This window comes from Protopterus annectens, chromosome 17.part0, assembly GCF_019279795.1.
Source record: "Protopterus annectens isolate FY-2018-M chromosome 17.part0, PAN1.0, whole genome shotgun sequence".
NCBI lineage: Eukaryota > Metazoa > Chordata > Ceratodontiformes > Protopteridae > Protopterus > Protopterus annectens.
The window spans coordinates 63,779,188-63,851,276 of NC_056751.1; positions in this window are offsets into that span (position 1 = coordinate 63,779,188).

A 72,089-nucleotide genomic window follows, 5' to 3' on the forward strand; every position below is an offset into this window, starting at 1 on the left:
GGCGTTGAGTATAGTAAAACATTGTTTGCAAGCTCCACATTTAAATGTGCCTGTTCGGGATGCCTGCGTGATTGCCAAAGAGTTAAATTTCCCTTCAAGTAATTCTTTGAGATTAATATCTCTCTTTCTAGTAAACTTGGGAAAATTAGGCATTACCGTCCTTAATTCTTCATGCAAAGTGAGAACTGGCCAATGTCTTTGAATAGCTTCTTCTATCTCCGTGGAGTTGAGGCAATAAGTGTAAGTGAAACTACCATAAACTGTCTCCTCTTTGTTGCTGGTGACTATAGCACTAGGGGAAATACCCTTACCTAAAAGTGGGGGGTAAATTGTTTCCCTATTATCAATAACTTCCTGTGCTAAAGTGTTAACCAATGAAGCAGGGTACCCTCTTTCCATGAACAAAGACTTTAGAAATTTGATCGCCTGTAAAAAGTCACCAAGAGAGCTGGTCATTCTGGAAGCCCTAATAAATTGTCCTTTAACAATGCCCTTTTTTTGATAAAAGGGATGGCCGCTTTTGAAATGTAAATAGGAATTGGAAAATGTGGGTTTCCTGTACAATTTAGATTGTAATGAGCAGTTGTCTAAGTCTTTATATAGTGTAACATCCAGATAATGAAGTTCAATATCACTAATAGTATGTGTAAAGGACAAGAAATGGGTGGTGGAGTTGAGATACTCAATAAAATTCAGAAGTTGCCCATGGGTGCCCTCCCATTTGATGCAAATGTCATCCAAGAATCTTTTGTAATGTATTAGATGTTGAGCCCAACCGGTAGAAAAAATAAACCTTTGCTCCCATCTATGTAGTACGACATTAGCATATAAGGATGCACAAGGGGCACCCATGGCTACCCCTTTTCTCTGTTTGTAAATTTCACCATTGAAGAATATATAGTTGTTCTCTAACACTATTTCCATAAGTTCAACCAAATGCTTGGTTGTGTTGTTACTCAGGCCAGCTTCGGTGGTAAGAACTTCATTGAACCAAGCCAAGCCGACCAAGTGGGGAATACTTGGGAAGAGTTCAACTATATCAATGGTAACCAGAAGGAGCTCAGGTTTGCAACACGAGGGATCTATTCCCTTGAAGAAATCCCAAGAGTCTTTACATACATGTTGTAAGGAGCTACCAAGATGTTTAGTTGCAAAGTCTATAAATTTGCTAAGTGGTTCTATTATACCACCTGCTCCAGATACAATGGGCCAGAACTTTAATGGTTCTACCCCTTTGTGAATTTCAGGAATTCCGAAAATAATCGGAATTTTAGATTTTTGAACATGTAAGTAGTTAAAAAGTTTCTCATTGATGGCTCCTTGAAGTAGGTGGTCTGTAAGTGTGAAATTTATTTAAGCATAAGCAAGATTAACTTAATTTCTTGAAACTATCTCATACTGATTAGTGTCTTGCAACATATCAAAAATGTAACCATCATAATCCGTATTGTACATGAGCACCATCCCTCCCCCCTTATCAGGTTTCATTACTCTAATATTCTCTTTTTTCAGGTCGTTAATGAGTCTGTGATCCCGTTGGTCCCAGTTAACAGAATCTAAATTAATTTTTTGGGTTGGTATAGATCGAAGTTCATGTTCAACAAGCTCCTCAAAGACCTTAATAGAGGAATGTGTGGGAGGGTTAAAGGTGCTAGTTCTAGAAAGCCCTTGGTTGACGTAAGGTTGTCCTTTAAAATAAAGTGAAAGGTTAAGGCTCCTTACAAAAAGTTTTAAGTCAATGAGGGCTTTGGCCATGTTAAGGGGCCGCAAGGGTACAAACTGCATACCACGTGTAAATAAGTTGAAAACATCTTGGTGGACCTCCATTTCAGTGTAATTATACACAGTAAAATTACCATTTTTTATAATTTTACATAAATTACTTTGCTGTGTAAATATATCGACTTCAACTGTAGCCCCTACACTAACTCTATCTAACTGTGCCTGTTGCTCCAAGCTTGGGGCAGAGACAGATACCCCTTTTATCAAAAAAAGGGCATTGTTAAAGGACAATTTATTAGGGCTTCCAGAATGACCAGCACTCTTGGCGACTTTTTACAGGAGATCAAATTTCTAAAGTCTTTGTTCATGGAAAGAGGGTACCCTGCTTCATTGGTTAACACTTTAGCACAGGAAGTTATTGATAATAGGGAAACAATTTACCCCCCACTTTTAGGTAAGGGTATTTCCCCTAGTGCTATAGTCACCAGCAACAAAGAGGAGACAGTTTATGGTAGTTTCACTTACACTTATTGCCTCAACTCCACGGAGATAGAAGAAGCTATTCAAAGACATTGGCCAGTTCTCACTTTGCATGAAGAATTAAGGACGGTAATACCTACTTTTCCCAAGTTTACTAGAAAGAAAGATATTAATCTCAAAGAATTACTTGAAGGGAAATTTAACTCTTTGGCAATCACGCAGGCATTCCGAACAGGCACATTTAAATGTGGAGCTTGCAAACAATGTTTTACTATACTCAACGCCTCCAGTTTATATATCCCCTCCAGGAATTTTCTTTTTAACTCTAACTGTTCCACTAACTGTGCAAGCAAAGGGGTAGTTTATTTAGGGTATTGTACTGCCTGTACTGGTTTATACATAGGCAAAACTGAAAGGAGCCTTAGAAAAAGAATATATGAACATTTTTATGATATTTCCAAACAGAAAGATTCTAATGCCTTTTTTAAACATTCCCTAACATGCCCCCACTATGAATTGAGTTTTAGAACAAGTGGTGCCAGATGCCAGAGGGGGTGACTGGGAGACAGCCTTGGAATACAGAGAACTTCTCTGGCAACTAAGGCTGAATGCCAAAAGACCCCCAGGCATGAATGACAACATCAATATCATCAGCGTTCTTAAAAACAAAATGGCACGCTTGTGAGGTTTTTGGGTTTTAGACAGTGTCATTACACATTGTAAATATATACATTTTTAACTGTTTTTTTAGATATTTATTATTGTAGTTACTTTTTAATGCAAGAATATATTTATATTTTCTTAAACTATCTAACAAATTCTCTTAGTTTAACATTCTTAAACATTTTCAATGTTCTTTAATGTAATCCTATTTTTATTGTAGTGACATTCCTTTATTTAACCCTGTTTTTGGTTGTGGCACTGTCTTATTCAATTCAAGTTTTTAACATACTACTTTTCAGCGACACCCTTGGCTTGGAGATGTTTTTTAATGGCATTCTCCTTTAATTGTATCATTCAGTTGTTACATTGAATTGCAATGCTTAACTAATTAAGCAATTTAGTGATTTAGAAATGACTATTTAATGTGGCCATTTGGCTTTTTTAAAATTAACTTGAGGAAGCTCAGCATTAAGCTGAGCGAAAGCGCTTGTTATATCGTTTTGTCCATTTGATGTGAATAAAGATCTTAACTTGGATTATCTTCGCTCTACTTTCATTTTTTGGTTACCAGGTCACTGCACTTGGACTAGTTGGGTTTGCCACTCTGCCTGGATTTTTGTGTTTCCCTCTTAATCCATCTTAACACTTTTGCCTTTTCAACAAAAGGTGATGAATTATACTTAATAAATAATGACAATAATTAAGAGCTGATTACTTATTTTACTTTAGGAAATGTATATGAATTCACATTCTCTAATTCTGTTAATGTCTCAAGTTAATAGAACTAATATTTTAAAAGTGTCCCTGATTGTCCCTGATTTTTTCTGGATTTGTCCTTGATTCTGTTGTGATTTGCCACTGATTGGTTGAGAGCTTTGGGGGGGAGGGGGGGATGTGGCTTGATCAGTGTGAGGGCCTATGGCATGATATTGTCAGGATAGTGAATGCTGTTGGTGGTTATGGATTGCCTTGTCTTCACTGTATCATGAGCATGCATGACCAGACTTGGTGACATGCAATGCAAAGGATACTGAGGAAGCTATGAAAGCCATCAGCAGTGGATCACCATCAGCATTTCTAAATGATACTGAAAAACGTCTAGTGTTCTTTGGTGACCATGACTCCGACCACAAGATCCCTGGCAGTGGCATTCATTGTGATCCCTTCCATAGGCAGCTTTTTGCTGTACTTGCTTCTCTAACAGTTGGTATTACTGCAGATGTGTGATGATGATGGCTTTGTGCACTAACACATATCCACTCAATATTTATGTTGCTCTGCAAGTAGGGGTTGTCCCTGCTGCAACTGCATATGATGTTAGACAAGGCATTGTGCACAGGCTAGAATATAATGCATCATAGCTGTCAGTGTAATATTTTGCTACAATCATCACACATAAATCCAGCAAGTGTTTCAGACCCTTCCTGCATGGTATGATGGTTATGCAGTCCTATAGGTGGATTCCAGTTTCCTGAATAGCATTAAACGTGGATATATATTTACTTTTCCTGTGTCTTACCTATATCCGTGTCTTCCACTCTAAACAAGGCTGATGCAACAGCAAAACTAGGGTCCAATTGCAGGTACTGTTCACTACCATAATGAGGCCAATGCTACAGACTTACAAGGAAGGGACATGCCCCCTTCTCAATAGAGACAGAAGGGATGATACAGTTACCACCTTTGGCATAACATTCATCACACAGGATATAGTGATTATGGATACAACAATACTTTCCTCCATGGTTCATGTAGCAGATAAGAAGCCTACCCTGTTAGCTTCATGGGGCAGAATCACTGCAGGATTGTGTAACAAGTGTCTCTGGTAAAGAAGAAGAATCTGGGGAGGGTACTCTTGGCACCTTGCGACATTTTAGTGCACAGGACACCCCATGAGCAGAGACACATCCAGTAGTGACTAAGGTGGATTGGTCAAGAGCAGTGATGACCATGAGGATCAGGATGTGTAAGAAATGCCTGGTCTGTGCTGCTGGTTTAGTCAGCAAGTGCCAACAACAATGGGTGCTTACGTCCTATAGTGATTTTACTGGGGCTTTGCAGGGTGTATCACAATGTATAAGGGGATTGAAAGATGCCATACTGAGCATGTTGGTTCATTGGAAAGAATGATGGCAGACTGCATGAGAGGACTGTCTGATCACACAGGAACTGCGGACTCACAACAGCACAAAATGATATCCTTGGCATATGCTGTCCTTGATGTGGCTCATGCACATCATACCTGATACAGAAGTGGACCAGTGTGCATGCATAAGGCCTGGGTCCATTCATGTATACCGTGGGATCAGTGATAGAGACATTGGCACAGGTTTTGGTCAATAGCTCTGTAAACTTGCAGTCTATACCATAAACACTCCACTATGGCAATTCCCCATGCTGCCGTGCTTCAATGTGCACATCAATACCATGGTGTACTACATATATCTTAGCTATGGTCACTTATGTACATTCTAGCAAACCTAGTAGTGTAAATGCTTCCACTGCAGGGTTCATGATACAATAAGCTGCATGTGGGGTTATATTTACCTCCAAACATGGCCACCTATGTTGCAGGATGTAGCATGCATGCTCCAGTCTTGGGACACTTCCCCCAAGATTACGAGGGTGCATTTGGCTACCTGTCCTGTGTGCTCCCTGGTGACTGTACAGAAGATGATTGTCAGCCTACTATGAAAAATCATTAATGTTTATAATGAAGGTGCTGTCTGATGTCACAATGTTTTAGGGCATACAAGTATAAATCTATATATGCATGCATGCATTTGTAGAACACTGATCCACCTAAACTATTGTCAGACTCAGCCCAGGGAGCAGATATATAGATGCATGGAAACCAAAGATAAGGAATCATAGCAACAATAAGAAGCAAAACATTACAATAGTTCAGTAACATTCCAATATCTACAATATCAAGTCACTCTATGTACAATATGCATCTCACTGTAATGCAGTGAACATACACATGCAAACATGAAGCTATGTGAGTAAAATTATTTGATTTTGTGGCGTGTATAGATTGTTATGTTCAAGACAACATACCTGCGTGGCCATCAGTATTTCTGTGTGTACTAGAAGTAAAGCTTGGTATGCCATGGCACAAGGGTTTGCACTAAACACTGCCTATTATTTGCACATAGACATACCATGATCAAATGCCTCGTATGTGCTGCTGTTGTTCCTCCTTTGGTTCCCCATTGCCACAAGGAGTTCTGTCTTATTGCTGTTCCTTTTCAGTTATCTCTGAATCTTATAGAAGTTATTGTATACTTCCACATCCAGACTAGCAGGCCGCCAGGTTATCAAATTGTGCAGAACTGCATGCATTGTGATCATCAGAGATATGTTCTCAGGTGTATATTGCAGAACACACTGGATTTCATACAGATATCTAATATGAACTTAGCAGCCTAAACACTCATTCATCCACATTCCTGAGCAGGCTGTTTGCTTGATTATATAATTTCTCTAGAGGTTATTGAATACTTTCTATTGATAAATGCAAGCTAGGACTCAAGGGGATTATCACTGTCACCTAAAATATAAGGGCATGATATGGTCACATCTGAGGTGGTGTATATTCATGGTTTAAATACACATTGTTTCTACTTCTTGGACTTACCCCTTAGATGTCTTATTGGAACGTCTTTATGGATGAACCTCTGTCTCAGTATACAGATTCTCCATATTATTGAATCATGTACAAAGCTATGAAGTAATTTGTTGATTTATAGGATTTGAGCCTCTGATAACCATGTAAATGACAGTTGATTGAATGCACCTACCCTCCAGTTGATGTAGCACTGACATCTTACCTGGAAAAGGCCTTTACAGTGATATGAGTGACTCAGTGATCCCAGAAACACATGAGAGATGTGTAACCTCATGGAAGCATTCCATTGCTGCATGGGCCTCAGCTTGTATTGATGGGATATTTGCATATTTCCCAGTCTCATGAGGCATGACAGTGACAAGCTTGTCAGGAATTCAAAAGGCAACAGTTAGGTATATCCTTCTGTACTGTACTGTCCATATGTCTCTGCAATGTTCCCTGCTAAACCAGACTTTGTTTTCTAGAAAGGTGGGCTTTTCACACTGGCTGGTCAGACTCACAGGTCACAAACAGCCACCACAAGCTCTGTCTCTTTGGTTGTTACCTATTGATACCCTTCTGATCAGAAAGCTGGTCTAACAGGAAGTATTGGTGATGGCTGGCAGGGTGGCTTCTCATGGCAAGGTGCTCAGAAGTTGAATATTCCCATCAGCATAGTCAGCTGAAGGCTGGTAACTTCTAGGAATGGAGGCAATTTCTTTGTTTTGCTAAGATAGTCTATACTGCAAGTATCAGATCATAAGTACTTTGACAGTTTTACTTTCACCTTTTAAAGGAGTTGCAACTCTGTGAAGATTTTTGGAATTACGCATTATGAACAAGATGGTATTGCTTAGTTGCACAATTCTTTATCTGTATACATTAACTAAAACACTTTTTGGAATTGCTAATTAAGTGAAACATTTCCAAATTTCACATAGCACTTTACCCAGAATTAAATTACCTGGAATGTGGTACATATTTATAGCTTGCTCAGATGGGATGGATGAGGTTGTGAACCACCCACAACATACGGTAAATATTTTATGAAATTAAATATCTGAATTTCAGGAAGTGGAAAAGAAATGGGGAATTTACTAAGATAGTATGTATTTAAAATTATTAATCTTTCTAGAGTCTGCTACTTGTTTGGCATCATGCCTGAGACCCGCCATCCCATTGCAGATGGCATGTCCATTAGTGGTTTCATATAGCTTTTGTGGGTGTGCCTGGATAGGCTCTATATGTTACCATAACTCGACGAATAACAAGGGAATACAAGCCCCTCCTCTACAATTAGCTCATGATGCTAGGAAAGGATTTTCATGAAATGGATATCAAGGCGCAGCCAAGTTTTAGAAAATATACAGCTTGGGGATGTGAAGGTTACATTTTTTTCATTTTAAGATAATATTGCTCTCTTAGTCTTAGGTGACTGTAATTTCTAGTGTGCAGATAATTGATTCATTGCCTGTGTGTGAAACAGCTGTGCTGAAAATCAATGCCTCAAAACAAGGAGTCATAATTCTGTCCCGTAAAATAGTGGCTTGCACTCTACAGGTGAGTATGGAACAAATATCCCAGGTGCAGGTGTTAAAGTTTATGGGGTCTTGCTCATGAATAGAGGTACAGGGGATTCAGAGATTGACTGGGATGAAGTATAACAGATACAGTACTACATGTATTTTACCAGATTGTGGTGGTGTAGTAAGAACACTTTACTAGTCGGTCTATGTCCAAATCCTCAGCTATGGTCATGACTTTTGGGTGATCCCTGAAAAGACGGGATAACAGATACAAGAGTCAGAAATGAAGTTCGATCACAGGGTAGCTGAGCTCACGTTGCATGACAAATTGAGGATTGTGGCAATCTGGAGGGATTTGAGCACAGCCACCAGTTTTTCATGTTGCGAGGACTCGGTTATGGGCATTTGAAACCTTGTCATAATGCCCCTGGGTATCTCCAATTTGAGGTGCACCAAGCATGGCCTATTAGAAGGAGATCCTGAGGCAGACCTAGGGCACATTGCAGGGATTATATCCTTGGGATTGTCCATGCTGTTTCCCAGGCAAGAAGACTCTGAATTACACTGCTCATCTTGATACCATTGCATCTGACAATGATTTAATAAGTTTCACTTTTTTCCATTTCCTGTACTTTAATAGTTATAGGTAAAATCAAGCCTGCTTTCATGACACTAAAATTATACAACATTTTAGAGATAAATATTTCTGACTAATCTCAAATATATATATATATATATATATATATATATATATATATATATATATATATATATATATATATATATATGGGATCCATACAGATGTTCAACTGCATCTTTCACCAAATCCTAATTTGTTGAGCATACTTGCACGAAGGTGCTGTTCACCGAAGCAGCACTTTCGCTTAAGTATGCTTGTTGTTCCAGTCATACTACTGTGTGGTAAGGGAAAATTCACTTTTCCTCACTGTAGTACGACCTCGGAGTGAGAATATTAAAATAGGGGGGTGTGGGGGGTGCAGGGGGGCTTGCACCCCTGCATTCAAGTAGATTTTGTGTTTTTTTGTTTTTTTTTAACATACTTTAACAATATCAAAACAACCTTTAGACAACATAATGAGGGTGTTCAGAAAGCCTTAGTGTTTATACAAAGTGCTAAATTTCTTTTTTTTTTCTTTTTTTTCTGTCTGCTACTGACTTCATGCTTTTTTATCAGCTCCCTATGGACCCACCGCCCTCATTTCCCATGCCGTGGCAACCTCCTTAGTATAACCCACACCAGGATGCTCTCATTTCTGGCAAAGGCTCTGAACATGGAGACTCCTAAACATGCATATTTTAGGGTATGCACCTGTCACCACTGCACAGAGGGATGGGCCAGGCAAGAAACAGCCATAATGCAGCCTAGTTTAGTTTATCTGTTAGCAGTAAGGCTCCACTCACATGTGTTGACATCATTGATAGGTTGGTGAGCCATAGGGAGTAGCCTGTGTAAGTGCTCCTTTCTGGCATTATAGGGAGGGACCCCTCCTGTCCCCCTCAACCAGTGTCACATCTCTGATCTCCACCAACACTCAACAGAAGACTAGCCAACAATATCCCAGAAGGTAGTGATAAGTGGCTGTTTTTGTTTTATGTGTTAAAGGTGGATAGCAATTACAATGTAAGGGTTTATAAGTTTAGACAGAAAGTGTGTGGTTGTTTCTGTAACTAGTACATATCTGATATTTCATACACATATTCAGGTGCTTTGCTGTGTAGCAAATAAAGGTAACTTTCTTAGAGTGGTTTGTAGGAGGTAGGTATTATTATAGAAAATTAAAAATTAAAACAAGTGATGGGATGGTACACTATAGTCTAGGGTAAGACATTTACTTTATGATGGAAGTTCTAAGCTCTTACAAGGAAATTAAGAAGTTTGTAAGAAGTCTTCAGTTTAGGTAGATACTGAATACTGGTTCAAGCTTGCTGTTGGGTCAAACCAGCAATCTAAATATTTATAATCACTGATGAAATCCATTGGGTTTCCTAATAAAGAGGCACCTTGGATTGGGTCCGGAATTGCATGGTTTTTTTTTGTCCTGGTTAACTACAACTTTGTGAGAAAGTAGCTATTGACAAGGTTCTGCGAAATAATTCTGTAGTAATTTTTGATCTATGAAATTGTTGCCTGATCAGAGGATTAATAAGTTATAAACTTAAAATTGATCTGCTTGCGAAGGTCATGGGGAAAGCCTGTGACTAACAAGGAGAAAGATAATGGGATGAATGTAGACCCCTTTGAGAAGTTTGTATTTCATGCCTACAATCATGTTTGCACTTTTGCAGTCGTGTTGAGGAAGCAGTATTTTCTTTTTTTTACATAAAATCAATGTTTCAGCTGCCAGCTTAGATAATTTTTTGAATATAAATAGACGGCTGTGTGCTGTAAAAACTATTTTGAGAGTGATAATCATTTTCTGTTAGATAATCCGTATCTATATTACAATGTAAAACATATTTTGCTACTAATAAGGCTGTCATTATATCGAAGCTGTCCAAGTCCATGCTGGTAGTTAATGAGTGTATTGTTTTGTCGGGATATTTTTGGGAACTAGATTTTGTACTAGACTTGGAAACTACAGGAGTAGTGTGGAAGGAGAACTTGGGTATTAGAATTATTGTGAATGATTTTAAATCAGAAGATCTTTTCAGCCTTTTGTTATAATAAGAATTTAAAGACACATTATTTGTTTTGTTTTTCTTTTCACTCTAACAGAAGAATACTGTTGAATCTATAAAGCTTCTAATTAAGATACTGAACTGGTAGTCTTTAATAAATGTCATTGAATATTTTAGTAAACAACCAGAAAAGTACAATTTATTCATTAAATGTGCAAGGCACACAAAGTAGTGGCTTAAAGTATAGTGGAAGGTACAATTACCACATTAGGTGCAGAAGAAAAAGTCAATGGACAAGACACTGGGAGATGTGGCTAAAGGTGAGAGCAGGAATTGATAGGAAAGGTGTATAATATATGTATTAAAGAGGCTGCTTTTATTTTAGATAGGTCTATGGATTTGTTATACATTAGACATATACAGCAGCTGGCAGAAACTTTGGTGTATGAGATAGAAATTGCAAAAAGAGGACATCTGCTAACATGAAAGCCAAGGCTTAAGTAGTTTGTGTGATGTATAGTGGTAAATGGAGAATTCTGTCTGTTGAGCAAAGTTTACAAGATCAACCTTTTTATATAAGCAACAAATGAAAATTATATGAAGAAACAATTAAAAGAGTATGGAGTGAATAATATTAGTGTATAAAAATGAATAGACTGTGAGAAAAAAATTAATAAAATAGGAAAAACATTACAGTTCTTAAAAAAATGCATAAGACGTTATACTAGTACTGAAATGAATCAAGATAAAAGGAAAAAAGTTGCATTATAGTCATAATTCTCTGTGTCTTACCTCAAGAATTATGGACAAATCCAGAAATAATTAAGGACATTCAGGAACAGTTTTAAATATTTGTACTATTACCTTAAGATATGACAGAACACAAGAATGCAAATTAACATGCATTTTCTGAATTCTAACAATGTTCAATATTTACTAAGCGTAATACACTTTCCTTTTTCAAAATCACCAGTTTTAGTGGAGATTAGGAGTGACCAAACAAAATTTTGAGCCAAAATCAAGGACATCCCTGAAAATTATGGACAGTTGAGAGGTATGATTTGCAGTTGCCTTTATGTAAAATAAAATGTGCAAAATACACATAAATGTATTTGCCACTGTAAAAAATGTATTTCAGTTTAAGAATGAAAATAAACCCTTGATTTTTGACTGTACAAATGTGTATATGTTTGCAAAGCTTAATGCCTCTTGGAAGTTGGTGAGTTAGGTTACATGATGATTTCTTGATTTATACTCTGGCTTACTTAAATGTTAACTTTCTCCTTTTAACATGTAACTGCAGAAACAAGAAAGCATATTCTAATTCCAAACTAAATCTACAAGAAATTATGTTTGGAGATTATACAGTGGGATTGAATATTAATTCAAAATGTTACAACTACTGATTTGCCTGATGGAGGATAATAACCTTGGAGACAGCTCAAGCTGTATTAAAATGTCTCTAAGGATTTTGAATGTTTTATGTTGACCTTGAAAGCCAAAGTTAGACAGGGCATGGCACATCTTTTAGATGGAAGCAGGTAGTTTTTAGGGTGTGTGTCAGAGAGTTTTTTCTGACCAATTTCTGCCATTTTTATGTATTATTTTCAATGTCATGTGCAAGCTTTTTGTGTTTGTACATTTACTTGGAAAATAAATGTTTTAACTTATTTATTTCAAGTTAAAAATATTATTATTATTTGTCTGTGAATGTCTGTGTTTTTTTTGTTTTATTTAGCTTAAGAGCTTATACATTTGACCTGCATACCAAAGTATGTGGTATCTGTCCTTTGATGGGTAACTACTTAAAACTCATTACAGCCATTTGAATATTTAAATGTTGGCATATCTTAAGGGTAATTATTGAGGTATACTCTCATTTTCCTGGTCTTGACTAACTGGTGACAGGGTACCATATACTTGAGAAGAGAGGGCATTGGTGTCATAGAAATGGTAGTAGTAGCTTTTTTGAAACCACAGATGCTTCAGATTATCATATGGGCCTGTACCCTATCCTGGTAGAGGGTAGACAAACCATTGCTGAGAGAGATAGTACATCAGCAATAGCTATTGTTAGTTCTGCAGTTGTTGGAGAGAGTCATTACCTGTCTGAATAGTCTATTCTAGTTAGGACCATGGGAGAGATACCTTTTCAGGTGTCATTGGCAGGATTGGATATAGAGTGTTATGTGGGACAGGGAGACAAGCAGATAGCAGTGCATGATGATATTCCAGCAGATGTTCTAGTAGTTAAGGACTTTGATACTGCAGTACCCTGTGTAGGCACAGTTACATACAGCCAACCCCATCTAAGCAATCATGTGAGAAAGGACGGCAATACTTCATTTCTGAAAAACTGCTAAGTGGTAGTGAAGTATATAAACTAGAGCCACAATTGTGGAAGGAATTACTTCAGTGAAAGAAATGGCTGAGTGCAGTCAGTCTGAATCTGAGACACAGTTATCAAAGGTATCTGTCAGAAGGAGAATTAGGGAGGATTAAAAAGAGAGAGTTAAGGCAGCTACATGTTTTGTAACCCAGTTACAAAATGTGCAGAAGCGTGCTTCTTGCAACAACTGGATATTGCAGGACGTTTGTCTCCCATTACAGAATCATAGCTACTCCTCTCAGATATCTTACATTACATAGACTGGATAATGCTATCTGTACATCTATTTGTGAGCAGATATTGCAAAATCTTAAAGATGATTTGAGCTGATCCCCTGTGCAAGAAAGTACTTCAAACTGCAGGCTAAGGGGTAGGGTTGTAATTAGCCAAGTTTCTTTAAAAAGAAAGATCATCCACTAGTATATGCAGTAAGTAAAGAAAATGTGTAAAATGATATATAATTGCATTTACTACCATACAAAATGTATCACAGTTTAAGAGTGAAAATATACCATAGTTTCTTAACTATGAAAATGTGTGTACTGTTGCAAAGTCTAATGATTTTAGAAGTTGTTGAATTACGTCACATAATAATTTCCTTATTTGGAGTTTGGATAGCTGAATCTAATCCTCCCTTCCTTGGGCTGATAGCTGTGGAACCAGGAACACAGCTTCTAAATTCAATGTAAGCTACAAATCAGGGATATAGACAATAGGCAAGAGGGGGCCAGAATTTATTGGAGAAAACTGGCAAAGAAACCAAGGTATTGATAGCAAATAGCTAGAGAGGGAAAGACAATAGAATGGGAAGACACCAAAAATTTATTTGGACTGCAGGTTGTAGACTGCCTTCCCTATCAGGGATTGATATCAGACTATAGGGAAAAGAGGGATAAAGAAATAGGGGGTTTTAAATGGAAGACAAGCTCTGGTATAGTTTTTAATAGAATCTAGAACAGAAGCTGCCATTAAAAAGGAATAATTAGTAGAACATATGAAATATTACATGATAACTATAAGAATCCGAGGAAGTTATAAAGAATTGGGAAGAGAGACTGGCTAAGCAATTCACAAAAAAAAAAAAAACAATGGGGGTATATGCATGCCTCCAAAATATGCAACAAAATCTAGAAGATTTAGGATTTTTGCCTAGAAATGTTTACATATATATTTTTATACCCCAAGTAGACTCCAGAAAATGTTTCCTCAGGCAGACAGTAAATGTAGAGATGTGAAGGGGAAGAAAGAGGTAATTGGGGGCATATTTTCTGGGAGTGCAGTGAGTTGCTGGACTTTAAGGATTCCTTGCAGGATGCACTGTCGCAGATGCTGGGTGGGTATATTGGTCTGATGACGGAGATGATTTTTCTGAGCTATGATACAGAATTGGAATTGCCTAGACATGGTAAGGGCTTGCTGTGTTTAATAATAGTGGCTGCCAAAGAAGCAATTACTGGAAAATGGAAATCAAAATTTAAACCAACTATACTGGAAGTAGTGAATATTGTAATGGAGATAAAGCAACTGGAATTGAGATCTTTAGAAAAGGGTAGGAGTAAACTACATAGGAAAATGGGAATTGTGGGAACAATAGATAGGAGGGAGGAATGAGATCTAAAAGGCATCAGGGCTTAAATGATCTATGTAATGTTTGATTGAAAAAGATTGGGTAGATTATAAATGATGTATAATGCTTGCAGCTGGGAGTGTGCCAGTATTGTTTGTGATGTAAAATATTTGTGACTTGGATTGTGTTGGTGTGGTTTGTTTTCATTTATATAACTGTATGATTGTCTATATTGGGCGGCACAGTGGTGCAGTGGTTAACATTGTCACCTCACAGCAAGAGGTTCTCCGGTTCGATTCTCGGCTGGGGTGCCTTCTGTGTGGAGTTTGCATGTTCTCCCTGTGTTTGTGTGGGTTTCCTCCGGGTACTCCGGTTTCCTCCCACATTCCAAAGACATGCATCTGGAGCATTTCTCCCCGGGCCTCCGCTGAAAACAGGCTCTATGGAACCTAGTCGGACATTCCCGGTCAACAAATGTTAAATAAATAAATATATAAATAAATATAGTAAGTGATGTTTTAATAAAGATGTTTGTTGTTTAAAAAAAAAAAAGACATATTTTTGGAGTTTATAGAGGGACTGATTTTTAATTTAAAGACTTACAGCAGCCATTGCACTTCAAGGCATTTAGAGCTGTGTCATACTACCTGGAAGGACAATGAACATACTATTCTGTACTTGGATGCCAGAGACAGTAATGGAATAGTATACATTTTGGTCAGAAGCAGATAGCTTTTAGCATGGATGCTTGATAAAGTTTTTCTGATCCTTCTTGTTTTCGATGTTTTATTTTCATTTTCTTGTATAAGCTTTTACTGTTTGTTTATCCATTTGGAAAAAACATACATTAAATTATTTATTTCAAGTAAAGAATTTTATTACTTAACTATGAATGCCTGTGCCTTATGTTTTATTTATTAACTTAATTTTTTTTGCATTTTTTTAATATATCAAACTGTGTAGAGTCTATCCTTACTTAGAATATTCTACTTGCCACCCACTTAGAAAAAGAGCATTATTAAGGTCCAGTTGATTAGGGCAGCCAAAATGACCTCTGAATTTGAGGATGTAAAGGTTGAATTAGAAACAATTGCCAATGTGTTTTTATTGAGGGGTTACCCCAAAACTTTGGTGTGTGAGATAAAAGAATGTGTGTTGTCCCAATGGGGTAATAAATACAAACCCCTTTTAGGCATTGGCTTGTTACATACTAATATAATTCAGGGACCCACTTTCTTTGAGAGAGTGTTGATTTTAGAATACAGTCCCCAGGCTAAGGAGGTCAAGAATATATTTTTAAATAAATGGAGTCTGATTAAAAGTAACCCTGACATTTATAAAACCCTTGGTCCTTCCCCTCTTTTTGTTTTTAAGACATCATAAAATTTTAAGCAGTCTTTTGAAGGTGAAACAAAGGATAAATCAATGCAAATTACTAGTAGAACAGGGACTTACAAGTGTGGCTCCTGCAAACACTGCCCTTACATTTTAGAAGCCAATTCCCTGTGTTTGGAGAATAAAATGAAATCTAAAATATTTATTAGCGGTAATTGTCTAACTAAAGGAGTGGTCAATTTAGCCAAGTGTTGTGACTGCCCAGCTTTCTATGTTGGCAAAACCAATAGAGTATTAAAATATAGGATTTATGAACATCTTTACCAATTAAGTAGGATAAATGTTAACAATGCTTTATTTAAGCACCTTTCTAGTAGTCCTATGTGTTCTACTTTAAATTTGGACTCCTAGAACAGGTAAAAGTTAATCTTAGGGGTGGTGACTTTAAGACTCTTTTAGAAGTAAGAGAAATTAAATGGCAGGTCAGATTATATGCTAACCACCCTGCTGGTATTAATGACTACATTAATCTGCACCCTGTTTTAAAAATGAGAACTAATAATTATAAATAAAATGTTTTTAATTCTCAACATTTATTAAAAAATGTATATGTTTTGATATTGTAAAAGTATCTGTAGTTTTTAGTTTGTGTTTTGTTATAGAGAATGTTTTTATAGCTCTGTGTGATTAGTCTTATTATACATTTTTATTGATTGGTATTAACTGATTTAATTGTTTAACTGATGTTGCTATAAAAGACTAGCTTTGTTCTATCTTGCTTGATTCTGAAGAAGTCCAAGTAAATGGATGAAAGTGCTTAATCTTAGTTATTAAAGTTCTTTTTACACAAGGTGGTTTTATTTAATTGAAATTGAAGTCCATTGGTCCAGTGCGATTGTTTTTACTTTTTAGTTGTCTTTTATTGCATTTTAGCAACTTTTATTGTTTATTTTAGATTCTATCCTTAGAAGGATGACTGATCAGAGCCAAATGGTGCCATTTCAATATTTAATGGTGGGATTATTTTGAGGGTAAACTGTAAAGTGTGTCCTTTAATTTTCTTAGTTATGACTAACCTGAGATAGCATACCATAAATATGGAAAGGGAAGTTAGTGGTATTCTCGAGTTACCATTTACCCCCCCCCCTCCGTTTTAGAAAATATTGTGAGAGTATATATGTGGAAAATAAGTTTGGTCCGTTTTACTTACTGTTTATATGATTTCACTGGAAAGTACTGGGTTCAGTCTGAGGTGTGTGAAATCCTGGAGAGTCGATGGTTATAATTCTAATATGTAGCATGCACTGTGGAACTTATTTGGGTGTAGCAGATACTGGCTATTACCCAAGACAGCAGTACAGATTTACTGCAAACCCTTAATGCCAAATATCATTTGTATAATAACTGGTACCAGTGGTGGGAGTTAAACCTCATACCTGGTTCTATGTCAGATCAACTAGTGATAGCAGCAATGCAGGAATTAAAAGTTGTAACCATTGTATGTAATATATTAATTTTTGGCAGCAGGTAGGATTATGTTTATCATACAGACTAGTACTATGGTCTAAACAGTAACACAAACATCTGGGCTTACAACATGTGTGGGAATTATAAGAAAGATAAAGGTTATACCTGATGAACTGCTATATCTAGCAAGCATCTGGGCTTAGAACATGTGTGGGAATTATAAGAAAGATGAGGGTTATACCTTATGAACTTCTATATCTAACAAACATCTGCACTTAGAACATGTGTTGTGAGTTATAAGAATGATAAAAATTATACCTTATGAACTGCTATATCTAACAAGCATGTGCACTTAAAACATGTGTTGTGAATTATAAGAAAGATAAAGGTTATACCTTATGAACTGCTATACCTAAAACAGAAAATGAATATATGACAGTATACTGAGTTAAAGCATTGGTGAACTAAATATACAAGAAAAAAGTAAAGAAAATATATTTTACAGATAATGAATAACAACCACATTCCTTTTGACAGCTGGACCATGACTAACATTTGTATATGTTCTTGCCTGGTCTATGGCTCTTTTTACTATAAGTTTAAATCTGCAATTGGCTTTGTTGTATCCAACAATCTGACACAGATTTATTCTGGCAGTTTTTTTTTTTTTTTCTATTTACTTTGTATGTTGTTCATGTCTTACTGTGTATTTTTTTATGCATGTAGCTAGAATGTTAATGACCATTCCTGTTAAAAGAGTAATTTTGTCACCGAATAGTCTAGAAATCATTCTGTAGACAAAGATTATTGTACAATTTAGCTTAACTTAACTACCTCTGAGTCACAGCACCACTGGAAATAGGGAATTCACACCTTGAATCTGGTAAATTTGCCTCAGCAGTGTAGTGTTCAGAGGAATAGTCGTAATAAATCTGTATAACCCCCTGTTATAGCTGATTTTTGTTTAACTCCTGCTAATCACTGTTGTTCAGGGGTCATTCATATACTCTCAAGTGGTGTGTTACTAAGGTCTAGTAGTACCACACAGGGATCCTTCTTTCCTCACATGCTTTTTGAAACATTTTATGTTTTGCTTAGTGATTTAAAAATACCCAGTTTGACTGTCCATATCTTCAGCTTAGGAGGACATGGTTGCCATAATGGATAAAGTATTCACTTCCCAGACACAAGCTTAGGGTTTGATCCTGAACTGTGGTCCATCTGTGTGAAGTTTGCATATTCCCCTCTTGTCTGTATGGGGTTCCTTCCATCTTTCAAAAACATGCACAGTGCAGTGGTGCAGTGATAGCATCGTTGCCTCACAGTAAGAAGTTCTCCAGTTTGATTCTTGACTTGGGTACCTTCTGTGTGGAGTCTGCATGTCCTCCCTGCATTTGTGTGGGTTTCCTCCAGGTGGTCTGGTTTCCTCCCACATTGCAAAGACATGTGTCTGGAGCATTTCTCCCTGGCCCTCTTCTTAAAATTGGCTTTGTTTCAAGTTGGACTTTCATGGTAAACAAATGTTAAATAAAATAAAAGGGTGAGTGTTTCCTCTTCAGTGATGGAAGATTATGGGTTCAAATTTAGCCTTCAGAGTTGAACTTGAGAGGTATGCCAGCAGAGTGCACCCGAAATTAAATGGAGTCATGGAAGCAGCAGCTTTGAATGTAGGTGGTGCTTATTGAGGAAATGCTACAGTAAGTTTTTGCATTGACATGCATTTTCTGAAGTATATTAAGTTTGAAAAGTCAGATGTCTGTCATTATTTAGAGACAGCATGATTTGTCAGAAAACCAACAGTTTTATGTGGCATAAAAATATTAAGCAGTAGGGACATTCTGAGAAATCAGGGACCATTTCAACATAATTTTACACAGACACTTGCCAGAGAATAAATATTCATACATATTTCATAGAAATGCACACTAGTTCTTAAAGAGCAGACTTTAAAATGAACAGATGGCAAGAGGATAAGTTACAACCATTCACAGCCAGCTCCCCTCCCATTTTGTGACTGTAATCCTCAATGATTTTCCATAAAACCACAGATTTTACGAGTGACAGACCAAAATATAAGGCAAACTTGCAGACAGTCTATGAAATTAGTGTCAGTTTCAACTTTGTTTCATTCAATGAGTCACCAGAGAACACATTTTGGAATTTATTTCATACACATGTACAATAGCCCTGCAAAGTCAGGCTTCAAAATAACCAGTCCCCTCCTCACTCCCAAATTTAGTGACTACAGTCCTCAATGATTTGCCAAAAGACACACATTATAGGAGCATACGATCATAGGAGGTTACTAGGCTAATGGCCCTGGGGTCATTACAAACCTAGCCAAGAGTTTATACTCAAAAAAGAAACCTGAGTCAGCACCTGTCAGTGAGGGACAGAGGTGGAACCCCTAGGACAAATTTGTGGCTTTGATCCAGTCATCAAGGTTGCGCTTGAAGAGGGTCAGCGAGGTACTCTGTTTGACATGTATGGGAAGTCTATTCCAGAGATGGGGCAGCCTCTGGGAGACAAACCTGTCTCTCCAGCAGGTTTTGTTGATGTTGCATATGAGATTCAGGCCTTCTGAGCGGGAAATGTACGAGGAATTAGACTTGTGGATATCTCTAGTAGGGCAGGGTCTGAGACTGCCTTGTAGGCATGACACAGATCACCCCTGAGCAATCTGTATGATACCAAGTAGAGTAATAGTGATTTGAGCCTGTCCGCATAAGACAGGTGTTGGGGGGCCATGGATTTTCTTTGTGAGGTATTTTTGTGGCCTTTCCAGGTGGTGCAGATGTTTGAACAATTACATATCAAATGGGGTGTTATACTGAATTATTGGTCTAATGAGGGAGGAGTATAGAGAGGTAATAACCTCCTTTTTTCTAGATGCAATTCCTTTGCTTATGAGATGAAACAAGTAAAAGGCTTTTCTGACCACTGCTGCTACATGATTGCCGAATGTAAGATTGTTGTTAACCCGAGTACGCAGGTCTTTCACCACTGGTTGTGTACTTAAGGGGTTGCTGTTGATTTAGTAATCAGTAGGGGCTGTGTTTTTTGCTGAATGGTATGATGATACATTTTTTTTGCATTTAACTTGAGGCTATGACTTTGACACCAGTCATTAGTTGCTGTGAGACCCTCTTGTAGTATGTTAACATCATTTAGTGAGTCAATGACAGTACCCAACTTACAGCCATCTGCAAACCTGATGACCATAGGCTTTTTGTCTTTGCCTGGACCTCTGAGAAGTAGATGCCAAACAATAGTTGTCCCAGGACAGATCCCTGGCAACTCCAATAGTGACAGGTCTGCTATCAGAGGTGGAGGCGCCTATTTTGACCTTGTGGGTCCTGTCAGTGAGCCATTTGGCCACCCACCTGATGAGATAGGGATTTACACCAAGTTGCTTTTCGATGATGCCCAAGTGTGGGATTGTGTCAAAGGCCTTGGCCAAGTCAAGGTATGCTGTATGTACTGACTTTCCCTCATCCCGGGCCTTGGTGACAGTCTCAATGAAGTCAACAAGGTTCAACAGGCAAGATCTGTCCTTGACAAATCCGAACTGGGTAAGGTCAAGTGCTTGGAGATTGCTTATGTCCTTGTTTATGATATCCATAGTAATGCACTCCATGACTTTACGGATCAGACTTGTCAAGCTAATGGGGAGATAGTTTCCAGGGTCAGTAGTGGCACAACCTGTGTGCAAGGGGATGACAATGGTAGTTCTCCACTCTGCTGGAATGAAGCCTGTACTTAGGCTGTGGTTAAATAAGTTGCTCAATGATGAAGCTAGTTCTTGCTGGAGATGATGCAGAATGCAGACAGGGATACTATCAGGTCCCATGGAAGCTGTGTTCTTTGCCTTGGATAGGGCCTTTAGCACTTGATCTATGGAGATGTGAGGTGTGGGACAAGTATTGAGGATGTCAAAAGGGCCTTTGGGAGGGACAGCAGGTGAAGTTTGAGCTGAACCTGTCTGTTAGCAGGTTGGCTAAGTCAACAGGATCAGTGGAAGTGATACCATTAAGTAACACTTGCCTCCCTGTATAGTAATATATATTTTTATTGTAAAACAGAATCACAAACTGCTTAAAAACAACACAGAACAAGTCAAGTGCTTTTAAAAAGAGACAATTGAACAATCATGCTTAACATTATCCAAGACCTATAAGAAAAAAAAAACTGTACAATACGTTAAGCTAAAAAAACACAGAAAGAAAATTACCTAAATATAAATTCTACATGTTAAAGAGGTATGGTGTATTATTACCCAATGCTTAAGACCTATGTGTGTCCATTCTCTGTCAGCCTTGTTGTGGTTAAACCTAACAGGACACATCTCATAATGATAGTAAACTAATGTCATCATGGCCCCAGAGACTATCTTTTGATTTACTAACAGAGACCTGGATTAGACATTCAACCCAATAAGACTAGGATACTTACTTTTAAAGGACTACAGCCTAGGAACTGAAAGGGATACTGGTGTTTTTCATTCAGAGGGACTGGAGAACCCCGTTAACACAGACAACTGAAAGAATCAGAGTTTCTGAGCAGCAGTAAGTCTTGGCCACATGACATTATCCCCATTATCCAGACTATAGCTGTAGTCAAAATTGTAAAATACAGGACAGTGGACACTAAGTCTCCTATAGCCTCCCATAAGCATTTGACATGGTGGCATCCTCAAAATCTATGGACATCATTAACCACTTCTCCTGGGCTTTGCAAGCAGATATATGATTCACTATAGCCTTTTGCTACCATGTAGGCTAGGGTCCAGTTCTCCGTGAAAATCAAAATCAACTGATGAGCCAAAAGCCTAGGGATTCAGGCTAGCCTATAGATAATGTTAAGTTGCTTTATTAAGTTTCTTTGAGTCTCTTCAACAGAAAATTTATGAATATGGTTGAACAACATTTGCTCAGTCCTAACAATGCTTGGTTTAGAACACAATAGAGAGAAGTAAGAAGCATTTAAACTATATGCAATACTCCTGGAGCCAGGGAGACTGGATACAGTGCAGCGTATGATGACATATCAAGTATGTAAACAAGGTCAGTTGGGAGACAGATAGATGCCTGACTCAGCTGCAGGTATTTCCAAAAATACCTTGAGGGAAGGTTATAGGTAACCTGCAAATGTGAAAATGAAATAAAGCAGAGTTTATTACTTCTAAGGTCCAACAGCAGTTGTATTCACTGCAGGCCTCTGTCTGACCAGTTTCCAAATAACTAATCTTTTGTCAGCCTTTAAGTTTGGTTTTCATCTAACTTAGGATGAAGATTATAAAGCTTCTTCAGGGTTTTATTGACTATGCACAGGGTGTGCCAACTCTGTAAGTGCTGATGGAAAGTTTTCAAATAGCAAACAATAGCTTTGTATGCTGAACTATTAGTAATCTGGCTTCAAGATTTGCCTAGAAAGGGTGGGAGGGAGAATTTATCAGTGCTATGAACTTATGATAAACTGCTGTATCAGCCATGTGACAAATATCTGGAAGCCCTGCCATCCAGCAACTCCTTGGGAGAATGAGGATGAGTTTCTGCATCACATGCCACTTCCCATCTCAGATGAGTTTGATCAATCATTAGGAGCTTAATTTTTATGAGCCATTTACAAGTGGTAGGTATAAACAAAGTTTCCCAAAGAGGGTTGAGATTTAAGATAACATTTCCAGATATGCATAACTCAACTACAAACTAAAATATCTTGGAGGTGATCTATATCATGCAGCAAGGAGACACGCTTTATTGAGCTCAAAGGTGGACCAATTAAGTGAAAACAGTTTAGTTTCATTTTGCACATATAGACCCTTAGTCCTGAGTATAAGTGAAATAGAGATAACATATTCACTAGAACAGGGATATTCAGCTTAGGGTTTACAGTCAATGGAAGAGTCATCTACAAATAAAAATATTCACAACTCCAACCCCGCCAAGTCCAAGCCATGCAAACGTGTGCTATTGTTGACTAGCAGAGCTGATGACTCAATGAAAAAAAAAAAATAAAAAAGAGAGAAATGGGGGGGCAGCCTTGCTTAGTGCTACTGCCTAAGTAAAAAGGTGTGGAGACCACCTAGGTCTATTAAACTCCTTGTGAAAGGAGAGTCATAGAGAGGCGGAATCCCTTTTATAAATCCTGGGTGGAAGCCATATTTGTCCAGTAAGATCCAAAAATAATCCCAATGTATGGCATCAAACACCTTTTCAAAATCAACTAAAATGGCCACAGTTGGTTTTTATACTTCTTGACGGATTGCATACAAAGAAGCAGAGCATGAATTTGACCAGTACTGGACCTCTGCCTTACAGGCATCACCAACACAGGGTGAATCAAAATATGGGGGCTCTTACTAAGCCTATCGGCCAGAATCTTGGCATAAAGCTTACTTTATGTGTTATTAAAGAGATGGGTCTATAGTTGCAGACTAATGCTGTATTATCCTGTCCTGGTTTGGAAATAACTATGATATGGGATTCCTTCAGGGCTGAAGGTAGCTTTATAGGTTCATCGGTTCATAGGTAGGTACTAGGCTATCTGCCCAAAGGCATTTATAAGCCTAGCCAAAATGTATTGGCTCTCACTGCCCCCTTAGATTAGATCTCTGTGCCTCTGTCCAGCAGAGCCACTGAAGTGATCCCAGGGTAATCTACCTGTTTCCCATCCACTCATCAAGGTTTCTCTTGAAGAGTGTTAGTGAAGAGCTCTGCCTAATGTCAATTAGAATCTTGTTCCAGAGCATGGGAAGTCTCTGGGACAGAAATATATCCCTCCAGCACATCCTATTTATTGTTGTGGTGAGGTTTAGATCCCTAGAGCATGTGGCTAGAGGGGATATGGTTTTCTTTAGGTGGAGCATGTCCATCACTTCTGGGTTGGACATGGCCTTGTATGTCAGGCAGAGATCACCTCTGAGTAGGCGGTATGCAACCAAGTACAGCTGGAGTTTCTTCAGTCGAGCTGCATAGGGCATCTGTTTAAGGCCAGTGATCCTTTTGGTGAGGTACTTCTGTGGTCTTTCCAGCTGTTGCAGGTGTCTTGTAAGGTACATCCCAAATGGGACGTTGTAGTCTATGATGGGTCTGATGAGTGATGCGTAGAGAGGCACAATGACCTCTTTTGATCTGGATGCAAACCCTTTTGTGATTAGGTTGGCCACATAGAAGGATTTTCTAATGACTTTGGCAATGTGATTATCAAAGGAGAGATTACTATCTACTTGGGTCCCCAAATCCCTTATTTTGTCTTCCGTATTTAGGGGGCTACCACCTATGTGGTAGTTTGTGGGTACTTTGTTTTTTCCAAAGGAGATGACTATGCACTTTTTGGCATTTAGCTTGAGGCCATGGTTTTGACACCAGGTATCTGTCTCAGTGAGAGCCTTTTGGAGGATGTCTGTGTCAGCCAGAGAGTCAATTATAGCCCCTAGTTTGCAGTCATCTGTGAACTTGGTTAGCCATAGTCCTCCTGTGCTTGCTTGTACCTCTGAGAAGTATATGCCGACAGGAGAGGTCCTAGGACTGAGCCCTGGGGAATGCCACTTGTAACCGGTTTAAAATCAGATCTAGCTCCCACAACTCTTACCATGTGGGCTCTGTCCATGAGCCAGTTGGTAACCCATCTCGTGACGTAGGGGTTTATGTTCAGGCTGGTGAGCTTGTCTATAATACCAGAATGTGGAATGGTGTTGAAGGCCTTTGTGAGGTCTAGGTAGGCTGTGTGAACCACCTTTCCCTCATCTATAGTCTTGGTAACTATCTCAAAGAAGTCCACCAGGTTTAGGAGGCATGATCTGCCCTTAACAAAGCTGAACTGAGTAGGGTCCAGTGTTTAGAGGTTCCCAATGACTCTGTTAATGAGATCCATGATGCTGCGCTCCATAGCCTTGCAGACCAAGCTAGTCAGGCTTATAGGGTGATAGTTCCCGGGGTCTGTTGTGGCTCCACCTTTGTGGAGTGGTATAACCGTTGCTGTGCGCCACTCTATGGGCACATAGCCCGCGGTGAGGCTGAGTTTAAACAGTGTGTTTAGATGAGGGGTTAGTTCATCTTTGAGCTCGTGTAGGGCACAGCCTGGGACACTGTCCAGTCCCACTGATGCTGTGCTTTTGGCTTTGGAGAGGACTGTTTGAACCTGAGTGCCTGTGATTTCAGGGGCACTACATTCTTCTGGTATGGTTTTGGGCCCTTTTGGGGGTGAGGGAGGTGAAGTCTGCGCTGAACCTGTCTGCCAAGTTGTTGGCGATATTGGTCGGTTCAGTGTATTTTCTGCCATTCTGCACTAACTCCGAGCAGATCTGGGAATTGCCACTTAGATTCTTGACAAAGCTAAAGAATGCCTTGTGGTTATCTTTGGAGTTCTTGGCAATTTTTCTTTCAAAGCTAGCCTTGGATGATTTTATGAGGGATCGTAGTTTCTTGCTGATACTGATCAGGGATGCCTTCCCCTCTTGGGATTTTACTCTTTTCTGTACTAGTTTCCTCCTTCTATTGTATAGCTTGTTTATGGCAGGGGTTCACCAGACTGGTTTCCTTTTCTTGGAGGAGGGAGTCTTGGCTTTGCTTGGGATAGCATGATCCATGCATTCTTGTAGGTGCCTGTAGAGTGCATTAGTAAAGGATTTAGCATGGGGGATTTGAAACTTTCCACCTCTGTCTTAAGTAATGTGAAATTTTCTTTTGAAAAGTTTTTCACTGTGGTTTCTTTGACCGGGGATGGGGGCGGAATGTGGATATCCAGAGTGATTAGTTTATGGTCAGATCTAACCAGCGAGGGGTTGACCTCTGGTGTGGTACACTGGTTGCCCATGTTGGTGATGACCAGGTCCAATATGTTGTCACCTCTGGTGGGGGTTTTGACCAGTTGATCCAGGACATTTGAGTTTATAAATTCTAGGAAATGTTGGGCAAGGGAGTTAGTACTTGACTAGTTCTCTCAGTTAATGTTTGGGTAATTGAAATCGCCCAATATCAGGGTGTTTGGTAGGACCTTTATGTTTCCCAGTGTTTCCATAAATGCAGAATGGGGGTCCTGGGACATGGTGGGTGACCTGTAGCAAGCTACAATTTGAATTGCAGTTCTGCCCATTGTTAGTTGCACGTGGATGATCTCTGAAGCATCATGCTGTGCCACTAACCTGGAGGTGTGGGTATCCTTGATGAATATGGATATTCCCCTAACTTTTGTATTTTGGTTTGGGTTTTCTGGCCGAAATGTATGGTATGAGTTGTAGCATGGTAGTGCTGGGGTGCTCTCCGTAGCCTTAAACCAGATTTCTGTTACTGCACATATATCGATTTTCTCCATACTGAGGAGTACCTCGAGTGTGTGCATTTTGAGGTTCAGACTTCTGGCATTGAGTAGCATTACCCTCAGTTTTTTGATACTTGTGCTATTTACGGCGGTGGGTTTGTCTTTTGAGCCTTGCCTAAAAAAGGCACTATGGGGGTGACAAGAGCCTTGGCCAGTATTCAAAAGCCTAAGGGTGACAGGAGCAAGCCATCTCTAGTAAAGCAACGTGGCTTGTCGAGCATGTCATTCCAGGCTGACAGACACTGGATCCCCTTTGAATGACACCAGAAGCTTAGCCAATTGTTGAAATTGATCATGTTTTCTTTATACCGTGGTATCATTCTTGGTGAGGGCAGGATGCTACTCAGGGTCAGGGTCATACCGGCCTGGGCTATGTGATCAGAGTGCTCTTCCATGTCTCTTTTCATGTAGTCCAGGGAGGTACGGCTCAGATCATTCACACCAACATGGACAATGACAGAGTCATATTTGTACTTGTTTTGGAGTGACCTGAGTTCTTGTGTTATGTGGTGGATCCTGGCACCCGACAGGCAGCTAACAGTAACCTTCTCCTTGTTCAGCCTAGGGACGTCAGTGTGCCTGACTATACAGTCACCTATTACTAGTGTGTTGGGTATGTTATTTTGCCTTAAGGGCTGTGATTGCATGGCACACTGGTTTTGTGAAGTATGTATTTCATGGTTTGTGTTGGGAGGTGGAGGTTACTTGGATGTCTGCTTTGGAGGTCTCTGTTGATTTTGCAGATTTCATAGGTTCATGGGTTCATAGGTTGGTACTAGGCTATCAGCACTAGGACCTATACAAGCCTAGCCATAACAATTCCCTGGCTATTTCTTCCCACACTATTTACTTCCCTGGACTCCTGTCTAGCAGGGCAACTGACGTGATCCCCGGGGTGAATTTCCTTTCTCCCATCCAATAGTCAAGGTTCTTTTTGAAGAGGGCCAAAGAGGCACTCTGCTTGACATGTATGGGCAGTCTATTCCAGAGTCTGGGGAGTCTCTGGGTCAGGAACCTATGCCTCCAGCATGTTTTACTTACTGTGATGACAAGATTTAGATCCCTGGAGTGTGTGGCTCTGAGGGATTGGGATTTCTTTAAGTGTAGCATGTCCAACAGCTCTGGGTTTGACATGGCCTTGGATGTTAAGCAGAGATCACCTCTGAGTAGACAATATGCGACAGAGTATAGCTGGAGTTTTTTAAGGCGGTCAGCATAGGTCATCTGCTTTAGGCCTGTGATTCTTTTAGTGATATATTTCTGTAGCCTTTCCAGTTGTTGCAGATGTCTTGAGAGGTACATATCAAACAGGGCATTGTATTTTATAATGGGTATAATGAGGGATGAGTACAGTGGGATAATGACCTCCTTTTTTCTGGATGAAAAGCCCTTAGTGATGAGGCGTGCTGCATAGAAGGATTTCCTGATTGTTGTGGCGATGTGGTTATCGAAGGTGAGACCACTGTCCACCTGTGTCCCTAAGTCTCTTATCACACTTTCGGTGTTTAGTGTACTGCCACCTATGTGATAATTCACAGGTACATGTTTTTTTTTCCAAAGGGGATAACTGTTCATTTCTTGGTATTGAGCTTGAGCCCATGGCTCTGGCACCAAGCATCTGTTTCTGTAAGGCCCTTCTGTAGAGTATCCACATCATTTGGGGATACTCTACAGGGTTAGAGCCTCTGAGTATGTTTTTGTGTATTTATGTATGTTTTTTGCCGGTGCTGGTTTCATAGGTCTATGTGAGACTGGTGGTGTGATGCAAGTAATTCCCTTCTCCTCTTGACTGTCTGGTCCAGTCTTGGGTTGAGAGAGGTTAGCCTCCAGTTTGGCTGTATAATTGCATCTCTCACATGTATTAGTGTTTGGTGGTAGGAGGAGAGGGTTGTCTGTGTACATGAGGTAGTTGTAACATTGCCTTAAAATGCCCAGATTCACCAGTTGGACCAGACAGTATACCTGAAACTGCCCTTTGGACATGCCTGGATAGGTACAGTGAGCTGTTTTACTGATTGGCTGGTAAGGTCGAATAGAGAGCATTGTCCTTCTCTACAGTATAGGGGAGGGGTCTAGTGCTAAGGTTTATTAGTGCTTGCTATGAGTTTTGAGCAAGCACTGGGCTGAGAAATGAATGGTTTGAGTGTTTAAGTTGAAAGTTTGTCTAGTTCCAAGGGAAAAATTGAAGAGTAGACTTTGGGGAGCCGGGAATAGTTATACCCTAGCTAACCGGCACTGCCCAACGTGCAAAACCACGCTAATGCAGGTTTTATAGCAGGGAAATGAAAGAGATAGAAATTAGCCCAAAATGGCCAATAAACTACAAATTTCTGGGTTGAAACCACTCCTCCAGGAACAGAAAGGCTGCTCAAAGCTCCCGTCTCTCACAGGTGAACAGAGAAACTTCCTTCTATCCAAGTAAGGTATGGGCAAACACAGAAACTTGTAACACAGCCCTGAATTCAGTACTAACCTGAAAACTGGACTATACTAGCTTAGAAATGCGGGAAAACAAGTATATTTTTTTGTTTTTTTGTTTTTTTCAGAAAATAAAGCAGATACAATAAAAAAACCCTTTAAATGTACAGAAATGGCTATCACACTTGAGTGTGTAGCCTACAACAGTTCAACAGGTAATTTAAACACAAAAACAACTTTGTTAAAGTGCAGGCAGTAAAATAAGCACAATATGTAGCTGAAAAAGCTTTTTAAATCACAGAAACTCTAAAAAAATCGGTGTTTTAGGCGGAATTAACTAAAGGCAGCAAGAAAATGCAGAAAAATGATACTTAATCACTCCAAAGTCTCTCTTTTGTCTCTCTGCTGCTGTAGAACTTTACAGGGCACCAGGCAGGAGTTTTCTGAGCTGTATACAAGCACAAAAGTCATGCAAATGCGGGTTTTATAGCAGGGAAATGAAAGAGAGAGAAATTAGCCCAAAATGGCCAATAAACTACTAATTTCTGGGCTGAAACCACTCCTCCAGGGACAGATAGGCCGCTCAAAGCTCCCCTCTCTCACAGGTGAACAGAGAAACTTCCTTCTATCCAATTAACGTATGGGCAAACACAGAAACTTGTAACACAGCCCTGAATTCAGCACTAACCTGAAAACTGGACTATACTAGCTTAGAAAGGTGGGAAAACAAGTATTTTTATTTGTTTTTTTTTTCTTCAGAAAATAAAGCAGATACAAATAAAAAAACAATTTAAATGCATAGAAATGGCTATCACACTTGAGTGTGTAGCCTACAACAGTTAAACAGGTAATTTAAACACAAAAACGACTTTGTTAAAATGCAGGCAGTAAAATAAGTACAGTATGTAGCTGAAACAAGCTTTTTAAATCACAGAAACTCTAAAGAATTTGCGTTTTAGGCAGAATTAGCTAAAGGCAGCATTAAATAAAGCTGCTAGTATAGGGGATAACTGAAGCTGTAACAGCTTATAGAGGTTAGCTGATAGAACATCTGATCCCAGAGATGTCTCAGATGTTGTAATCCTCAAGGCAGCTAACATCTCTTAAGGGGTAATAACCCCCAACAAGGCGTGACATTGCCCCTCTGACAGTTAGAGAAAAGGCAACTTTCTAAGCAGGTGAAGTAGTTCAAACGAGTTTTGAGCCAATCCATTTGTACTGAGAGAAGTATATAGGGAAGAATGGAAGTTAGCAAATTCCTTATTGATTTTGGGTCTGTAAGTTTGTTTCATCCCTACAACATTTCTTGTATAACCAGTCCTGGCTTTACTTCTTCTCTTGCACAGTCTATTAGCTAATGGTTTCCCCTTGCTTATCTAGTTAGAACCAATCATGTAAGGCAGCTCTCCTTAAATCCAGACATGATTTTTCTGACAAAATCACATTTCAACACCTCTTAAGTATTTTCACTATCCTTAAATCTAACTCACTTCACTTGGCTGAAAACCTCATGGACTTAAGCCTCGAGAGCCCTGATACACCTGGCCATTGACCCCCAACAACTTTGCCTTAGGTATAGCATAAATATCCCGAAGGTGAAGCTTTAATGCCTCCTACCAAGTGAACACAGGCAATGAATTAAGGGGGTTATAAAGTAAGTCTCTTCCTCCTCTTTGTTAAATGTTTTGGTGGCTGGCTCAGTAATAAGAGGGCCAAACCTCCACAGTTTGTCTGCAAGAAAACTGGTGTGGCCCCCAACTGAGTGTTAATGTTTTACCACCATGGTCAAATAAAGGGCACAAAACTTGCTACTGTGGTGGGAAACAAGGACATAGACAGTCCTACTGTTATTTTCTCCAGAGGGAGTGGTGAAAGCAGATCCTAGATTGATGGGATATAGAAGCCTCCAAATATCCTTTAGTTTAAGAGCCTCCGTCTTTTCTAGTAAAAGTTTTTGGGCCCAGCTGTTCCACTCTGCTCTAGGACTATTGTGATCTATAAAAGAGTTCAATACAGCATTGAAGTCACATCCTGTGATTGTTGGGAACTACTGCTCAGTAAAATGATCTAGAACGGCAAATAATTCAGCATTGTTGGGAACTACTGCTCAGTAAAATGATCTAGAACGGCAAAGAATTCAGCACACAAAAAACTGGGACATCGTAATTAGGTCCATATATGGAACTCCAAGTTAAAGATCCCTCTGGCATCTTTATTTTAATAAGAATGTATTGTCCTCCCTCCACAAGCAGCCTTGTCCTTTTGCAACTGCCAACCTAACCTAGGGTGGACAATAATTACAACCCCCCTCCCCCCCAGAACAGGCACCAAGAACTTTACCAAGGCAGCACTTCTGTCTCCTTCAAATCATCAGTTCTTGCATAAACACAATATCACATTTCAATTTCTTAATCTGATTCTTAAAAATATTACTCTTCACTTTGCAGCCTAACCCATGTGTCTACAGAGACAAAATATTTAGAGTAATGATAGCAGCAGTAATAGCTACTAACTAAAGCACACAAAAAGGTTGAAAGAATTAACCAAAACAGCATTCAAACAATGAACAGTAAACAAATACCCTGAGAGTCCAATGTAAGAGGCAGTTGTGATTAAGACACTGCAGCTTTGCTGACACCTGGTGAAGTTGACTATCTATACAAGCCACCTATCACAAACATGTATGTAAACATGGTACAGGTGCTACCTGAACACATAGTCACCCAGACAAAAAGTCAGAAAACATACTAACACAAGTGAGTGGAGCAATCATCATCATCATCATCATCATCCCCTTTTTCCCATTTACATGGGGTTGGGGTATCGTATTAACTGTCGCTAACTCTCTCGATTCAGTGCCACTCTCCTGCCTTCTTCAACACTCATGCCTGACTGTCGCAGATCTTCTTTCACACAATCCATCCATCTCTTTGCTGGATGCCCTCGCTTCCTCTTACCTTCTTCCTGTCTGTCCCAAATCTCCCTCACCAAATTGTCTTCTGCTTTTCTACACATGTGCCCATACCATCGTAATCTGTTTTCTTTGATCTTGTCTGCAATTGGAGCTACTTTGGCTTCTACTCTTATGTCCTCATTTCTTCGCCTGTCCCGCAGTGTGCATCCTACCACCTTTCACAGGCACTTCATTTCCATCACCTCTAGCTTCTTCAACTGTTCTGCCTTTACTGCCCAGGTTTCTGTACCATACAGTAGTACTGGTCGCACCACTGTCTTGTACACCTTACTTTTCAGCTTCTTTGGCATTCTTCTGTCATATACTACACCTGACACTCTATGCCAGTTGGCTGCAGCCCCTCTGATTCTAGCTTTGACCTCTTCATTCAGACTACCATTCTCCTCAACCACCCCTCCCAGATACTTGAAGCTGTTTACCTGTTCCACTATCTTCCCATCTATCTCTATTCTCAGCTTCTTCTGATTTCCCCATTCTGCTGCCATTACCACTGTCTTATCTGTGCTTAGTTTCAGAAAATCTTAGAAAAGATATGTGGCCGAGCCAGGTATGGAAATAAGGTACATAAGGAAAGCTGGTGGTGGAATGCAGAAGTGCAGGAAGTAATCAAAAGAAAGAAGGAGTGCAGGAAGAAGTGGGAGATTGAAAAGACTGACCAAGCTAGGAAGGACTACTGGTTGGCTAACAAAGAAACTAAGAAAGAAGTTGCAATAGCAAAGAATAGGGCATCAGAGGCACTCTATCAGCTTCTGGAAAGTGACTCAGTAAGGGGCACAAAGAAACTATACCAGGTTGCAAGGCAAAGACAGAAAGATAAAGAAGATAGTCAGACACCCTTCATAAGGGATTCCAGCAACAACCTGCTTACCAGCCCACAGGACATCAAAGGCAGATGGAAGGAGTATTTCCAGCAGCTTCTGAATGAGGAAAACCCCATAGAAGTGGTACTGCCCCAGAAACAGCCTACAATGAGAGTAGAAGAGGAGCCCAGCTTAGAAGAAGTAAGAGCAGCACTAAGGAAAATGAAGTCAGGGAAAGCAGCAGGCTAAGATGAGGTCACAGCAGATATGATAAAGATGCTGGGTGAGCTAGGGGAGAAATGGCTCCTGAGGGTACTAATTGCAATGTGGAGAGAAAAGCGTATTCCAGATAACTGGAGAATAAGCATACTCGTGCCAGTGTACACGAACAAAGGGGATATCCACAACTGTGGACAGTACAGAGGCATCAAACTCCTACCACATTGCATGAAAGTTCTGGAGAGGGTGATTGAGAAACGGATACGCAGAATAGTAGAATGTTAGATGGGAGATGAACAGTTCAGATTCAGATCAGGATGCAGCACAACTGACCCGATGTTTGCATTGAGACAGATACTTGATAAGAAACTAGAGAAGAGGAGAGAGTCAAACTGGGCTTTCCTAGACTTGGAGAAAGCATATGACAAGGTCCCAAGAAAGCTGATCTGGGCAGTACTGCAGTGGTTTGAAGTCCCAGAAACATTGGTAGAATTAGTACAGGCTATGTACAAGGACCCGGTGACTCAAATACGAACAGTGTTTGGCCTCACTGAGGGGTTCCCAGTGGGAGTGGGTGTACACCAGGGTTCAGCTCTGAGCCCACTGCTGTTCATACTGTTAATGGACTACATCAGCAAACAGGTTGGAGGGGTCAGAGCAACAAAGCTGCTGTATGCAGATGATGTGGCAGTACAGGCAGACTCTGATCTAGAACTTCAGCAAAGGATAGGAGAATGGAATGCAAATCTGAAGGCACATGAGTGGAGCAATATCCTTAGTAAATACAAATAGCAAGATAATAGTCACATTTTAAGGTTATTGTGTTTCAGCTTTCTTGGCTTCAAGGTTGCACTGTCTTTGAGTTGACTATATGCCCTCCTCTGAGATCTGAGGAAAAAAAATAATGCACTGGCTTTGACTCTTCTGCAGGATGGTTATCAAATCAAAATTCCTCTGGGGTAGATTGTGAGGAAGGTAGATGACATTCAAGTCACTCAAGCAATCACCCTCTTTCACAGAAACAGAATAGAACCTGTTGTCAATAGGAACAGCAACAAGTTGTCTGAACATTTCCTTATAGACAAGCTTTTCAGGTGATCTTGTCTCCCTTGAGAGCACATCCACACTTCCAGGGCTATATACAGAATGAATGGATTCTGTTGGCACATAATATCTTTGTAACATACTGAATGTATGTACATAATCTATCTTATCTCCTCTTTTCTAGCACCATGCATGAAAAGTCTTGTGCCGTTCTTACTTTGTGACCCAGCAAGAAAAAAATACATTGTCTCATTTTGCTTTTCAGGTAATAACTCTTTATCCACAAAATTTAAAATGCAAAAGCTGACATGTCATGATGGGTGCGCTGCAATTGACACAGCTCTGACTGCCCTGTGAGTACACTCAATAGTAATAGAGTTGTGGAGGTCTAAGACTTCAAGGAGATATTTTTCGAAATACTTCCATATATAATTACCATCAGAACCTCTTTTCAAGCTCCGCAGGCAGAGAATATTCCTCCAATAATGGCTTTCAGTGTCATTCAGCTGCTCCTTTAATAGGGTGAGCTCTATCTTTCAAGCATCCAGCTTGGCCTGCAGTGTTTGAATCACATCCACACTTATAGAAGTAGACAAGTCTATAAACTCTGATTTAGCACAGAGAGCCTCATTATTTCTAGCAACAAGCCCCTTATTTTCTCTAATATCTGCAAGACTTGAATAAGGAGATTTGGTAGAACAACCAGTGTATTTTCCCACCACGATGTCAGTTGGCCATGCTTGCAGCAGCTACTAAGAATGAACCAGGTCAGAAATAATACAGGCTGACTCAGTAACATAAAAGAATTAAACAATAGCCCGTTAATAAAGAAGTTTTAAATATACAATATAATTACATGTCTTAGCCCATAGAAATTACTGCAGTGGGTTACTTGGGGATGAGAGCTCCACTATTACCTTGCCACCATGTCTCCTGCTAGCACCATATCCCACTGGAGCTGTAATATCTGACATGTTCTCATTAAAAACTGCCCATGTATGCAAACATATCTGCATTTTTTTTACACTGAGTCAAATGAATTTTGGAAACAGGTCCATTTCATCTGGTTTCAGTCAGCATTAATATGTAGTCATCCAGCGTGTTTGATATCTTGGAACACTGTTTCACACCACCAACTAGTTAGAATTAATAATTTGTTTGTTCTTTTATGATCTAAATTTAAGTAATACTCATTTCTAATACTCATTTGGCTTCAATAATGGCACTAACGCATAACTGCATACTCTCTTGATAGATTGTTACCCGTTATAGTTTTATGAGTAACTATATTAAAGTTTTATGAAAAACTTTCTGTGTACATTTTATATCAGAAGATAGTCTTATAAATTTGTATCTTCCAGCTTTGTGCCTTTTCCAGAAGGTTTTATGTGTCACACCACTGAACTTGCATCAAGAACTGATTAACATTTAAGTTATGATACTTTACTTGTAACTTCATTCACTGTGTTCAAACTGGCAATGCTATCAGTGAATTACATGGTTGAGATCAATTGCATCTAAATCAGCTTATAGGCTTCCATCGGAGTTTTTTTTTAGTAATTCTGATGGATTCACAAGTAATGTTTATTTCTTCACAATGACTTGACTCTGCTCATTACATTACATTTTGCTTTTAATTTACATCTTAGCACAACCTGTGATTTTAAGACTGACATAACCTAGGGCTTACACTTTCACTTCTTGTATAGAATGTCCTCCTGCCAGTCAACTAGTGCCATCAAAAGCATCATTAAATTGCTCAAAATATTTTTAGCAGTTATAGACAAAATTCTGCTAATTAGCTTAATGTTTCTACATGCATTATTGCCAAGAATCTGTATTGTTTGAGTGCTAGCCACCATAAACATTACAGAATACCACATAACTTTGCATCTCAATGCTGTTTTCTTTGACATATTTCTTTTGACAAGTATATGAAGGCAAAGCATATGTTTTCTGTAATTCACTATTTCCCACAAAATTATAAAATATACTGCAATGAGTCAAATTTGCCCAAATGTCCAATATTTAAAGTCAACCAACCAACTATTAATACGTGCTATTAAATGGGCTTTTCCTTCCGAAGAAGGAAATTAAGCCAGGTACACGTACAAGTACATGTGTCCACTGCCTGAAATCCACATGACATCAGAAACCAAAAAGATAAGAAAAAAACATTGTTCCACCTTCATTCCCTCACCCCCCTCCCAACCATGCAATAAATAGCATATTTGTGCTGGCATATACTTCTGTACTTTACTTCACCATTTCCTATTTTCTGATTTTGTCATTGACACGGAAAACAGACAACAATACTGCCCCGACTCAGCATGCAGATGACACTATGCTATTCTTAATCTTACGAACCGTAAATAAGCTACAGACCAAACTTTATTTGGGCCTAAGTCTGACAAATGGGAGGTATGGAAATGAGACAGTACCAAATGTTACTAAAACAAAAATATTTCTGGGTGGTTGTATAATGCATACAGTGGAATGTTGAGGTTCTCTCCTTGTTTGAATATCTTGGGTTTTCTGCAAACAACAGATATATTACTTTGTACTTATTAACTGTGTAGCAGAGATGTAGAGGAAGAGCTTCTGCTCAGGTCCAATGCTTGAGCCATACTGCAAATGTTCAGGGACCACTCTGCTCACCTTACTGTCTTATGGAGCTCTTTTTATTTCAGTGTTTCACACTTATGTCTAGAAATTATGATAATTTCTTCCACAGGACAGAAACTGGCAATTGCACGCCACTGCTCTGCATATAGAATGAATAGCTAAACAAGGTAAGCCTGCTGCACTGCTTTTATTATTTCCAGCTTCTGTGGCTTTTGTTCCACAAAACTCTATGTCCTGCTTTCTTTTTATTGATTTAAAATATGGGCATAACAGCATATTGCATGCATTGTATAATATAGATATGATGCAAAGGTTAGACAATGGGGAGAAATAAAGCCTACATGTTTTTTTTTACCGTGTAGGCATCGCCCCATGCTGCCAACATGGGTGCAAACATTTTTAGATTTATTAAGCACTGCTGAACGGCGCACACCAACATGGAAACTTCTGTGGTATGCAAATCCCCTCATAAGCAGTTGAATCTCATGCAAATGAAGCAGGTAGAGTAATCCAGTAAGCAGATAGGCAACTCTGCAGACCCTGTGTCAGAGTCCATAGTGTATAGAGAATAATTATGTGTACAGGACTGTACACAGACAAAAAGGGCTGTAAAATGTAGGTGGGTAGACAGAAATGGCATAGCACACACAGATATGAGAAAAACTATCTTCTGCATGTTCCAAAAGTTATAATAAATATATTAGAATAAATTATTTTTTTAATAATCTTAGCATGTTTGTGTGGTGTGCTGCAGTGTGCAAACATGCCTTAAAAAATGGAAAAATCAAATATTAATACCATGAGACAGGACCCTGCATGTAGTATCTACAATGGTGCACTGGTGCTGTTGCTAACGTGGAAGGGCTTAGAAGCGTGTAGTATCCAGGGTGTGAGCATGGATTCCTATGCAAATGAGGTGGAGATACTGAATAGCATAATGGAGTAACCATGTCTGCATATCCCCTCCATGTAGGCAGAGAATCATGTTGGTGCTGCAGAGGAGGTAGCTGACATCAGGAGATGGTGTGTCCAATAACATCTAAGCTGATTGGAGCTTAGCTGCACCTGTTTTCATGGAGCACCGCCATCCTGAGCATGGAAGCCTGGGTGTGTGTGCACTAACTTCTAAGCTTTGTTTACCTATGGGGTGCATGTTTCTATGTGTTTGGATGACTCACTGCTGTGGAGAGCATGGAAGTCTGGGGGTGAGTGCACTGACTGCTGAGCAGTGTTTACTTTTGGGGAATGCGTTTGCGTGGTACACCACAGTGCTCAGAGTATCTAAAAGGCCAATGATGTATTAATTAGTATTGATCCTTGCTTAACTTCAACTAGGGTCATTGTTGACTATCATGATGGCAATGATATATTAGACAGGTGTACTGCATCATAGGTAGCCAATCATGCAAGCAGCACCTACAGTAGAGCACTATAAAGTATGCATATACCCTACAATCTGATTTTTCCCCCATCCTCTTCATCATTGGAGTACAGACTTGGAAATTTTAACTGAAAGAATGCTAGGGGCTGCTGCAGGTCTGCTAAATTTGTATGTGTTAAATGCTGAAATCAGTGCTGTTGCTGTTGCTGACAATAGGTCTAGGCAGAGAAGGAGAAGAGTGTTCAGGCTCAGGGTAACCTTCCAGGAGTTCATGAGCTAGAGATTGTAGAGTGCTACAGGGTGGACAGGGACATACAAAAAGAACTCACTGAGCTCTGCTGCCCTCAACTCAGGCCCAGAGCCAACAGAGGGGAACCCATCTCAGTGCAAACAAAGGTATGTGTACCTTCCAAAAACCAACTGGGGACATGGCAGGGATCTCACAGGCATCAACATCCAGAGTACTCTATCAGTTCCTGGATGCCATGCTACCACATGCCAGTGAGCATATTTCTTTTCCTCTCACCTCTGAGGTGAGGGCCAGCAGTATGTAACTCTTCTACCATGTAGCACACTACCCTGAGGTACTGGGTACCACAAACTGCACCCATGTGCACATCAAGGCACCACCCAGTGAGGAGGGTAGAATCTATGTCAACAACTAGGGGTACCACTCCATCAACTGCCAGGTTGTGTGCAATGCCCAGGGCATTATCATGGATGTGTGCTGGCAGCCCTGGCAGCTATCACAACTCCCATATCTGCCATGCATCACAGCTGTACCAGATGTTTGCTGGGGGGACATCCCACACAGCCGTTCAGTGGGGGATGCTGGCTATGCACTGGAACTGTGGATGATGAGACCCACCAGAAATGCACACACACCCATTGTAGAATGCCATAATGAGGCACACAAACAAACTAGGAACATCATAGAGCATGTGTTTGGTTGCTGAAGTCACAGTTCCAGTGCCTCGATATATCTGGTAGAGTCCTGTAGTACTCTCCAGTCACATGTGCACATATATTCACAGTATGTGCCATGCTACACAATATGATCTTTTGGAAACAGTTGTGGCCGGATCAGGATAAGGAAGGGATACACAGCCCCCACCAGTGCCTAGGTCACTACAGCCGCACTCACAGGAGGACTCAGAGGAGGTGCCCCCTGATGATGTCCCTGTAGGCAGACGTAGGCATGCCCAGTATGCCCTGGCATTGGCTAAGAGATGATGAATAGCACATTCACTAACAACCTAGGGCTCTAGAGACTGACACTTTACTCCTACTCACATACATATATTAAAATAGCTGATGCCAGGCAACCCACACAACCTGTACCTATCTATATATTGCTTCTGTGTACCACATACCACTTGCATCACACAGAGTCAGCCCTGAACTACAGTTCTGTCAATTGCTACATTCTGAAGGTAAGTCTCTAACCTACACACTAATTGTAAGGATTACTATAATAAGGTATTGTATGTATGGATCTGCTGCTGTTATACCAGAAATTATAGTGGGCTATTTGGTCAGGGTTAACATCCACATGGGACAACTGATACCCAGTCCAATAGTATGTGGTCCTTAATTTTCACTAGGCCTCATGGCTGGAATATTCACAACATCAGGTAAGTGAGATGTTAAACAGTGGGCACACATGATATTTGGACTACTGTCTACCCAAGCTGATCATGTGCTGTTGTTCCCCTACCTCCAACACAGCAGTGTACCCATATAACCACTTTAACAGGAAATCAGCTATGATATAGCAGTGGACCAGGCAATCTTAGGGCTGTAACATAGATAGTACTCACACATTGTATGTCTCTATTTATGCAGGATAACAATGTACATACATATGCTGTTGATTGTGTGATGGATGACCCCTCTCTGTCTAATGAACTGTGTGGCTCAGTGGACTAGGGAAGCTAGCATGGGTGATGGTATTGATGGTTCTAATCTGGTCTGGCATTACTCACTTTTACATGTGAGTTAGTAGTATGTTGGTTTTTTCACAATATGTCATACCTCCCAACCTCTCAGTGCAAGAAATCTGGACAAAGCCAGAAAGATTGGGGGGGGGGGTAAAGGCCCAAACATAGGGACAGAGTTTAAATACAGGTCACATAAACCTTGCTGGAAGTAGAGGTGTTGCAGTAGTACATATATTCTGATGTATATACAGTCTGATACACAATTGTTTGTCTGTAGTTAGTAGAATGTATTGATGTATTCATATCCGCTGTGGTGCAGCGGTAGCATTGTTGCCTCACAGCAAGAGGTTCTCCCATTCGATTCTTGGCTGGAGTGTGGGGAGTGCCTTCTGTGTGGAGTCTGCATGTCCTCCCCATGGTCGAGTGGCATTCCGAAAGACATGCATGAATGGGCGTGCCTTCGTTGAAGGTTGGGCTTCGAGCTGGCAACTCGGCACCATAAAAACCTACTGCCAATCATTAGCAGACCGGTGTTCCACTGTGGCAACCCCTAACCGGGAAAAGCAGAAAGACAAACAACAACATTGATGTCAACATTCAATAAAGCACCAGAAGCCACAAATGTGTGAGGAACAGACAAAACATATGAGGCAAAACCCTAGACATTCTGTGAAAATCAGGACAGCTGAGAGGTATGCAGACTATCAGTCTGTTGGTGGTGTACCATTACCGGCCCCAGTCACATATTTAGTACAGCAGACAGCTGGGGAATGCTGTGGACATTTGATTAAAGTGTAGTACTGCAGAAACAGGAATGTTAATGTCTGTAACATACAAAATCCCGGACTAGAATGCAGGTAGGTGTGGCCTGGTGTCACATTATAAGTACTAACAGTCCCACTGGGCATGCCCGTATACTTAATAAAAATTAGTGCAATTCTGTTGGCCCTTCACTGAAATGACCTATTATGTATAAATGTCTATACATACAGACATGTACATATAAATATCCATCTGTTAATATCTGTCTCACGCATGCATAGTATATATATATATTGCTATGTAGTGTCAAATAGATATATATAGCTATATATATTAAAATGATACACAGACTCCCCCATATATGTACAGAACACATATACATATCATATACACACACACACACACACACACACACACACACACACACACACACACACACAGCTACATTTATATATACATTCCTGTTATATACAGAAATATGTGTGTGGATGTCTGCATTATCTAACATACCCTAATAATGATGAATAAACTGCACTATCACACAGCCATAATGTTGCTCAAAGGATCCAAACTAATGGTGCAACAGTACATAATCCACTGACCTACAGACCCCTATGTCTGCTGGATGTCACCACATAGACAGATACAGGTGAGCAGGTGGTGTAATGTATAATGGTGTCAATGCACGTATGTACAGGGCACATTGTCCATGCCGACAGTGTCACCTGTCTAACTGCAAACAGCCACATATGGTCAGACTGGTAACTGTACACACATAGCTAGGATAACATCAGTTATCTCACTGCTAGAATACTAGAGGCAAATAACAGTATGAACCAATATTACTCTGCAGGCCCCATATGCTGTTCAACACAAGCCTAGTTTGTGTAATGCACAAGTACTGTGGCACTTGGATAAGTACTGTGATCTATAGTGTATAAGCCTAGATAGGTAGGGGTTCTAATCTCACTGCAGCCCACTTTGTGTGTGTGTGTGTGTGTGTGTGTGTGTGTGTGTGTGTGTGTGTGTGTGTGTGTGTGTGTGTGTGTGTGTGTGTGTGTGTGTGTGTGTGTGTGTGTGTGTGTGTGTGTGTGTGTGTGTGTGTGTGTGTGTGTGTGGGTATGCACGCTCATGCATCTACCCTTCTAATCTCACTGCAGCCCACTTTGTGTGTGTGTGTGTGTGTGTGTGTGTGTGTGTGTGTGTGTGTGTGTGTGTGTATGTGTGTGTGTGTGTGTGTGTGTGTGTGTGTGTGTGTGTGTGTGTGTGTGTGTGTGTGGGTATGCACGCTCATGCATCTACCCCTGCAAAACAATGGACATGCCTCCATGGGCTGCTGGCTTCCACATTGCCCTATTCTACAAGGCCTGATGATGTCAACCAACTAAGACTGCCAGCTGAGAATGTAGTATGAGATGTAAGCCATGGTGCATGCAATAAGTACGGTGATCTATAGTAGATGGTATGGTGATAGGTAGGGGTTCTAATCTCATTGCAACCCACGTGTGTGTGTGTGTGTGTGTGTGTGTGTGTTTGCGTGTGTGTGTTTGTGTGTGTGTGTGTGTGTGTGTGTGTGTGTGTGTGTGTGTGTGTGTGTGTGTGTGTGTGTGTGTGTGTGTGCATGCCCGTGCTCGTATATATTCCCCTGTAAAACAACAGACATGACCTTATGGGCTATCCAGCAGCAATGGTTATGCACTTTTTGGACCCGTTACATGCTGCTGGTTTCCACACTGCCCAATTCTACAAGACCTGATGATGTCAGCCACCTTAAGACTACCAGTTGATAATGTAGTAATAAGATTTAAGCTGTAGCAGATGCGATAAATACTGTGATCTATAATGTGTATCACTAGATAGGCAGGGGTTCTAATCTCACTCCAGGCTACTTGGTGCACATGTGTGTGTATACCCTGGCTCTACTTGATAGAGGCACTGGGAAGTAACTGGGTGGCATGATGCCAGGGCACTTCTATGGGCTAGGTGTGTAAAGGCTCCAGGGCCATTAGCCTAGTACACACCTATGAACCTATGAAAACAATGGCCATGCCCTCGTGGGCTATCTAGCTGCAATGGTTATGGAGTTTTTGGGATTGTAACTTGCTGCTGGCTTCCACACTACCCAATTCTACAAGGCCTGATGATGTCAGCCACCTTAAAACTACCAGCTGGAAATATTGTAACAAGTCTTAAGCTGTGGTGCATGTAATAAACACTGTGATCTATAGTGTGTAATACCAGATAAATAGGGGTTCTAATCCCACTCTGCCCAACATGGTGCGTGTGTATATCCATATGCCATACATATGATAACCTATGTAGGATTTTGCACAATTTTATTTGTAGCAGGTGATGCATCCTCCCCAAATGACTGACCACAGCAAAGCTTGCTTATATTAACAAGCATTATATGTTCTAAACTGATAGTATTAGCAGACATGAGTTGTGCTGCATGCATTGGGCACAGTGATCTGTAGTGTGTACCAGTACATAGGTTAAGTGTTCTAGTCTATATACAGCCAACTTGCAGTATGTATGTGCCTTGATGCGTCCTGTATGCAGTGAGTGGAAGTGGTGCTAGCATGAATGTGGCCATGTTATTATGTGAGGCTTTACCACAGTATACATCATGTTATGGGACCATAGTACACATGAACTTAACTAGCATAATGGCTGTACAGCCCTTACAATCAGAGACATCTGTATACTCCTTGGTACAGGATCAGTCCATATTGCTTCAGTCCAAGAGGAACTCAGGCAGATGCTGTGTAATGAGATGACGGCCGCCCAACCAATCAAAGAGATAGGATGTGCTAAGGTGCATTGAGGTGCTCTGTGAATTATTAGGGAGGGTCTATTTCAAGGTTGTGTTTATGTCTGCTAGACAAATGTCTCACACAAGCATGTAGTAGTAACATCACATAGTAGGTTAATGTCCTTACAGTGATTCATCCATCTACTATGCTCCCTATAGATAGGCAGCATATGCACTCCAGCATGGTCACACCTTGCCCTGGAGCAGACTTTATCACAAATTATGAATGCATGAGTATGCTGACCACTGCCATTGTCCTTGGTAGACTGTCATACACATATAACCCTATGGAACCATGGACGTATACTGTTGTACCTTTCTGAAGTCATATTTCTGCTGTGCTGCCCTGCCATGCTGTGCCACTTCACTGCTGCTGTGTGTCCATAGGTTATCCCTTTAGACTCCTGGAACAGAAACATACACAGGTCTGTGACATACCTGTCATTGTGTAACAATTCTGCCAGTACAACATCATACAACATAAGGTCCACAAAAGTATGTTGCGTACTCATGACACATGCCAGCATACAGTATATGTTGGTGACCACTACAAGTGGCATGCAAAACAATACTGCATTACAGAAGTAAATGTCAAGTAATATAGTCACCCTGTGCATCAGACACATAGCTTCATTCTCCTGCATCAATGGGAAGGATGACAGGGATGTGGCACAGGTATCATCACTTGCACAGGGTGATGTGTGGGAGTGCTGGAAGCCTAGGCTGGCCCAAACAGTTGACAGCATGTGCATGTCAAGAAGGGGAGTAGGTTAGATGGTGCATGGAGAGGTTCCATGTGTGTCTGTAGGTGACCTGCATGTAGCAGTGGTGTGGGAGTGTGTCCATGTACACAGTCAAGCTCAGTGCTAGTCCTACACATGTGTCTGTTGAACAGCTGTGGACTGTACATAGTAGAGTTGACAGTTCACTGTCGCTGGCCCTGAACATGGGAACTGACTCCACCAGGAGTTGCACTGGCACCACCAGGCCCAAGGTCAGATGCAGTACCTAATGGTGACTTGTGTCTGCTTGGACTGTGTCCATCATGGGACTACCCAGGACCATGTGCCATGGCTTACCATGTCATGGTGTGGACAGCACACTCCCCTCTGTAGCGCTAGATGTACTGCCACTATGGAGCATTAATAACTGTGCATGGTCATGTGGACTCTCAGCAGATGGTGTTGTTGACCTATGTCCACGGGTCCGACTCACAACTCTAACCACACATTCCAGCACAGACAATGTACAGCCCAAGGCAAACACTGTCTCAGCCCACTGTCTGTCCACTGCATCAGTGAACTGATCCAGGGTGTCCCCAATGCAGTGGAGTCAGTCACGGATGTCAAACTGTGCTGCATCCATAACCCTAAGCATACAACTTGTGTTCCATTCAGAATGCGCTTGCAGCTTCATGATGGCCTGAAACATGCACCAAGTGGCCCATGATGTGACACCTGCAACAGGTGGTAGATGGACAGCAGTCCTCCTATGATCCCCCCCATCAAGCCACCTGTGTGGGACCTTGCCAGCTGTCTGGCTATGGCCATTGTGTACACTCACTGATGCCATAGCTTCCGCACTGGCCTGTTCAATATCTCCACTGTCTGACTGTCTCATATATGATGCCTGTAGGGACTGGGTACGTGTGGGCATACTGACTGTGTGCAGTGACAATGTGGACAGAAGAGGGATGTCAACTTCTGGGACAGATTCAGCCCCTGACAACCCCACCTGTACCTCACTGTGGCCAACATCATCATCAAAGTCCAAAGAGACACTGACATCTGGTGGTGTGTGGGAAAGACCCCAAACCCCCGGTCACCTGTGGAAACCAAGACAAAAGCAGTACATTACTACCTGAACTTTTATGTATGGAAAATCCACAAAGAGTCATGATAATGAGGATCTACAACTGCATTACTACTCTCACATCCTCTCATATCCGCTTTCATGCACAACAGACTTCCTCACAACAACATACACATTCAACTCAAGGCCTTTATAACAAGCACGTCAGGTAAACCACGTGACACTTGCCCAGCACAATGTGCCTTTTAGGTATGAAATATGACACTATACCTGACAACACAGCGCATAAAACCCAGTACACCTATCTTAACAAGTATATACAAACACAAGTTCCAATGCCTAAGGTATGTACCATTGACCTTTCGGTATGTACAAGACATGTCAGATTAATTGCCTCATGTACACCAGGAGGCCTATTCACTCTGCACTATAACTGCAAAAGTCTTTCTGTTCATTCAGCTACACTCCTGTGATTTCCCCTCTAGGAAACTTAGGTAACTGTTCCACAGTGTGACAAAATACTGCATGTGTGGATGCAACTGAGATAATATCATTACTGAGGTAGTTTCTTGTGTGCCAGACCACTGTGGTGTGTGCCATAAGGCCAGCCATCCAATAATATGTCAAAAGACCAGTGCCAGACAAATAGCAGTGTGCTATTATGACCACTATATTGGAATGTCTAACAATACCAGTGTGCCACAATGAGAAAAGATAATGCACCCCTGATATATTGTACATCCCCTGTATGTGTAAGACAGAAGGGTATTAATGGCATGTCATTGCCACAGGTCTAACACAGGCTTTCTGCTGTACTCCCTGTATTCCATACCTCTATCCTCCCATCTGCATCCTGTTATACACAAAACAAAAGTTACATAACTGGTGGAGTGCAGTACTCCTCTGTTGAAATGTGCTACTACTACTGTGTCTCAAAGGTATGCTCTGTGTGAGGGAAGTCTCATACAGAATGTTTGCCCATAGCTAGCTGCTTACATTTTAACATGCTGCTCATTAACAGGTAATTGCCTCTAAACCAATCTGTGACTCTGATATGCTAATTGCAGCCAAAACAGTGGAGTTGCAGTATTGTTAGCCAATGACATACAACCACTGTGCAATATATAAGGCCTTCATGTAGTGCAGGGCCCCTTTCTTAGCTGTTGAGATAAACATTACTGGGGTGAGGAGACTACATCACCACAGAGAGTAGGTCTGTAGTAGAAACCTTTACATAGAGCTGTGTGTACCACAGGCCGCAGCTGCTGCTGCTGGTAATAAAGGCAGTGAGTGTGAACACTTTGGAGGACAACAAGCTGTAGGTCTATTTGTGTCAGTCTTATTGTAGAGGCAGAGCCAGGGTGAGAGAACCCCTGACACTCCAATTGCAGCATGTGTTTAAGGTATGTATGTTAGGCAAATTTGTCACCAACAGAGTACTAGGTGACATATAGTAATGCTATATGGATATGTGATGTGTGCCCCTACCTGCAGGCCTGTGACTTCCAGCAGTGAAAAGCAGTTATTTACTTTGCAATGCTTTATATGGCTAATGAGTGCATGAGTCATTCATTAATTGCTGTCTTCACAATAAAGTAATTGAAATGCAACACAACACTGGGTTTGGATCCAGGACTGTGTGTGGCAAAATGTACTGTATGAAAGTCATTTAACAGACTGAGCTACTGAGTCTCTGCTACAGTGGGTTTATTTGCAAGATATATGTGCAGACATACAGGCTGTGACTTACATTTACTACATCCATCAGTATGTGCATGGCTTTATATGAATGCATTTCTGTACAAGAGTCCCAGTTGAATATGTATTTTGCCATGAATGCCTTAGCAGGTGACTTTCTACATGTTGCTGATAAAAGAGCACATTTGCCTGCTATCACAGGCCTCAGTTACATCCATTATTACATCTTTAGCTGTCTAGAGATGTACTATTGCACCAGAGTCCAAGGTACACTCACATTTTTTCCATTACTTTTTATTCCAGTTTGCACAGTGTTGTGCAGCAGGCAGCTTCACTGAAACATGCCTAATGACTGTAATTGGCAATTACTATGTTTTGTTTAAACCACCTATTTTAATTAAGAGTTGTGTTGCATGGTGGGTTAATGCAGTGTGCTGCAGAGGTGATGGGCTTGGATTTGAAACATGACAGAGGTGTTTATTTTGTACATGAGTCGTGCAATGTTAGAAACACATACAGTCATTATAGATCTATTTAGCTGAGTTTAGCAAAGCTGCACAACATGGTGTGTTGTGCAGCTCCGCGCTAAACAAACATAACAAAATGAAAAAAAGAGGAGATGTGAAAGTGGTGAAATGGGGGAAGCAGAGGGAAAAACATAGTGAAAGGCAGGGAGGGATGTGCAGGAAGGGTGTAGGAAAGAACTATAGCTATCCATTTTGTGTAAAGCAACAACTTTGCACCTTGGACAGAGTTTGTAGATGAATTTGGATTCTCAAACCCCAGAGAGAGGAGTGAGAACAACAAAACTGCATTGTTAAGCTAATTGGACTGAACTGCATGTGCCCAGTGGACACGTGTACAAAATGGAGAGCTATGCATGTAGCAATATTTTATTTTGGGACAGGTGCCCATTTTCTTTTTGTTAAGGTGAGAGTGGAATGTTGGGGAAGGGCATAGGTATGTGTGTGGGAGGTAAGTTGTGCAGATGAGGATACATTTGCAAACAGACAAGACAGACAAGACAGCAGACAGGGATGCTGTGTGACACATGAGGTTGGTGGACACCTTGGATAGGGAGGACATTGTGGAATCTGAGTCCCACATGCCTCCAGATGGCAGCAGTATGACTGGCATTCCACCCATGGGACTGTCAACACTGCTCCCTCACTGTCCCGAGTGTGGCTGTGCTGGACGCTGGGCACCAGGGCAAGGCTGCCTCACCAGGGTGGTCAGCATACCCTCAATCTGGCACAAGAGGCAGTCATAGCCACGGTGGACTATCTGTGCACCAAGACTGGCAGCTCTGTATGGGTGACAACACCGCCTCTGGCACTGCTCCCAGAGGGGGGAGGCAGGCCACGCCCCCTGAGAATGTACTACCCAACACCGCAGTTAGTGGAGGGGCTGCAGAGGGGGCACTACAGGTCTGGGTCTGAGATGTGCTGGGACCCATTGCCATGGCCAGTTGAGGCAAGGTAGGGGGATCAGCCGGAACTGGCCTACCTTGACATGCTGTGTGAAATGATGTATAGTAATACATTACGGTTAGTAATAATCAAACCAATGTTAGTATTAACAGAATCGAACATCATATTTATTCAGCCAAATACATATTAACATATAACATGTGCAACACAACGTTAAGTAACATAACAGTTAGTATGGTAACAGGATGCCAGTAAAATGTAAACCATAGGGCCAACAAAACAGTTAAACAAATATGTTAATATTGCATCATAGTAAAACATAACAATAATTAATCACATTTTCCAATAATTATATATATATATATATATATATATATATATATATATATATATATATATATATATATCAGTAATGAAACACATTTTCTAAAATATAGTTAGTGTAGCAAAATATGTTAATATTAAATCATAATAATAAATAATAGTAATAAATAAATGAAGATACGGGGTGGAGAGAGAGAGAAAACTTCCATTATTGACATTGCAGTTTATATCCTTCAATACACCAAAATATATACTCTACAGGTGTGTAGTGTCAGGTTTGAGTACAGTGACTACAATTCTGCCATAACTGATAGAGCATGTACATAACTCTCTAGCTGTTAGCATGGGTCAGTATGAGCCAAGCAGTAACAAATGCAGTTACACCACTACTTACATAACTATCCAGGTGTTCTGTTAACAGATCTGGTAATGCATTGCATTCCAGGTAATAATTTATCTGCTAATCATGTGACATATGGATTAGGCAGTTTTAATTACATTACAAGAAATCATGATACTTGAGAGGCACATTTATGTACAGTAAGTAAACTAGACAGCTGTCATGCCTTAGTTGGCAGGCATGGGAGTAGACCACAATAGCTGTGACTGCAGGGGACATCTGCAAATAATGTAATAATTGACTGCAGCAAGTTAGTACAGACATGCAAGGGATACAGCCATACTGGGATTACACAACTTTATTTATGACTCAACAATGCTGATGAAAACATTACTGGTATTGATGTTAACATTCTGTGAAATCTAAACACACTATCTGCTCATAATATGGGCAACCTCACATGTATATTTGTTGTGTTCCTGATAAGAGAGAAAATGTGAACATTATGTGACTGATACTGAATGTTTAGTGCTATATACCACTGGATTCAAACCCAGGACTGTGTGTGGCAAAATATACTGCATACAAAGTTTTTAACAGACTGAGCTATCAAGTCACTGCTGACTATTGAGTGACTGATACTTGCCTGGAGATCATCTGGAACTACACTATGATTTGAGCAATACAAGTTACAGGACATTCCTCTGGCATTCTAGTACTATTACAGTGTTATAATAGACTGCAGTGAAAGTAGAACACATATGCATGGAATACAATCATACTGCATATATGAAAAAAGCTGTAGTTTAGAATCAACAATGCTAGTGACCACATTTTATTTTTATTGGTTTGAAATATCTGTGAAGTCCACATACAATATCTGCCCATGGACTGGGTTACTTCACCCATATACCTTTATTACCTGATGTCTGAGAAATAGACAGCATTATGTGACTGATATTGACCTGGAGACAGCCTTGAAGAGCAATATGGGTTGAGCAATACAGTTTGCAGACCATTAGATATGCTGGCTACAGCTATTACAGTGTTAGACTTGACTGCAGCAACCTTACCATAGACAATCAATGCATGAAGCTCTACTGCAATGGTTTTGAAAAAAACACAATCCTTCTGAGCAACATTTTGCTTACTGTTAATGGTATTGCTAATGCTTTATTGAAATACAGTTCTTATTGTTCATTTATTGCACTACAGCTCTATAGCTCTAATTTCCCATTTATTGCAGTACATTTCTACATGTCTATTTATTGCAGTACACTTTTTCTTGTGTACACTTTATTGCAGTAAAAGCTTTACCCTTTCTTGCTTATTGCAGTAAAATTGACATACTAAATCTGTACTTACCACACTCACGGCACAACCTGGCCAGGCACCCAGCATGGGACTTGACATTGCGAGCCCTCTCAGTTGCAGCTGTTGGGAGAGAAGCACACTACTATGCATACTTATTTTGCAGACCTTCAGCTTGCATTTTGGTTAGACACAGGAAGGCATACTTACATACTTGTCGAGCATTCCCAGTTCAACCTTCCTGGACCCAGTTGTCCAGGGTTCCCCTCTTCCTCCTTTTCAAGTCATTAAAATGGTGACAACACTGCTCACCTGTGCGGGGGATACCAGTAACACTGGTGAGTTCCCTGGCCAAATCGTCCCAGGCCTCCTCCTTACACTCTGAGCCCTGGAATCTGCCCTGCATTAGCCGGGGTTCATTGTTTATAATAAGGAGCCTGACCATGACTCTGAACTCCTGAATGCCCCATCGCTGCACCTGAAAGCGCACACCTTCACCAACACCGCCAGCCATACCAACAGTTGAATGGACTCCAATGATTGTTGCAGAATTCCAGCCTGTTGGGCTTAATATAGGCTGTTTTCTCACCCTTACATTTCATTCAGCAACATTCAAGAAAAAGGGCTGCATCACTTAAGAGCGCACAAACCAGCTAAGTGAAGTCAAGCAGCATGAAAACTTGCTGAACCGTGATTTTATCCAGGCTTAGCACCGCGCACACATTGGTAGCCGTTAGCATGCTTATGCACTGCTTAACATGACTAAGCAGTGCTTAGCAGACCATAACAGTGCCAAAATTCACAATATTGTAATGAATTTTACAGCCATATTCTGGCTGTTATGGACACAAACCCAGGACCTACTATACATAAGACCATAACTCTACCCACGGACTTAGTTGGATGTTATAAAAATTAGTATGCCTAAACATATACTACTAGCTAACCTGTTAGTGTTACTGAGCACCATGCCGTGCCGAACAAACATGCTTAAACACACCTATAAAAAAATAATTATTTACATCCTGTTTCTATTTTTAGATGTCTGGCAGTTATCTGCATGTATGTATGAGTTCTGCTTGGCTCTGCTGCACTATGCTCTGTGCTGCAAAAAACGTAAATGACAAAAAATGTAATTATGATAATTAATTGCATCTGGTTTCTATTTTTAGACGTCTGACAGATGTCAGCTGTCTATATGTGAGCACAGCTTGGCACTGCTGCACTCTGTGCCTTACAAATATGCAGTTACAAAAAAATATAAAAAATTACAAAAAACATAACACATCATACAAATGACTTAGACAATTGACACACTTCACAACATTACAACAGTGATGGGCATCATTACAGGCAGCCTCACAGTCATCTGCAGCCACAGGTAGCTGCTACACCTCTCCCTACACTGATTCAATATCCATGTTCCTTGGCTCCCCCTCAGCAGGGCAGTGCGCCATCATTAATATGCATGGTGCGCTGCCAAGGGGGAACTGTGGTCATGGACACAGATACATTCCATGTAGGCTCTACACTGTGCCTACATGGATTTTATTAAACCCTGGGGACAGTTTAGTTCCGCATAAACCCTAACTTTACTTGGACAAGATAGCAAACGTTACGGGACCAAAACAGAAGTCAAAACTACTGGGCAAGCAAAGGCCTAAAATCCAGAACAATTTTTAAATATTATTTTAATTTTCTTAAAACTTAATAGAATTATAGCTTTTGCATCAACATAGATTTCTGAAAAAACACAAGAAGCATGAAACATTAATGGTGGATATTATTGAATGACTCAGTAATTAAAAAAAAAAATAAATGAAACAGTTTATGAGGGACATGGCAAAAATATAAGCAAAATCAGGTGCATTCTACAAAATTAAAGACAGCTGAGAGCTATGAAAGAGACAGATGACAGACTACATATACATTAATTGCTGCATTACCTCTGTGTGCAGATATATTAGATTCATAACTATTTGAAAGCTAATGAGTCTTACAACCATTCACACTTTGCCAGTACCCTCCTTCAGGCCACGCCTCCATTCTATAGGAGGGCCATACCAGTCAATCACACAGTAAATCTGTGGTACCTATCCCTTCACATTGGTTATGTTTAAAGTAAGATAATAAGCCATATAGCTTAATATGCAGAAGTATATTCCAGACATTTAGGAGGTTTTAGGTTATAACTTGTCCCTCCACCATGCTTTTTTATTGTTGGTGAAGATTTATGTTCCTCATTTTAGTGTTGGTGGAAATATTGTACTTGCAGAGAAACGAGAGGTCCATGACAATCAGCTCCATAGTGGCATATTAAACGAGACAGAGCTATCCTCTCAAAACTCTGTGAGACACTAAATAAAGGGACAGAACTTCCACTATCTCTTGGTAGCTCAAGGACTTTAGGTCTGTGACCTGTTTTTAGGAACCTTTGGGGTCTTTGTAATTATTTTGATATGTTTAGTGAAATATATCCCAAAGGGAGAGTTGTACTCAGTGGTTCATCTTATTTTTGCAGAGTACAAGACAATAATTGTCACTTTAGATCTTGATGATATTCTTTTGCTAACCTCAGCCCCACTAAGTACAGTATACAATTAATTCGCCTGAAATTCCTTAGGTCATTTCAGTTTTTTTGAGGCATATCCCGTATCGTTAACACATTACCTCCTTTGACACTGAACATCCTAATATTGACTTTGTTAGAAACTGTGATATTTCTGCCCACTTTTCCTGCAATAATCTATTTAATTAATTCACTGTATCAGTTTTCATTTATCTTTCAGTGAGTTTTAATTGCACTGATTTTGTATAACACTGAAGATTTTTGTAAATAAAAGTAGAAATCCATCCTCAGTATAGCCAGTCATAATTGTAAAGCAACTGCAAATAATTTGAGGTCTCCTCTTTGTGAAGAACTTAACAGCATAGCATTAAAGCATTAATCCAACATTAATTACCACAGAGTCTAAGCCCCAGATTTACTGCCTAACAAGGGTTCAGAAAGGCACTATAGTGTTTTCTGTACATCCAGCTGTATTTATTTTATAATAGTTGAGCTTACAAGACCCTATCAATATAGCAGGCCGTACAGTATAGTTAAAAGAAATTAACATTTCATGAAGATATAGCAGTTAAACCACTGAGTGCTGGATGCATTTATTCACTGTAAGTATTAATTGAATGAACCTGCATTTATCTAATATGCTGGTAAACAATTCAGAATCACTAAAAAATGCCTGTTTTCTAAAGAAAGCTAGTGGTATAAGAAGGCAACATTCAAGAGCCTTTGATACTTACATTACTTGTATTTGCTTTTCATTTTTATTTCTTATAATTAGTGTACCTATTTACAATAATATATACAATTATCACTAGCCTTCGTTTTCCAAAAAAAAGCATTACAGTTTCTCTGTAGTGAATTCAAGAATCCATGTTTCTAAAAATGTAATTCTTTTCACACTACCTTGTAGAATACACTTGTTACAAATATTTGTGTCACACATAAAGAAGCATGCTCTTAGCTTTCTAATTCTTGAATGATGTCCCCAGCAATAGAAATAAAAGAGGCTGCTGTTAGTTCTTACCTACTGCATACCCACCAAGAACACCCTGATCATTTGATCACTTAGTATAACTATATACGTGTGTGTGTGTGTGTGTGTGTGTGTGTGTGTGTGTGTGTGTGTGTGTGTGTGTGTGTGTGTGTGTGTGTGTGTAGGTGTGCGTGTGTGTGCGTGTGTGCGTGTGTGTGTACGCGTGCGTGTGTGTGTTGATGTGTGTGTGTGTGTGTGTGTGTGTGTGTGTAGGTGTGTGCAGGTGTGCATGTGTGTGCGTGTGTGTGCGTGTGTGTGTGTGTGTCTGTGTGTGTGTGCATGTATAAAATGCATGGAATGCCACAATTGTACTCTGAAATTAGGAGAAAATAAACTTAAGTACATTTCAGATATCCCTAACACAAGACCTGATGATAACAGTGGTTAAGCGCCCCTGAATGCTGTTAAGATTGGGTCTTATGATAGGGAGTGACAGTGGACAGTGCCACAAAGAGTAGCAGCAGAAGGTAAAATCTGTCAGGTATGTCTCTCTGCTACATGTATAAAAAAAGTGTGGCAGATCAAAGTGTGTAACAGGTTTTAAAACCTTTTTATCTCCCTCCTAGATGTATGAATGATCCTTACAAATTTCTGAACATTTTTGAATATGCTGTACAACATATAGTATAGTGAGCAGCAAGCTGGACCAGTATTCCCTGTAATTTGTTATTTAACCAATCTGTTACCCTGACCATGACCATGACTAAAGCATATGCCAGTTGTGAGATATTTTGTTTACTCCATTTCTTTCTCTGAATATTTTGGACTCTTCTACACATAGTCGAGGTGGAATTCCTCAAGCATCAGTACACTGAAGAAAATGCTTCTTCTTCTTCTTTCGGCTGCTTCCATTAGGGGTCACCAAAGCGGATCATCTGTTTCCATTTCTTCCTGTCCTCTGCATCTTCCTCTGTCACACCAACCACCTGCATGTCCTCTCCCACCACATCCATAAACCTTATCTTAGGCCTTCCTCTTTTCCTATTACCTGGCAGCTTCATCCATAGCATCTTTTCCCAATATACTCTGCATCCCTCCTCAGCACATGTCTAAACCAATGTAATCTTGCCTCTCTGGCTTTGTCTCCAAACCTTCCAACCTGGACTTATTCCTAATCCTGTCCACCCTCGTCACACCCAGTTCAAATCTTAACATCTTTAACTCTGCCATGTCCAGCTCTGACTCCTGCCTTTTTGTCATTGCCACTGTCTTCAACCCATATAACACAGCTGGTCTCACTACCCTCTTGTAGACCTTCCCTTTCACTCTTACTGGTACTTGTCTGTCACAAATCACTCCTGACATTTCTCCACCCACTCCATCCTGCCTGTACTCTCTTCCTCACCTCTTTTCCACACTCTCCATTACTCTGAACTGTTGAACTGTTGATCCCAAGTATTTAAACTCATCCACCTTCACCACCTCTACTCCCTGCATCCTCACCATTCCTCTATCCTCCCTCTCATTCACACACACATATCTTCTGTCTTAGTCCTGCTGACCTTCATTCCTCTTCTCTCTAGAACATATCTCCACCTCTCCAGGGTCTCTTCCACCTGTTCCCTACTCTCACTATGGATCACAATGTCATCTGCAAGCATCATAGTCCACAGGGACTCCAGTTCATCACCATTGCAAATAAGAAAATGATGCTGAAAAACAAAATGTCAGATGTTGTTCCCAATAGGAAATCATTGCTAGTTTAATTTCTAAGTATGCACCAGCAATGATTTACTTATTCTGGTAGATTTCTCCCTCCTTAGATTTGGTGCAACCGTGGAATTGGCATATATAAACTCAGGGAAGTGGGCTTTCCTCCCACATCAGGATGTGCAGGGGACTCGCCTCCCTGCAAAAAATGTTTACAGTTAATTTTTTTTTTGGCAATCTGTGTTTTGGATTGCTGGCACTTTGGGCAGTGACAATTCACAGCAGAACCTTTTCAGTGACTAGTCAAAATCAAAATAGGCAAATCCATAACTCTGTTGTCATATTGATTTAATCATGTCAGAATTATTTTCCTTATTTGCATCTATGTTTCATACAACCCTGTTCTCCTAGCCAGTGTGTACTTAACAGTTTTGTCTTTCAGAAATGTTTTTATCAATGGAAAGCTGAAAAATCAAATCATGGTTAAATGTGTACTACTTTTCTGCAGCTGTCCTGTCATACAATGGGAGAAACTGGCCATCCTATGCAGTTAATGGCTAAATAAATATGTGATACTTTTTATGGGACCAGCCATCCACAACAATACAAAGTGGTTTAACTGCCTAATTAAAAAATGCATACATAACAAATGTGAGATGCATTTGTTGACCTCACCAACACAAAACAACAAACAAACAAACAAACAAACAAACAAACAAACAAACAAACAAACAAACAAACAAACAAAAAACAAAGAACTAAAATAAAATAAAATAAGAAAATAACAGGCATTTAGACTGTTTTGACCAGAAGTAGCAACATTTCTGCAATTGGTTGACAGGTACTTTAGAAACCTTAATTCCTAAGCATAACCCCTTTGACTACTTTTGTCTAAACACCAGAAAACACCTTCTTGCTTGGAATTCTGTGAAGCTTTAATTAATAAGGAAGTAGTAAAGCAAACTATACACTGCATCAATAACTGTTCTGGTCAGTAGCACCCAAACAAATAATATCCTCTAAAGCACCTTGTTTTAGAGACCCTTGAGTTTATCGATCTATTATCTATCTATCTATCTATCTATCTATCTATCTATCTATCTATCTATCATCTATCTATCTATCTATCTATCTATCTATCTATCTATCTATCTATCTATCTAATAACTTAATTAATAAACAAGGAGTGCAGAAAAAAACATAAACTCTCACATTAACCCTTTTGATCAATGGTGTTCAAATAAACAGAGCAATGCAAAACACTTTCTTTCCTATTTACATGGTATACCATGAACTGAAGTAGGAACAGAAACAACAGTGTATCCTGAGAGTCTTGCATTCATTCATTCATTCATTCATTCATTCATTCATTCATTTTTTCCACTTTTTTCTTGTTTACGGCTGAGGGGGCTTCTGCCTATCCCTGCAACCAAAGACTGCAAGACAGAGAAAAGTATCAGATGGAATGCCGTTCCATCACAGGATACTCATGCACTACACATACTGAAATTGCACTCATACAAACACACTGACACACACACACACACACACACACACACACACACACACACACACACACACACACACACACACACACACACACACACACACACACTCACGCACACTCACAAGTACTTACATCCACATACTCACGCATATCTATGGACAGTTTGAATGACCACTGGCTCTTACATCAGCTCCATTATTTGAAATGCAAGCAAATCCATGTCACTGATTTTTCAGTTAAAGTTGAACTTTATACTTTGTTCCATAAAGGCTGATACTTCTGAACTCCATCAGTCACTATGAAGAACTACAATGGAGCAAGCTTTTTCCATGCAGGTTTAGACTTGAAGTACTGCTGGGTGAATGAAAGCTGCAAACAAGAATTCCTGAACTGTCCATTTTCTCATCTGTTTCCACCAGACCCAGTAGGGTTCTAGACAGTCTGTTGCAACAGTCAATTATGGCAGAAAAAATGATGCCCTAAGTTTATTCTGCTCTTTAGTTAGTTGCTGCACTCACAATCAAATAAGCTCGGCAACAAACCAGAAAGGACTGAGTGAAACCATGAAAAACTGAAATTCACTAAAAGCCAGTGGAAGGGAAGCATGAACTAGTTACAGGGGTAGTTTGAACGAGTCTGATTCTGTCCATTAATAGTTTTCAGTTATAGGGGTCAGATCACAGTAGTATATAGTTGATCATAGACCCCCCAGTATATCAAAATCTATTGTAAACAAACAAGCTCTTTACAAAAATAAAAATTACAAATACAGTATACATAGAGAAAGGTATTGGTAAGTGCTGCCTCAACCTGTCATACATTGCTGGGACTGAAGCCTGCCTGGTGCATATGGCTTACTGCCTTTTTAAAGAAAGCGTTATTACAGGAGTGAGGTGTTCATAGGAAGGTATCATTTGAAAGTACTTACAGATGACTTTACCTTAGTTCCTTCCCAGATGTAAGTGTTTATACATGAATTCTGCAAAGACGTGTGTGTGTTAATCTAGGCTCCCGCAACTAGCTGTTGGTGTTTTTTTTTAACACGTTTCTGCCACAAATAATTTAATGACCAGAACTGATAGAGGTTATCTGTCACCTAATCTCATTCAGAACTTTACTCCATGTTCATTGACTATATTCTGTCTGTCTGATAATAGTTATTTATCTAAGAATATTGCAGTCTTGTCTTAAGTAACAGATTCCTCACATTGGAGGCTTCTAACCTTCTATTCAGAGTTTTGCAAATTTTAAAGCTGGCTTGAGACTCTAACTGATGAATTCTTGGATGTGAATGAGAATGGCAACCCCTCCATGTCATTTATATGGGGATTTTAAAATGTTCACTTCATGCCAATTTAGAATTGATAACACATGGAAGAAGTGACATGAAGGATTCTCTACACTTATGGAACTGCTTTCTGCACCATGTTGATATGAAGCTCAGACCATGGAAGGATACAAATAGTTCCCAGCAGCCTTGTGGGACAGAGCACAAGTGATACTTGGGTAAAAGACCTGCATGCCCACTATAGCTCTGGGACAGCTAAAGATTCGATATTACTCTTCCTCTAGACATGGGAAAAATACAGACCTGAGCATGGCAGGTAAACTCACTTCAGTGGCTTTTGAGAGTTATTTATTCATTTACTTTCATTATGCAGCTGTTCATCTGAAAATTTTATAGCTATAATGAGTTCATTATTAAACACTGACAAAAGTCAAACTGAGGGTTTTTTAGAAGGATGGCAGTCTCATCTCTTTCCCTCTAGCAACCAGAACTGCTTGGCTAGCATTTTAGCAAAAGTGAATTTTAACAAACAGTTAAAATGCTCATATCAGAATAAAATGCAGGCGTAGATGGTTTGCCAAGTAAATTACATAAATTGCTTACTTCAAAATCCTTAGGATGTTAGTAAGTGTCACAAATATTCAACTCTTTGAAGGGGAATTTATTTGCCTGTACCCTGTCATCAGAGGCAGATTGCTATGATCTATTAGCCAGGCAAAGACCGTTTGTCCTGCAACAGTTATAATGCTATATATAATTCTAAACACATATACGTTAGTGTGTCAACAGATGTAAAACATTATCACTAAACTTAGACACATAGCCAAGTACACTTAATGACTGGGACAGTTAGCAGGACGCTGGGGGTAGTAAATAAGGCAGCAAATAAAATAATTCTATTAGCAGACCACAGCAGTGATGATGGGAGCATTTTTCTGAATTGGCACTACTTCTTATATCTCTAAAGAAATTAGTTTTTTTGAGCAGGCCCTGTACTTAAATTCTAGTGCAAATCCTAATCTAAGTCACAGGCTCTAAAATAAAATTTGTGTCAAACATGACACCAGGCAGGTGACCATTATTCATGTTAACAGTAGAAGAAATGGTCATAAAACATCACTAACAATGGAAAACCACGGGGGGGATTATGTGGGAAACAAATCTTCTCCAATACACTTATTCACAGATAAAGTTCTGCTAACTATTCCTAATCCTGATGTTGATTGACATCAAATAACCTGTGTGCTGAAGTGTTCTGAAACATTTTCTAGTTTAAAAGTGAGCATCTGTACATCTCATGTACATTTGCTTTGGGTATACCTTTCCAATGAGGTGAAGTCAATCATTCCCTTGCAGTGGACTGACAAAGCTATTACATATTTGCTTATTTATTTTGGGGCTCACTAGTATTGCTGTCTTCAAACTCTTCCATGCCAGCTTCCAATATCCCTATGCATTGCATTGCATTCCCTGTCCTTGGTGTCTCCCTGGTGTTATCCTCAAAGGGAGGGTTGCCATTCTGAGTGAGCTCCTATATACAGAGGTCTCTGACTCTAACTTCATGTGCAGGATATATAGGGAATAAAACCAGACAGGCATGCAGATATGGACAGCCAGATGAGTAGACATCATTTTTTGGCTTGTGGTGAGGGTTTTATATAGCAGCATCCCCCTTTCTCAGCATGCTGACCCTGTACACTAGTAGGGTGGGCAGGAAATGGGATGTGCCTCAAGGATGTGCCTGTCCATGACCCATAAATCAGCCATGCCTCCTCAGCCCATCTTACAAACACCAAATCCAGTGATAATGTCTTCATCCTGGCCTTCACCAAGGCTCAAGAAGATATCCCCCTAGCATGCTCCTCCCTCCCAAGATAGACATCAAGGACTTAAGACACTAATCAAACTTGGATTGCCTGGGCCATATTCAGGGCTTTATCCCTCTATCCTTCTGGCAGGGACAAAGCTACCAAATATTTAGGTATCTGGATTGCACCAAATATGATAGGTATCAAAGATAAGCATTAGATGGTATAACCCAATAAAACAAAGGGCATAGCAATCATTAGATGTAAAAGTGGTTAATATTTTATGAGAAAGGGAAGGCCATTATGACTTTCTTAACCCTTAAAATACTGTGTCTGCTGATAGTCACTATGATTCCTTCATCAGGTTAAATAGACTGCTGGTAGACTTGTGTTTCCAAGATATCTGTAGTTGCGCCATTGATGCCCCACCACTGGCCCAGTAATCAAGGAGCCTCAATCCTCACCACTAGCACCAGTTGGGGGACATACACTGGGAGGATGACAAGTACACACACAGTATTTCCAGATGCAGCTCACTGCATTAAGTGCAATTTCCCTTAAGAGCACACAGAGACTACAGTCAGTCTGGGGCTGGTTTTTCCCTCTTTCTCCAGATCCCCAGTAAGACTCCCCACTGACACAGCTATAGAGTTGAGATCTCAGCTGAGTGGCCAATCCAAGACCTCCAGCATCCCCTCTGTCCAACCAGTGCTTCATGCCCTGCCCAAGTAGCTGACATACACATTCTTTTGAGGTTTGATTTATGCACACACACACACACACACACACACACACACACACACACACACACACACACACACACACACACACACACACACACACACACCTGGGAAAGGCTGGCACAGGTTTACTAGCTATGCCCCCTTCTGCTCAGACTAGAAGATAGTTATTACTGCCGCCAGCCAACTCTTTATCAGCTACTTTAAGGCTCTTAACAATGGGTGTCCAATCTTACTGTGTAATATTAATATTAATACATATGGTAGTTTGACCAAGAGCAAGGCTATTAGGAGTGGCATACACAATGTCACCAAATAAATATACAAGTATCCACAGAACTTAAATATGTCTCACAAAGATCAGCCACAATGAAAGGTTTAAATATATTGAATAATAAATAATAAAAGAACAAGAAAATACTCATTATATAATCACAGTAACACCAGAGTTCAAAATCACAGGAAATATTTAAAACAGCATTGCAGGACACTATCAAATAAATAAAGAAAAACATCTAAACTCTACTTCACTGTATTCCTGACTGAATCTGAGAGAATTACTGTGCCATAATAACTTACTTACAGAGCAAGCAAGGCAGATATGGTGAGTGGATCTTGATGTAGTCAGGTCAAAGTCAAAATAGAGAATGCTATCTCTTTCTCAGAGACTTCCCAAATTAATATCTCAAGTATTACTGCTGGGTTAGCTTGCAGAATTACATCATTTCTTGTCATCTTACTCTATCCCAGGTAACCTCCCCCCCACTGCTGAAAGCTAGCAGTATTCAGAATCCACCTGTGGAAATACAGTGACTCCAGATATTTTGGCAAATGGTGGAAGTTATAAAATAATTTGCATTCCTGCACATTTAAATACAGTACAGAAAACTTCTCTAGTAGACATTATGTCTGTTGCTGCACTGAAATTGAAAGATGCCATCTTTTTTATGGCTCAGCCATAAGGTAATTGAATTTCAGCTATTTTTCTGAAATTTTGCAAGTTAACCTCCTATATTCCATTTTCCACTATTAACATATATACATCCAAAGAGTTATAATAGTGTTGTACATTTCTGCTCTTTTCCAGTAGGGTACACTGTGGGTACATCTTTAAGGTGAGTACTTTGTAAAATACCTTTTCAGCACACACACTTCTGTACCAGCAGCTTGATATACACATAACATACTGTTCTAATACAGTTGAAACAAGCAGATCTCTTAAAAGCATGCCAAATAGATGCTGAAGATAGATGTAGTCAGGAAAACCTCTGCCTTAATGGGATACCAGGGCAGTCAGAAGGAATGCAATGTCCAGAGTATATGACAAATAGGCTCACAGAAGAAATTAAAAGAGAAAGCACACACTGTCTATTTCTGCTACTGTGGCTCAGGACTCACACACACACACACACACACACACACACACACACACACACACACACACACACACACACACACACATATATATATATATATATATATATACAAATATTAGTGATTGAAAATTCCAACTTAAAAGAAAGACAGTTAGCAAATTTGTGGTCTCCAGAGAAAGTGATATGGACTGGAGAATTGAGTGTTTTCTGAGCATGACTTCTGTGCTGAAATTAGAAAAGAGTCTCATTTCATCATTTCAACAGATACTATAGAAACTTGAAATGGAAAATGATATTGCTGCTTTCTGCTCAGCTCAAAGGTTTTATGCTAGGAGGAACAACATCTTCTCTTTCACTGGAGAAACCTGACTAGAGGATCTTGCAGCATCATGAAAGGGAAATGTATAGCTGGGGAAGGAATCAGATCACAGATCCTGCAAACATGCAAGCTGGCAAAGGAGAAGGAAATACTCACACAGAGAATAAAAATAATATCTTCTGTTTAAGAAGTACTTATGGGAAAGACAAATTCCATTAGTGGTTGAACAGAAGAAATTATATCTAGGTCTGTAAACAAAATGAGAATTCCTAGGTATTATGAGTGGCCTGATCAAGTGAGCAAACACTGGAAAAGATTGGATCAAAATAACCAAAGTTGCATCGCTAATAGTGTTATCAAATATTCAAATATTGTGTTGAAGTTGCATTCTTCAGAAAATAAGATAGCTGAATGAGTAATAAATGCCTGCTTTATAGTTATTTTTCATGAATACATTAAGTATGTGCTAAATGGATAATGCCATTAATGTGTCATTTGTTTAACATGTAAGTCAGCTGTTACGCAAAAATGGAATTTGTTAACTTAAAGTCAGTCACTGCAACACACGAGCAGTAGGAACTCAATGGTTGCTTACGTGGCTTCATCTTAGAAACGTATCATGTTACATATAAGTTAAGTTACTAATAATCATTAAACTGATTATTATATAATGCTGAAGATAGGATTTGAATGAAATGGTTATAATATCTGTAGATTTATTCATTGAAGCAAAATCCCACGTTTCACATTTGTAATAATACTTTTAATTAATAAATAGATGGTCTTCTGAGTGGCTGTCAAGGAAAGAAGCATAGCACACTACACAAACAGTGACACATTTATGATAAAGGGGCAAAGAGTGTTATCTAAACACAGAATGAATAGCAATGTATCTTTACTGCACCTTTCCATCTGATAAGGCAATGTGCCTTCTCCAAGGAAGCGTTTGTAACATAAGCATGCAAATAATTTAACAAGTTTTTTTACTGGGATGTCTTTTGGAGTTCACACTGTAATATAAAGATTGAGCAGCAGGTAAGTTTCTTTACTAGGATTATTACAGCATGATATGTATAATTTAGTTAATGGATTAAAGTTATTTTTTAATCCATCTGAAAGATTCCTAGCAGATGAAGGAAAAAAATGTGTTTTTTCCAAAGAGGTCGGTCTTTGAAAAAAGAAAAATAGTAAAAAAAAGCAGCATTGAGATCACTATCATGGAATATGAATTGACTTCATGTCTGATTAATCATTCCAGGATACTTATATATGTAAGTATGTCATTGTATTCCAAGAGCAGACCCACTTGAACATGTAGTATAGCATTAAATTGTTGCTAGATATGATTACGGGTTGTCAGCATCTTACACAGCTGTTGAAACAAGAGAGGTTATTAACATTTGGAAGGGGTGCTCCTATAACTTTAGTGGATAATAAATTAGGTGAAAAAGGCAGTTTTAAATTTAACCAATGTATAGTTACAGCTGGGAGCAAAGATCAGGATGGCAGCTGCTTTCCTGCAGGAGCGGATGGCCACTCAGCCTCAGGACAACTTAAAGGTCTTGGTTTAACTTAGGTGAGATTTGTAGTGGCCTAAGATATTGTTACATTCAGCCAACAGATGAGTTCTTGAGCAGTTATATGAAAACGTGTAGGAATAGCAGATATATTTAGAACACTGTATGGGGTAATTGGATGTTCTACCTATTTCACTCCTAGATATCAATCTGCTTAAAGGTGAATAAGATACTCTTGTAATTGGAGATTCAGTTATTAGATGAACTGATACTTATATTTTCTGAGAAGATAATGAACATTGAATACTATTATGCTTGCCAGGAGCAAAACTAGAAGATGTGAGACAAGCCTTGGAACGCCCTAATGTAAGGAAGTACGGATCCATTTTTATTCATGTTGGTACAAATGAAGTCATCCGCAAGGATTTTCTGACTGTTAGTAGGGAACTGACAGCTCTCTTAGATAGTATAGCTTGTACTGGTGTTAGGACGTATTTTTCACAAATCACCCATAGAAAGGATAGTCAGATCACTGTGAAATACCTACATGGAAAAAATGCCCTGTTGTAAAAAATGGAAATGTGTAGAGCATCCATGCCTAATTTTGGACACACGTGTTCAGACAGGATGGCGTGCATTGATCAAGATCAGGAAAGAGAATTTTTGCAGCAGATATTTTGCAATATTTGACAAAGACTAGGCAGGATTTTTGCCAGGTTGAAGCTTTAACAGTTCACAGATAGCAACATCTGATGCATCTCTAATGGTTGTTACTGCTAGGAGCATTAATAATAAAGTTTTTTTTTTTATTGATAAATTTGCTATGTCCCCACAAGATTGATGTTGTTATTGTTTATGAAACATGGTTAAAGAATAATGACTGGAAAACAGTTCCGTCTGGGTATAAATGTTTTTCTGTAACAAACATTCTAACAAAAAATCAGGTGGAGGTGTTATGACAGGGATTAAAGATAATTATAGACCTGTGATTATTACATGTTCAATGATAACAGCAATACTGTAGACAGTGTAACCATGACACTGAATGCAACCCAGGAACATATACCAATTATTGGAGCGTATAGATCACCAAAGTCAAGTTCAGTTGACCTATAGAAATTGATACATTTCTTGCATGAAGCACAGGCAGGAAGTATAATATTAGCTGGGGATTTAAAGTTACCAGAAACAGACTGGAATAATATTGATTCAACAATGTTAGCAAGGAAATTATTCACAATGTATATTCAGGAACAACAATTGCCTCAGATTTAAAAAAAAAAACTACTAGGGGACCGACATACTAGACATTGTTTGTGTTCCTAAAGGAATTACTGTTACTTCAAGTCAGGTTTTACCACCGTTGATGTGCAGTGATCATGGGGTTATAAACATTAATTTGTTGTGAGATAATTCTGCCAAACTGAAGTCTAAACCAATGCACAGAAGGTTAATTATAAATTATAGGGAAGCAAAACAGTCACTATGTAAAACTAACTCGAGTGAGGTCTTCAGTGGAAAAACTGCAGATGGAATGTGGAAAGTTTTGAAAGAGAAATTGAGTGCAAAAAAATCCAAAAAATTTTAACATCAGGATCTAGGCATACAACATCAGGGGGACATATTTCCATAAGAACAGGATATCTGATTAAGGTGAGAATAAGAAATGGAAGAGTGGCTGAACCACAAGTTTGAAAACTGAAATAAATAAGATTGAGAAGTAGATTAAGTGCAGTGTGAGACAAGATCACGAAAAATTTGAAGAAATTTATATAAAGATATTGAGCATAATAGGAAACCTTTTTATAGATACATAAGATGTTGAAGGTGTAAACACACACAAATCGATAAATTACGTGCTGATTCTAGAATTTATTCTCAGACACAACAGATTATGGATATATTTAAAAAATTTTATGCAAAACAATTTGGCTGCACAAACGTGATAAGCTGTCCTGATGACATCCAGGTATCCCCAGATGCTGGAATCAAATTATATTATATTGAAAAAGAACTGCACAAACTGGATCCAAACAAAACACAGGGAGGAGATGGAATTAGTAATAATGATCTGAGAACACTTCAGCAAGAACTTACAGTACCATTATATCTATTATTCACTAAGTCATATAAATATGGGGAGATTCCTCAAGATTGGAGGCATACACTTATTAAACCTGTCTTTAAAGGAAATGGGAGTAGGACAAACCCAGAGTCATATAGACCCTTAAGTCTACTTTGAAGTTGTGGAAAAATAATGGAGAATGTAATATTGGATAAGTTATTGTCAGAACTGGATAGGTTGGGACTTGAAACCATATATCAGCATGCATATGTTGAAAATATATCTATTACCACCTGTAATATGATGTTCTATAACAACATAATAACAGTTATAAATGAAAAATTGTGCGTTGATGTAATTTACATAGATTTAACTTCAGCATTTGACAGGGTCATATATAAAACACTGATAAATAAATTAGTACAAGTAGGTATTGATGTACTCTTGATAAGATGAATAGCTGCACGGCTTACAAATAGGACATGGCAAGTATCATACAGCAACTGGACAGGTGAAATCCTTGGTTATAGTTGGAATCTCCCACAGGGCTCTGTCCTAGGCACTTACTTGTTTAGATTGTATCCTTCAGACCTAACTTTTTCATCTGATGTGTTCTACAGTCTATATGCAGATGACCTGAAATTGGATAAACTGATTACATGTGTTACAGATAAAGCATGTCTGCAAAATAACTTAACTAAATTGACCATTTCGGTACAGAAGAATAATATGCTGATAAACACATCAAAAATTAAGCATATGAGATTTGGTAGGCATAAATTTAAAGGTGAATATTTAATACAGCACACAGTGATTTAAACTGTAGACTCATTTAAGGACCTGGGTGTATGGGTAGATTTAGCTATGAGTTTTTCTAATCATATCAACCAATTGGTTAATGATAGTTATAGAACTGTAGGATGCATAAAAAGATTTATAAAGTCTAGGAAATCAGAAAAATGATGAAGTCATTGTTTGTTAGTTACATAAGACCCACACTTGAGTATGGAATAACAATATGGAAACCCTATAGGAAAACAAGCATGAGTAAACTGGAAAGAGTACAGCAGAAATATACCAAGAGCATCCATGGATGTGAAAATTTAAGTTATTATAAAAGACTAAAATATCTGAACTTGTACAGCATCTCTTACAGCTATCCAAGAGGAGATTTTATTCAGGTATATAGGGTTTTTTAGTGACAACTACCTCTGGGAATGTTTGGGGTTAACAAAAAGTACTAGAGAATCATCAGACAACTTGAGAGAGATTCTATAGGAATGAGAAGTGTACTAACTGGTTCTATGACAGAGTAGCTGATGCATGGAACAGACTACCAAATTACATTAAAGCAAGTACTAGTCTAGACATTTTTAAGAACAGCCTGGACACTTATTATTGAAACAAGTGTTTTGGTATATTGACAAGCTAGAAGGGCATTAATGCTCATGCTTGAAATATTTCTCTGTATATATTTGTATGTAAGATGTTATGTTCCAACGAACATTTATGCCTAATGGCAACTCTAACAACACACTACTGAGTCATTCCGGACTATTCACCTTTGGTGTTGGATTTTAAATTTAGTGATTATAGATTACCAGATTATAGGGGATGAAATATATAACACTACAAGGGAGAGATATTCAAAGAGAAGCTGTAACATGGTGGTTTTAGCTAATCTGCAGCTTTACAAGAAAGATTCTCTCACAATATAGGAGTTAGGACATGCTTTTAAACTAAGCTTGCTATGGGTCTTAAGGACATATTTGGTTGAAAAAATCAAGGTGGTTAATAAGCATCTCACAAAGAGTCAGAAGCAGTTGTGGAAATTACAAAAAATTTAACAAGTAATTTGCAAGAATAACATGAAGAGCTAAGAGGCCTGAAAATGAAAATAGTTAAAACTATTAGACTTTGAAAGACAACGAACCAAATATATAATGATGATAAGAAATATCTACGTTGAAAGTTTTATGACTAAGACTGAGACCACAGACATTGTCACACTTCAAATGAAAGATTTGTTAAAGACCTAGTTAACATGTCAATAGATACATTTAAAAATACTATGAAGCACTATATTCAGTGGAAGATGGCTGGCTAATGATAGAAATAGTACTTTTCCTGTTAGAATTAAATTTAATAAAGTCTCTGCCAACAGACACCCAAGTGTTGTTAAAAGATTTTACAATAGAGGTGATATAATTAACTGCAATGAGATGGAGAAGAACAAAACATCAAACTTTGATGGGATTCTGACCGAAATATTTTAGAAATTTAAGGAGATTTTTTATTTATAACTTCAACATGTTGGCAAATGAAATTATTCACATAGGGTAGCTCCCATCTTCATGGAAACAGGCAATGTTAGTGGTAATTTTGAAACTGGATAAAAAAGCAATGTGAGTACAGGTATATACACTGATTTCCTGTCTTAACCATGAATATAAGATTTTCTTTTATTGTGTTATTGGCAAATCAGCTTAATAAATGCTTGCCCTTGCTTATTCTTTTAGATCAGATAGGACTTGTGAAGGAAGACGGGCAATGGCCAGCATTATAAAAACAACTGTGCACATGTCTCAGTAAAAAAAACAAAGATACCATTTGCAAATTTTGATGTTGAGAAGGCATTAACCAGAGTAGACTGTGAATATTATTATTATTATTATTATTATTATTAATTATTAGGATAGAAAAACATTGCCTAAAATTATAGCATTGAAAATCAGTTATGTTTCTAGCATAGTTATGTTGGAGAAATACTGATTTTTATATGTAAATATTAAGATCAGATATTCAGGAATCAAGTTAGAACTTACATTAAAGGACTATATTAATTTCGCTTACAAAGACATTTTCCTGAAACTTGCGAATAGTTTGCTGAATTGAAAAATACATATAAATTATTATTGATTTTCCCCAAAGGTAGACGCACTGATTTGTTTTTGTTCTTCCTTTAGTGATCTATGCTACTTGGGGGTTACAAGTTCCTCCACAAGATTCCATTTTGACTAAATTATGTAAAATGTCATTATTTTTTCTATGGGAGAAGGAAGCAGAGGCCAGCATGGAGTCCATTTGCCTAACTGTGTGACTCAGTCAGCCAGACATCGTGCCTGGGCAGAGTCTGAAAAAGGTCCATTTGGATCAGTGTTCTACCCCAATGAACAAATACAAATAAATAAATAACTGTAACAAAAATAAAGAAATAAGTGGAATACAAGTTACTGACCGTGGAGCTGGGTCTCCAGTGTTGAATACTACACCAAAGTAGTAGTTTTAAGGCTGTTGTATAATTTGAATAATAGTTCCTACAGAGATATTTGAAAAAAGATATACGTCTAGAAGAATTTGATGGTAGGAAGGGACTATGCAACAGATTTACCTTTAATTTGAAATTTGAAATTAGATCATAGCCAAAGTTTAGTAAGAAGCTAATAGAGTCAATTCAGTGTCAATTTTAGCCTTTATGGAAAGAGATGCATTCAATAAAATTTCATTAAAGCTGGGTTGGATATACTATTTTAAGAAGACTTATTTCTAGGTAACATATTTACTAACAATGACATTTTTTTCTCAGAAATTTACACAGGTTCGTAATGTTGTATTTTGGTATTTATTTATTTATTTATTTACATTTGTTTATCGGGAAATTCCGACTGGATGCGGGTTCTTTTTCAGCGGATGCCCAGGGAGAAAAGCTCCACGTCATGTACATGATAAATAGAGATACAAAGTTGCAGCAATAGTAAACAACATTACAAGTTGTTGGCTTTAATACAATCACAAGATATTGATTATCAACAGTATATACAGTAAATGTTGCAAGTTAAGATAGTTTCTTGTCATTTATAATATTAGTAACAAAGTTGTCAGACAAGATTTTAAAGTATGTAAAGACAACTAGCTAATTCTGACTGTGGTTAGTAGTGGCAGTAGTATAGTTGGGTTAAGAGTCTAGGTGGGGGTGTTAGCCTGGATCAGAACAAGGACAAAGCCAGTGCAAATTTAAGTGGAATTTGAATGCAGTCTTGAAAAGGCTGCTGGAAGGTAGAGTAGTTATAGAGTGTGGAGGATTGCTCCAAAGGTTAGATATGGTACATGAAAATATGGCTTCTCCTGATGAGTTTTTGGGTTTGATAACAGTGAGTTGATTTTTGTTGCTTGATCTTAGGAGCCTAGTGGAGTGATAGGGTTGGAGAAGGATTTGAAGGGAAGGGATGTTATGGGGGTAGTTAATAAGTTCATGAGCAAGGGTGAGTTGATTAAAGTGATGGAGTTGTGGGAGTTTAAGCCAGTTTATTTCTTTAAGGGTGATACAATGATGGCTGCGGTAGGAGGTTCCAGTGGCAAATTTAGAAAATTTGTTGTAACAAGCATCCAGCTTGTGTAGGTCTGTCTGTCTAAGGTTGGTAAGTATGGGGGATGCACAGAGTAAGGTGGAGATTAGCTGGAAATTGGCTATGGAGATTCTAGCCGCCTTGGTTAGGAATTGGCGGCTTCCATATAATGCACCAAGTTTCTTGTGAACTTTTTTTATTGTGAGAGATATGTGGGTGTCAAATCTAAGTTTGTTGTCTATTTCCACACTGAGTAATTTTGTGTGTTCTGATGGAGAGATGATGGTATTGTCTTTGGCGAGAATATTGAAGTGAGGGGTGTTTTGGGTGGCTTTGGAAGGTTGGAACAGGAGCAGTGTTGTCTTACTTGGGTTGAGTAGGAGCTAAGCATTGGATAGCCAGCTTTCTACAGAAGAGAATGATTCCTGTGTGATTTGTACTAGTTCTGGTAGAGTGAGGGCAGAGCAGATGAGAGTAGAGTCATCTGCGTACTGTATAAGAGATGCTTGTGTGGTGGCAGTATGTAGGTTGTTAGTGAAAAGTGAGAATAGCAGATGGCCAAAGATAGACCCTTGGGGAACTCCGAGAGTAACTGGGAGGTGAGGTGATAGGTTATCTTCGCTGATTACTGATTGCTGGCATCCATGTAGATAGCTGTGGAACCAGTTGCAGGCTGATTGTGAGAAGGAGAGGTTGGGGATAGTAATGTAGTAGCTCATGAGATACCATGCCTAAGGCCCTTGAGAGATCTAGAAATATGGAATTAGAGAAGAGGCCATTGTTTTTGTGATGAAGTATAGTGTTGGTGAAGGAGAGCAGAGCGAAGGTAGTGCTATGATATGGCCCGGAACCATGTTGGGGTTTGGAGAGGAGATTATTAGCTAGGAGGTAGCTGGAGACCTGGGTGTTGATACATTTTTCAAGTATCTTGAAGAGAGGGGAGAGGATAGCAATGGGGTGGTAAATGTAGAGGTCGGTGGAGGGGGTGCCTTTGTGGTGGGGAATGATGTGGGATGTTTTCCATATTGAGGGAACATAGCCTTCTGTTATAGAACAGTTGATTAGGATTGAAATTAGGTAGGCTAGTGTATCAGCTGCAGTTTTCAAGTATTCAGAGGGGAGGTTGTCAGCTGCGAGTTTGGTGGGTTTAAGTTTTGACAATAGTCTTTTTATGTTGGAGGTAGGTACTGAGATTTAGATGAAAAGATGAGTGGGGGGTTTAGGGTTAGGAGTTGGGGGGGCTGTTGTAGGGAAATGTTCT